Below are 72,089 nucleotides of genomic sequence, written 5' to 3'. Positions count from 1 at the left end.
CAGCTCAACACCTGGAAGACAAGCAACCCAATTAAAAAATGGGCAAAGGACTGGAATCAATACTTCTTCAAAGAGGACACACTGATGGCCAACAGACATGAAAAGTGCTCACCGTTACTAATCATCAGTGAAATGCAAATTAAAACCACAATGATATATCACTTGATAACCACCAAAATGGCTATCATCAATAAATCAACAAACAAGTGTTTGCAAGGGTGTGGCAAAAAGGGAGCCCTCAGGCACTGCTGGTGGGAATGCAGACTGGTGCAGCCTCTGTGGAAAACAGTATGAAGTTTCCTCAAGAAATTAAAAATGGAACTGCCTTTTGACCAAGCAATTCCACTTCCAGAAACTGTTTCTTAAGAAACCCAAAACGTTAATTCAAAAGTCTATATGTACCCCTATGTTCACTGCAGTGTTACTTAAATAGCCAAGATCTGGAAACAGTCCAAGTGTCCATCAGTAGATTAGTGCATAAAAAAGTTGAGGTATATTTACATAATGGAATACTACTCAGGTGTAAAAAAAATTATACTTTTTATGACAGCATGATTATACCTGGAGATTATTATGCTAAGTGAAGTAAGCCAGGCAGAGAAAGACAAATACTATGTGACCTAATTTATATGTAAAACCTAATGAAAAAAATAAATTGAAACAGAGGCATGAATACATGGGAGAGATTGACAGCTGTCAGAAGGGAGTGTTGAAGGACTGGATGAAAGGTGAAGGGACTAACCAAAAAACATTTACATAACACACAGACACAGGGAACAGTGTGGTGGCAGCCGGGTGGGACTGGGTGGAGGTGGGCAAAGGGGTGGGAGAAGGGGGACGGAGACTTTGCTTGGGACAATGGGCACATGAAGCAATGTGCAGATGAAATAAGTTACACACTTGAAACCAATGTAAACTCAATAAATTCAAATAAAAAAAGAAAAAATACACCTATGCCCTCAAATGCAGGTCCCTCTTTACAACAACCAGTGTAAGAACTGAAGTGTGGGCTGTCATCAGCAAAAGGGAGTGGATGGCTTAATGGTATTAAGGAGGCAGAGCAACAGAAAATGTGAGAAATACCAGAAAAATACACTCACAATTTACTAAAAAACATTTTTAAATAGGCACATCAAAGATTCTATAAAAGGAAATAAAAGGAAAAACCTGACCAAGAAATGAAGACTATGTCTTCAGATAATATGAAAATTATTAAAAATGGTTTTCTTCAGGCTATTCTAGTAGCCACTGAACTCCAACTAACAAGTTAGAAAGGGAGTGTGGGTTTATTTGCTCACAGAATGCGAGTCATTAGATGCAATATAAGAATAGGAAAATATATGGGTTTAGGAACAACTGGAACCAGGAAACCAAGAACACCACGTTTCACATTCTCTTTGGGACGCATGTACACACACACACACACAAGAATACCATGTTTCACATTCTCTTTGGGACGCATGTACACACACACACACACACACAAGAACACCAGGTTTCACATTCTCTTTGGGACGCATGTACACACACACACACACACACACAAGAACACCACGTTTCACATTCTCTTTGGGACGCATGTACACACACACAAACACACACACAAGAACACCACGTTTCACATTCTCTTTGGGCCGCATGTACACACACACACACACACACAAGAACACCACGTTTCACATTCTCTTTGGGACGCATGTACACACACACACACACACACCCTTGGGTGGGAAAGAACTACAAATGTGGCCAAAGTGTAGGTTTTATATTAAACAGAGCAGTAATTTTCAATCCTTGCTGCACATTTGATGACTTGGTGACTACTGATTTGCTGTTGAAAATACAAGAATGAAACAACTTGATAATAAAATGGGTAAAAGACCATTTTTAAACACACACGTGTGCGCGCGCACACAGACCTAGTCCTTAATATACACATCACTCAAAATGAGAACATTAAAACTACACTAAAATAGCATTTCTCCTTTCTTTTGGGAAATATTAAAATATTAGCAACATACACCGTTGATGAAGCCACAGGGAAACAGACACTCCTAACACAGCATGTGACAATGCACGTTGATCCAAACATTAATGGATTAATAAAACTACACATACTTACCTTTTAACCAAACAATCCCATTTCTAGTTGTTTAACCTGAAGATACATGAAAATCCAACTCTGCAAGATTATCACAGCAGTGCTTGTAATTGCATAGACTGGAATGCACACGGTCATACATAGGAGAGCGGTTGAATAAACTATGGGACAGACAATAGAGTGAGTACTCAGCAGTTGTATGAGTCAGCTCTCTGTGAATAGATGTGAAATAATTTTCAGGGTGCACTGTCAGGTGAAATAAACAAAATGCCAAAAACTCTATAGCATGTTACCTTTTTGTATGTATCTTTTTCTTTGTGCAAAAAGAAATAAAGGCATAACCTACAAGATGCATGAGTTTGGTTAGTTACAGGAAGTGGGTAGGGACAGGATTAGAGAGGACAGAAGGAATTGGGGGAGGAAATATTGCCGTTTTCCTGAGTATAATTTTATGAACCATACTGACTTTTGGAACCATATTGTTTTACACCTGAAAGGAAGACGGGAAGAAGTGGGAGGAAGAGAGAAGGGAGATGGGGGAAAGGGGGGGGGGATAAAAGAGATGGGAAAAGAAGGGAAAGGGAAGAAAAAAGGTTCGAGAGGAAGAGAAAAAAGAAAAACAAAGGAGGGGAAGGGAGGAAAGAAACAAGAAATGATGGGAGCAGGGGAACCTAAAATGAAATACAAAAATAAATAAATAAAATATTTCAAGTAAGAGCTACACTGAAGGAATGAGGGGAACAAAGAACATAAGTTTTCAACACAGCATTTAAAGTAAATGCCCTAAATCTAAAGATAAAATGAACTCTAAACATACCTTGACTTCTTAGCTTTCTAATCTGGAAAAGTATAGGCTAGCAATTATGAAACTTTTGTTTTTTCTAGGATTGAACTAAGTATGTTGGGGCTAGCCTGCTTTTGCATTTTAATCACAAGATTACACATATGGAAAGAGAACGGAAAGACCCTCTGGAATGTTTGTTGGAATTAGAGATATCAGGGTAAACTCATGGATTTAAGATATATGTATGTATGAAGGATTACAGAAAAAATTAACCTGTAAATCCTTTAAAAATTTTAGAAATAGAGATGTGTATGGGTGAGGATATAATGCATCTATTATTTCCAGCTCTCTCTGCTGTGAGAACTTATCAGCAATGACACCTTGGTAGCAATGACTGTAACAACTGTCCAGACCTTGACTAAATTCTATTCTCCACTAAAGAAATCACTGCTCCATGGAGAACCATAAATTTCAGAGCTGAAGTAGAGAAAGCACAAGATGTCAAGATATACCTGCGACTTACTTTTGTACCCAGAAGAAAATTACATCGAAATCAGTGGACCTGTTCCTGATTAAACAAAATAGACTGAGGACCTATTCGAGATTAGACTAACAGGATATGACAACTGAATGTGACATATAAACAGGTTTTCATTTGCTATCAAGGAAATTATTGGGACGGTTGATGAAACTGAATGAGATCTATAAATTATATTATTGTATTCATGCTAATTTCCTGATTTTGAGCACTTTATTATTGTTATGTAAGAGAATATCCTTGCTTTTAAGAATTACACATTATTTTAGGAAACACTGAAATATCTAGGGCAAAGGAGAATGTCACTTTATTCTCTTATTCTTAATTCAGGAAAACAATTTAGACAGAATAAATTAAATGTGGTAAAATGTTAACGTTTAATGAATCTGGGTGAAGGGTATATAGTATTTCTCTGTATTATTCTTGCAACTTTTCTGTAACTTTAAAATTGTCAAAACAAAGTTAAAAAAGAAAACCACTTACTCAGAGTTCATACAAAGGTAACTAATTACAAGTCTGGAGTGAAGCCTACTTATTTAAGATTCCAACCTACACTAAAGCCATATGCACTTCAGGAAATAGGAAGAAGCAATTGTTCTTGGAGGGGATTCAAAGCAGGCAATATCAGTGACATTTACTGCAATGAGGAATATTAGCAATTTCTCTGTATAATAAAGCATGCAGTTAACCATGAAACTTGTCCTCTTTTAGCATCAAGTAACTATGTTGAATTGTGTAAGGCAAAAACTGTTAGGAATACAAGGAGAAAGATGAATGTACCAACAAAGTATTAGAACAAAAGCTTCATTAGGTGAGATTGTTCCGCTTTGTCATTAGTGTTAACTAGCCTGGCATATAGTAATCATTTAATAAATGTATTTTCACATTTACATTATATAAATTTACAGATTATGATTTTCATGAGAGTGGAACCATGTCTATTTTGTTATCGTCTATTCAACAATGAGCAATGGCTAGGAAATAATAGGTGCTCAATAAATATTTGTTGAAAGGTTATAAGTCTGCTCTTTAATACTTGTGGGAAATTGAGCAATAAGAAATATCCTGAATAAATTCCAGTGTAATAAAATATTAATGTACATAATCCCTCTACCTTCTAATTTGTAACTTAGTAAAGGCTAACTTGGATAGGCTCTTTGCTATACAAAGTATTCATGTTATTACAGATGATAGGGGTTTTCTTGAAATGTGTGGCCTTAAATAGGCAACTAGTCTTGAAATGAAATTATTGTCCTTCCCCCAAAAAAGACATTTCACATAGCACCTATATAAAACCAGCATTACCACTTTATTTATTTAAAGTGAGAGGAGGGGAGATAGACTCCCACATGCACCCCAATTGGGATCCAACCAGCAAGCCTCATCTAGGCCAATGATAATCAACTGAGCTATCCTTAGCATCTGGGGCCAATCTTGAACCAATTGAGCCACTGGTTTCGGGAGGAAAAGAGGGAGAGAAGCAGATGGTCATTTCTCTTGTGCTCTGTCTGGGAATCAAACCTGGGATGTCCATACGCCAGGCCAACACTCTATCCACTGAGTCAGACGGCCAGGGCCTAAAACCAGCATCACCACTTTTAGCAACGTCTTAACTATTTAACTGATTGAGTTAATAGTGCTATGTGGCAAGATAACTAATTCAGTATCTAGAAATGTATTTTATATTTATGTTAGGAGATAATTAAAAGTTAAAATATGGGCCTTGACCGGTTGGCTCAGTGGTAGAGCGTCAGCCTGGCGTGCAGGAGTCCCGGGTTTGATTCCCAGCCAGGGCACACAGGAGAAGCGCCCATCTGTTTCTACACCCCTTCCCCTCTCCTTCCTCTCTGTCTCTCTTCCCCTCCCGCAGCCAAGGCTCCATTGGAGCAAAGTTTGCCCGGGCGCTGAGGATGGATCCATGGCCTCTGCCTCAGGTGCTAGAATGGCTCCGATTGCAGCAGAGCAACACCCCAGATGGGCAGAGCATCGCCCCTGGTGGGCGTGCCGGGTGGATCCCGGTTGGGCGCATGTGGGAGTCTGTCTGACTTGCCTCCCCATTTTCAACTTCAGAAAAATACAAAAAAAAAAGTTAAAATATGCCTGACCAGGCAGTGGTGCAGTGGATAGAGCATCAGACTGGGATGTGGAGGACCCAGGTTTGAGACCCCGAGGTCGCCAGCTTGAGCGCGGGCTCATCTGGTTTGAGCAAGCTCACCAGCTTGGGCCCAAGGTCACTGGCTCGAGCAAGGGGTTACTCGGTCTGCTGAAGGCCCGCAGTCAAGGCACATATGAGAAAGCAATCAATGAACATCTAAAGTGTCACAATGCTCAACGAAAAACTAATGATTGATGCTTCTCATCTCTGTCCCTGTCTATCCCCTATCCCTCTCTCTGACTCTGTCTCAGTAAAAAAAAAAAAAAAAAAGTTAAAATAATGAAGTATAAAAAATAAGGGAAGTTTTAAAAACTTTTAATAGTCAATGTGGCCAAAAGGCATAGAATTTTAATAGGTTCACATTTTCAGGGGTACTTTTTATGGTATTTTTTCAAAATGCAGATTATGATTAGTCAACTAGATGACGAGGATGGATCCCAGAATAAAAATGAAATAGACTAGCACAGAAAAATCTCAGAATGCATTCCCTATGGCAAACTTCAGTACACTTTCGTGAAACTTGTTTTGGTATATACAAAAACTGAGCCACAATTCAGAGTATTTCTTATTGTAGGCTGTAGTATGAATATTTTGAAAACATGCTTTTATGCTTTAGCACTCACTCAGTAGAACCTAGACCCATCCGCACAGACTTGATGACATTCATTCCATTCAGGTACGTCTTTGTCAAGCTCAACGTTCATACAAAAAAATGGCAATCTTACCCTAACATCTGCTCCTAACACACATGATTACAAACTTAACTAGATCTCCAGATACTTGCCCAGAAACAAAACTCAATCTAAACTCAAAGTAAAAGCCAGTCTAAAGGACTGGTTTTCCACGGGCACAATACCCTGGCGCTGAGGGACGAGCAACACAGAGCACATCCACACACCTAAGAGCTGACACGCCAAATGACATTTATGTACAATTTTACACATTTGTAACTAAAATTTTAAATCTAACTGTATTATTATCTAATACCAAGTAGTTTTGGCAAAAATTCAGTATACTGTGAGTTTTTCAGAAATGCATAAAAATTGAAACTGTAACTACATGTAGATTCAATTATACTTCATTATGTAGTTACATATTTTTAGTAATTTTTACTAAAAATTGCTTCCTTGTTTCCCCTCAATATCCTACTATCATCTCTATTATCTTCTAATTTTAGGGAATTTAATTTTTTAAAAAATGAATAAGCAAGTTATATACTTATGAATTGCTTTTTAGGGTAATAATCAGTGTACAATGATACATTCACTTTTATATATGGGGTGCTGTGTCTGGCAGATTTAAGAACCACTGACTTGGGGGTTTATGTACCCATTACCATCCCTCTAGTTCAGAGCACCTTATTCTGGGAACACAAGGACACTCACCCTAAGGAATCCATGGAGTAGCTTCAGAACAATGTAATGCCCCTCAAAATACTTAAAATTTGATATACAGAGCCACCCTGGGGGACAAAACATAACTTTACTCCTACAAAAACTACTAGCACAAGAACCATTACATTATACCCTGAGACTGTATATACTGGGCTGGATTATATACTTAGATGTCAAAAAGTGTTTGAGAGCCCCAACCAATTACATGTACAGAATTCGAATTTGCATCACTTCATCAGGACACTATGACAACTTTAACTTGCACATCTAATAGATGGCAGAGCTAGGACTTCAACTCATCTTACTCCAAAGCATGTGTGTGCTTTTCTGGAGCAGGTAGCTTTCTTTCTTCTTTAAACTTACTGTGGAATATCTACTGAGTAGTCTTTCTCTGGCCTTCAGATAACTTACACCAAAATCTGTGTCCTGTAAATGGCAGTTGCTCAACCATGATTAGAATCATTGAATTACTTGCTTCTACCTTTCATTTGGCCACTAGAATGGGCTTTATGGAATGCATTTTGCATGCTACCCTTACTTTTTGTTGCTTTTTAAAGTATTTATGGGGGTGACATTAATTATACATAGGTTTCAGGTGTACAATTCTATAATGCACCATCTGTATATGGTACTGTGTTCACCACTTCAAGTCTCCTTCCATCACCATTTATCCCTTTACCCTCTTCTGCCTCTCTCACCCCTGTACCTCTTATTAAAAACCACCCTCCCCCCAAAAACCCCACTTTGTAGACACAGACAATAAGAGTATGGTGATTACTCTTACTTTTGGCTTTATCATTCTCACATCCCCCCCTTCTTCATATTTTTACTTCCTATAATAAAGAAACAAATGCATATCACATACCATTCAGGTAATTTAGAAAATATATTAAGACAGTCCTACAGAGTGAGAATAGACTTTGTTGGATGATTCAGGTAACATTTTGCAATCATTTTTATCATTAAAACACCAACTATCACTTTGATAGCAAGTATATAAGCTCCAGTGTTTTCCATTTTGGGAGAACCCTGGTTCCGTTGGCTGCTTTCTAAAGAGCAGTAGAAGTCTTAATTTACAGATAAACAATGAGCACTTGAGCACATGGGCAAAACTAGCGAGGGCAGTTGGAATGTCCTGTAGCAAAAGAACCCAGACAGTAATAGGGACAATCAGGAGAAACTGCAGTGGACTCAGACACTAAGTAGAAGGTAAGAAGAAGTACTTAACAATGCAAATCATACTTAGTTGACTGTACTGATAAAGCCATGAGGTGGAAATGGAGTTTGCTAGAAGTAAAAAGGAAATAGAAAAAGGATATTTAATTTTTGTCAATACTATCACTACACAACACTTGGAATAAGTGTCGGCAAACTTTTCCTATAGAGGGCCAGGTAGTAAATATCCTAGGGCAGCGGTTCTCAACCTGGGGGTCATGACCCCTGCCGGGGTCGCGGCCCCCAGGTTGAGAACCGCTGTCCTGGGCTTTGCAGGTCAGACAGTCTCTGTCACAATCAGCCAACTGTCACTGTAGCACAAAAAAACAGCCATACATATATGTAAATAAATGAGTGAGGCCATATTTAACTAACTTTATTTATAATACAGAATGTAGGCCAAATATGGCCTGTGAGCTATAGTTTGCTGACTCCTGACAAAGAGGTCCAATAGGCAGGGAGAAACATGGATCTGAAGCACAAGAGGAAAGTCATGGTTTAGGACAGAGACTTGAAGTCACTGTACCAAATAAAGTGACAAGATAGATAACTAAGATTAGTATAGATGAAAGATATAAACATTTAAAGACAGAACCCTTATAAATAGCAGCATTATTAAAAAAAATGAATGAGAAGGTAAGCAATAGAAAAAGTATGTGAAATAAGAACTTATGATTCCCTTAAATATCATTCAGGTTCCTTATACTTAGAGAAGTACAGGACACTGCAATAATGAAAGTCCCCAATGTGAAAGTAATGTTAACATATAAACCGAGCCAAGGGACAGCAGGGACAACCTGGACCAGCCTTATGCAGCACATACAGAGGACATTCTACCGACACAAAGTGTCAGGCTTCGCGCACAGGCCATTCCCCCAAACTGTGCCCCAAGGCTGAGACAAAACTAAAGCAAGAAAATGTTACCCTTAAAAACAAAGGTAAACTGGTTATAAAGATGTGTTTCGGAAGTGCTCTCTTTTCAAAACTGTGAAGTTAAATTCATTAACAAGGCTTAAAAACAAATGAGGTCAAATACTGTTTTTGATTCAAGTTTTTTCAATGTTTACAGACCAAAAATAGAAGTAATTACTAGCTTATTCTTGTCTTAGGGAAAAGTACTAAGTAGCAAACTGTTACTTACATTTATAACAATGTTGGCTTATTAAAAAAAAATAAAGCAATGAAACCCCCCCCCAAATATCACAAGAATCCAAACTGCAAAACTTGCAAATTAACACTGTTGAACATAATCGTAAAACTGATGATGATTCATGTATGTAACGTAAATGGTCTGGGTGTAGAAGGGGTAGAGAAGGGTGCCACTTAGTACTGCGAGAAAACCTTTTCTTCATACATGCCAAGAGTATAGTGCACGAAGGTAAGCCTACAACCTGCACTGAGGGCTGCAGAGGCAGAAATGACAGGCAGGAATAAAGGAAAACAGTCGTCCAATAAGGCATACATTCATATAATGAATCACTAGACAATTAAAAGTAATGTTCTACATGCACTATGACATGTAAAAAATGTCCAAGGTATTCAATGAGAAAACAATGCTAGCAAAACAGTGCCCAAAGAAAAAAGTTAGACACATGCACACAGATATATGTGGTGTATGCACAGAAAGTTTACAGACATTTATAAGAACTCTGAGTGGTACCTTGAAAAAGAGTAGGATTGAAGGAGACAGGATATTTTCACCTTCTACTCTTCTGTAGTGAAAATAAAATAAGCATATATTATGTTTGGTCAAACATTAAAAAACCCCACAGTCAGTATTTTGGAAAGACAGCTAGAGAGGACTGCTGTCTATAAAACCACACCGATGTAGACAGTCACACTTAACACGGTTCATCGTGCTCAAAACCTACGTCCAATGACATTTTTAAAAAGTGCAATCACATAACCAAAAAAAGCCAGATAACTTTACTTGAAAAGTCATACGAAAAAATAAAAATAAATTTTAAAAAAGAAAAGTCATATGAAGTTCAGTAATATAAAGTAGAAATTAAAGTCTCGCAAAAGCTATTATTTGCCTGTGAGGGTTTGGTCGAGTTCTCCTATATAATGGGGCGGTCTGGTTATAGACTGTTGCAGCAGAAAGGGTCTTCAGAGCAAATATTTTATCTTTACCCCTAGACTACTAATGTGCAGTAATATAAATCCTAAAACTTCCATTTCCGTCACTATCTGCAGAACCGTAGACTTGTTTTGAGTATGCCTGCTCTTTAAGCGTTTAGAGCCGAGGCCAGTCCCTTTTGTTCTCTGCTCAGCACCTACAGCGTATAAATAGAGGCATTCAGTAACATTCTGGGGGGAAACATAGGAATATAAGGTGCATGTGAAATGCAAAATATGAGGAATTATAAATTCTAAAGTAAAAGGGCAAAATTAGAACGTGAAAAAGCTAGTTCCTCTAGATTGGAATAGACAGTGTCACGTGATTGCCTGCCTGCAATTTCATTTTTCCTTCCAGCAATGGGAGCAATAGTCACAAGAATAGTCAAGTCTAAAACTACTTCTTAAACCTTAGTACTAAGAAGGCAGCCCAATATCTACTTTGCAATTCATTGTAAGAGGACACTAAAGAATATTACTGAAAGATGCTACCAATTAGGACTGAAATGTTGACACTACGTCCATTAATTGTGAGGAAATGACGAGCAGATAGAGAACAAACCCAGCTGCTTTAGGGATTAATGGACCAATGAACTGGCTCTGGCTACTGAGAAGAACAACCTAAGGTTAGTGTTTCTCAAACTGCACTCTGACATAATTTTGTAAAATATATTTTTAAAAGACATACATAATTCGTACATTTTTAAAAATTACCAGAAAAATGATTGCATACTTTAATATCACAGCAATATCAAAATGCTGTATAAGTTCCTAGATACTCAATGTCTCCATTAGTCCACAGAAACCATAGAAAGCACTGACCTAGTTTTGTTTTTTAATGTCAATCTGGCCTAATACTTTGTATTCGTCTAGAAGGTCTGACTCTGAGAAGATTCCGTTTTCTTGCCCTACACAATAATAAAGACAATCCATAACAATTAGAAAAAGTAGCAGAGACTTGTCATCAACTTGTTTTAATTTTGAAACATAAAACACTGTAAATGCTTTAGTAAGTTAAAATTATCCTTTTAAAATGCAAGTTTTAGTATTTACGAATCTCAACTGCACCTGGTCTGTGGCAGCACAGTGGATAGGGCATTGACCTGGAATGCTGAGGTCACTGGTTCAAAACCCTGGCCTTGCCCAGTCAAGGCACATAAAACAAGCAATAAGCAAGCAATGAACAACTAAACTGAAGCAACTATAATGAGTTGATACTTCACTCCCCCGCCCTTCTCTCTGTAAAATCAGGAAATAAAATCTTAAAAATAAAAATATCTGAGCTGCTATCGACCAAATATTTTATTTTTGCCATTTATCTTATAATAAACATGTAAAATTGTATATGAAAATATTCACTTAACCTATAAACTCCTGTGCCTGTCTCCATGTTCTCGAAATGCCCCCAAATGACTAGTTTAGTTGATTCCTAACAGAGAGCCAGGGGAATTCTCAATCCATTATATTTCACTACCACAGGAAGTAAGATGAACTGTTTATGCCTGGCCTATAAACTATAAACTGGCTAAAATCTGGTGTGATTTATTATAGCCTATCAGATAGGATCTACACTATGGAGAGTATAATGTAATTTATAGGGTCTCTGGAACCAAATTTCCAGATTCAAACCCACACTTTGCAATTTATCAGCTGTAGAATGAAATTCCTCAATGGTTCTGCTTCTTCATCTGTAAATGGGGATAGGAGCAGCTACATCAAAGGATTATTGTGTGTTAAAGAGCTTGGAATGCTGCCTGACAGATATCACTATAAAAGTGTTATAACTATTTAATTCTTATATAGTATGCCTCAAATCCTTCTGTAAAATCTGGATTAGCAATTAAATTGGTTAAATGTAATATATCATCACATCTCTACAATGAACTACTTACTATTAATCTATTAAAGATTATTTTAATTCTCTATTATGAAAATATATTCATTTATAATATCCTGTTGGATAGGGGGAAAAGTAAGAAAATCACGTGCAGTGTAATCTCTTATTTAGAAAACATGCTAATGAAGTTATGAAAAGTTGCAAATCACTGTAATACTTTAGGAGGCATTTGCCAAAAGTGACTCAGATAATTTATTATTTCTCCCCACTGGGAAAAAAACCACTTAAAATAAAATTATGATTCTAAATTAGCAATGATAGGATAATCAATGCTATAATTCAGGGTTTTAAAAAATTTAGAAATGTATACATTTAATGCATTATTCTTCCTCCACTCCTAAAAGCGAATGCTTCTTAAAATGGACTGCCTCTTAGAATTAAGGAAGTAGAACATACATATTTAACAACTTCAATTCCCACTGACAACACACCACCACCACCACCACTTTTAAGCAAGCTCCTGAGTGGTACACACATCAAGAGACAATAAATCACCTTAACCAATCATTCAAGCTAAACAGGTATTACGTACAATAAATTGAGATTATAAACACAAGAGTCAGTGTGTTTCTAGCACACTGAACAAGAGTTGTTAGTGGTATCGAGAGCACTCAGATTTTAGCCTGCAGTACCCTTTAAACTCTTCAAAATTCTTTAATGAAATTAATACTACTGATTTCATTTTAATTTTATATAGGATTTGTTAAGTTTTTCCATTTTCATTTAAAGAAAAACTTTCTTCTTAACTAAATGACTGTCATTCTACCTATAGTTTGGCTACACATTGTCTATAATAGCCATAACTCATTTCACAGAACTGAACTCTATAATGATATATTATTACAGGCAACACAATTTCAAATCTGCTTTTAAATGATGCCTACACAGAGTAGAACAAATTTCCAAGTTTACATAAATCCATACTATACCAATTTACCAATGTCTTATTTCAGTCTCTTTAGACAGCAACACTAACAAAATTCTCAATGCACATGCCCCACCACCTGCACTCTTTCCCTATGCTATCATTTTGACACTAATACAACCCACTTTTACAACTACTATTCCTACCAAATAGTGATGCACCAAGATCACAATTCTCATGAGTTGTATGTAAATAGTAAGAGTATATATAATTTACCTAATACTGAGGGACTGTGCTTACTTCATAAAAATCAAAGATAGCCACTACATCTATTTAATTACATATATATGATGCTACCTATTCAATTTATTAAAAACTGTAATAAACATAATAATCAAACTAGTGCTCCAAATTTAAACTGTTCATGTGGAAGACACTACAAGAGTAAACAATAGAGACTGCCTTGCAATAAGAAGTACAAATGTCTTCTTACAGAGATGGAGAAATAAAAGGACAAATCTTGTTGTCTAAAAGACAATTCACTGTACACATTTTATTTACAGTTTTGTACACTGTCTTAATATGAATGGGACCACTTTTCTACTTGAGCCATTTTATAACCAAAGCAAAGTAACCTAAGTAATACAAAGTGTTAAAATACAGCATAAAGATACAAAACAGACATACTAATTCTAATTAGGAATGTAATTACGATGTTACATTTTTTATAATCCACAATTGTTTAGGAAATCACACAAACATAGATCACTGATTTGAATGAAATGCATAAATTTGTAGCAAAGCTTTGTAGTTACAAAAAAAACAAAAAATTACCAAAGAATGCCCAAAATTAATGTTTATTCCACCTTTGTGTCATATTCCTGGATCCTTCACCAATGTTACATGAGGAAAAAAACCAAAAGCAAAACAAATGAAAAAGTGAAATCAGAATCACTAATGTTATCAAGTAGGGAAACAAATAAATTAAAATCTAGCAGCCATCAGCAAGAGTACAGCAGATAATGCTGTAAAAAGAAACAAAGAAAATTGCTAGAAAACTGTATGCATCATATTCTTTCAAACCAGCAAAATATGCTCCCATATACAATGGAACATAAACAGAATTCTTTTCCTGTAAGTATAGAAATGCAAGTTCTTTTTGAACATTGTGGATGGGTAAAATGTGTTTGTAATGGTAATTATTCTATTACAGAGTGGGCGAGAAACATATTAATGGATTCTGGGGACGGTGTGTACTGTAATTCTTTGATTGGGTATGTGGACACTAGCCAAAATAAAAATAAAAATAAAAATAAAAGAGATGAACACAGAAGTACAAGACAAAGGCAAATGAGACTTCTCTTATATCTTTGCAACATTTAGATGGAAATCAAATTTAAATGCAGTCCACTCTGCTTTTGAAGAGGCTTTGGTTCAGCTCCCAAATCTCGATTGCTTGACGCAGTCTCCTATGAGAATACTCAGAAGGTGTCTTCTTAAACAACAAACCTATTTTTAGTGGTGGAGCCGCTCTTAGTAGCTGTGTCTGCATGGGACTGATAACCAATCACTATCTTTGGAGGAAGTCCTAACCTTTCCTTGTATACCCTCCTAGAAGAAAGAGAAGAAAAGTAGTATTACTTTTTATTCATACATGCAAATTCAGTATTATAAGAAAAATAACTAGCCTACAGAGTAAGAAAAGAAATTGCATACCCTTTTCCTTTTAGCAAAATTTACTCTTCATTTTCACAACAATCTTGGTTAATCATTCAACCAATATTTGAGTCTACTATATATCAGCTACTGTGGTAATTATTAATAAATCAATAATAAAGCAGGGACAGTTCCTAAGCTCAGAGTTTGTAGTATTTGATTATCTATAAACAAATAATCACAAATTTATACATGGTGGAGCTGTAATACATTATAATTAACATTAAAAGTAAAATCAAGCCTGACTAGGCAATAGTGCAGTGAATGGAGTGTCGGACTGGGATGCAGAGGACTTAGGTTCAAAACCCTGAAGTCACTAGCTTGAATGTGGGCTCATCCAGCTTAAGCACGGGCTCACCAGCTTGAGCTCGGGATCATAGACAGGACCCCACGGGGGGCACTGGCTTGAGCCCAAAGGTTGCTGGTGTAAAGCCCAAGGTCGCTGGTTTTGAGCAACGGGGCACTCGTTCTCCTGTAGCCCCCTGGTCAAGGCACATATAAGAAAGCAATCACTGAATAATTAAGGAGCTGCAACAAAAAATTGATGCTTCTCAGCTCTCTCCCTTCCTGTCTGTCTGTCCCTATCTGTCTTAATAAAAAAAAAGGAAAATCAATTACATACACATGTTTATTTAAATTATCTGATCTAAAAATGCTACAATTATATTTTATATACAAACCCTAGTAAATACTGTATGGTACTGCACAATTCCATTTACCATACCTATTACAAAATTACACACACAAAAATTAAACATTTAAGGCAATTTTTTTTATATTTTCTGGGTAATTTGGAACATAATTTCTACTTTATATACTAACTCTTCAACCTAACTTTCAAATAAGATGTGACACTATTTTAAGAACAAAATGTGTAAAGGTCCAAAGCAGATATGTATAGGGGCTGTGACACTATAAAATAAGGAGCTAATCTCATCTGTGAAATTATAGCACTCTCCCTTTTAAAAGCCATAAGGTCAAGAGTGTAGTGCCAAGAGAATGAAGCACATCTGAATGCTGACAACCAAAATTAAGGCTGCACAGCTACAACTAATAAGGGAAGTGAGTATGGGAGAAGGATGACAAGGAATCTGGATCTTTAGTCTAAGAAAAAATAGCACCAAAATTAAATAAAAATAAAAGGATATACATTTTCATGGAACCAAATTCCCCAGTATGACACTAAGATAGTTTTATACTCTGCCCTCCAAAAGATTTCAATCCCTTCCCTCGATGAAGGCATCTAAAAACAATTTTATAACTAAAATTATAACCTTTATCTTTAGATTTACATTATGACACAACGTATTCCCTTCAGTTACAGTAAATCATCAAAAATGCCAGAAAGCAAGAGCACCGAGCCACATAACTTAAGACGGGTGGAGAAAAAAAAATCTATCCTTAGAAGTCAAATGTTTTATCAAGGTTTCAAAACTTTTAATATTGAGACAAATACAAATTTTTCAGAGAGAAGAAATTAATACTTAATTTCTTTAACTTGTTTTCAAAGAAATATAAAACTCCCACAATTAAGTTTTGATGCTGACAGAAAGATTAGAAATATATTGACAAATCAACAACCAACTCCTTTCTCTTACAGAAATGTACAGAATGAGATCATTTAATTCAGAAAGAAGTTAAAGAATTCATGTCTAAAAAATCACACACAAAGGATGAACCATTTTGGCTCTGCATGGTCGGCCCATCTGCTTCTCCACCTCACCCCCTCTCCTTCCTCTCTCTCTCTCTCTCTTTCTTCCCCTCTGGCAGCCACGGCTCCATTGGAGCTAAGTTGGCCCAGGCGCTAAGGATGGCTCTATGAGCTCCACCTCAGTCACTAGAATGGCCCCAGATGCAAGGGAGCAATGCTCCAGATGGGCAGAGCATCGCCCCCTGGTGAGCATGCTGGGTGGATCCCGGTTGGGCACATGTGGGAGTCTGTTCGCTTCCTCGCTTCTAACTTTGTAAAAATACAAAAACAAAAAACAATTAACTATTTTATGAACTACAATCAATATTTACTTTTAACACAAAATTTAAAATCAAATTTTACTAATTTAAATGCAGTAAGAAAATCCTAGTTACTATTTTACATTGATATCTAGAGCTAGGGGGAAAAGACAGTTAACTTTTGTAAAGAATGTTTACCAAAAAAATTTAAGCCTTAGAGATACAAGTTTTAAACATACACAAAACCAAGATAATATCACTTAAATTTCAATAAAAACTTTATGTACAATATACACAAACAGGCACAAAATATATGTACAATATTCATCAATACTAACTGGAATATTATGAGTATTATACACTTAGCACTACAATTTTGAAGTAGAAAAAGATATATTCTCATTTGATAGATTAATATGCCACATGTCAAAATAGATAAAAGTATTCTTAAAGACAATACAATTAGGAGATCAGTAAACAAGACTATCACCTGTTAAGAAAACAAACAAATCAAGACTTCAAAGTGGCCCAAAACCGAAAGTGGGTAACAAATAATAGCTGATACAAATCCAAGAAGACCTAGAAATAACACAATTGAAAATTGGAGGCAGACAACACCAAGCCTAGACTCAACCAGATCTACAAACAAAACACCCAAACACAGACATTATGAGAGGACAAAGCAGTGCAATCCAAATGAAACCACAAGAGAAACCTTCAAGAGATGAACTGAGTGATATGGAAATAACCAAACTTCTGGATGTGGAGTTCAAAATAATGATTGTAAGGATACTTTGGGACCTTAGAACAAAAATGGATGTTCATTACGAACCCCTAAATAAAGAAATAGCAAATATAAAAAAGGATATTGAAATATTAAAAATGAATCAGTCAGAGATGACAAACACAATATCAGAAATGAAGACCACAATGGAAGGAATTAAAAACAGGGCGGATAGAGCTGAGTATCAAATCAGTGAGATGGAGGATAACTCGAATGAAGGCAAGAAAGCAGAGAAGAAAAAAAGAAAAGAGACTCAAAAAGTCTGAGGAAATGCTGAGAGAGCTCTGTGACAATATGAAGAGAAATAACATCCGCATCATAGGGGTTCCTGAAGAATAACAGAAAGAACAAGGGATAGAGACTTTGTTCAATCATATCATAGCTGAAAACTTCCCTAAATTAATGCAGCAGAAACTCTCACAAGTTCAAGAAGCACAGAGAACTCCATTAAAGAGAAACCCAAAGAAACCTACACCAAGACACATCATAATTAAAATACCAAAGCTAAGTGATAAAGAGAAAATATTAAAAGCTGCAAGAGAAAAAAAGCTATCACCTACAAAGGAGCCCCCATAAGGATGACATCAGACTTCTGAACAGAAACACTTGAGGCCAGAGGGAATGGCAAGAAATATTCAAAGTAATGCAGAACAAGAATCTACAACCAAGGCTACTTTATCCAACAAGGCTATCATTTAAAATTGAAGGAGAAATAAAAAGCTTTCCAGACAAAAAAGAACAAGGAATTCATTACAACCAAATCAATGCTGCAGGAAATGTTAAGGGACATGGTATAAACAGATCAAAGTGGAAAAAGAACATAGCAGAAGAGGAATACAGCTTTAAAGAATAAAATGGAAATAAATAACTACATATCAGTAATAACCTTAAATGTAAATGGATTAAATGATCCAATCAAAAGACATAGGGTAGCTGCATGGATAAGAAAACAGGACCCGTACATATGCTATCTAAAAGAGACACACCTTAAAACAAAAGATGCACATAGACTGAAGGTAAAAGGATGGAAAAAAAAACTTTATGCAAATGGAAATGAAAAAAAAGCTGGGGTAGCAATACTTATATCAGACAAAATGGATTTTAAAACAAAGAATATAGTAAGAGATAAAGAAGGCCACTATATAATGATAAAGGGAGCAATCCAACAGGAAGATATAACTATTATAAATATCTAAACACCTAATATAGGGACACCTAAATATATAAAGCAGACTTTGATAGATATAAAGAGTGAGATCAACAGCAATACTATAATAGTAGGGGATTTAAATACTCCACTAACATTACTAGATAGATCCTCAAGAAAGAAAATTAACAAAGAAACAGCAGACTTAAAGGACACACTAGATCAACTCGATTTACTAGATATCTTCAGAACCTTTCACTCTAAAGGAGCAGAATAAACATTCTTTTCAAGTGCTCATGGTACATTCTCTAGCATAGACCACATGTTAGGGCACAAAAGTGGTCTCAACAAATTTAAGAAGATTGAAATCATATCAAGCACTTTCTCTGATCACAATGGCATGAAACTAGAAATGAACCACAACAGAAAAGCTAAAAAATTCTCAAACACATGGAAACTAAATAGCACGTTGTTAAATAACAAATGGATTAAGAATGAGATCAAAGAAGAAATAAAAAAATTCCTAGAAACAAATGATAATGAGCATACAACAAGTCAAAATTTACGGGACACAGCAAAAGCAGTCCTGAGAGGGAAGTTCATAGCACTACAGGCACACCTTAAGAAAGTGGAAAAAGTTCAAATAAACAACTTAACCCTGCATCTAAAAGAACTAGAAAAATAACAGCAAGTAAAGCCCAAATGTAGTAGAAGGAAGGAAATATTAAAGATCAGAGCAAAATTAATGACAGAGGCTAAAGAAACAATACAGAGGATCAATGAAACTAGGAGCTGGTTCTTTGAAAAGGTAAACAAGATCGCTGAACCTTTAACTAGACTCACCAAGAAAAAAAAGAGAGAGGACTCAAATAAATAAAATTAGAAATGAGAGTGGAGAAATAACAACTGACACAACAGAAATACAAAATATTGTAAGAAATACTATGAAGAACTGTATGCCAAAAAACTAGACAACATAGATAAAATGGACAAATTCCTTGAAACATACAATCTTCCAAATTAATCTGGAAGAATCAGAAAACCTAAACAGACCGATTACACCAAATGAGAACAAAACAGTTATCAAAAAACTCCCAACAAGCCCTGGCCGGTTGGCTCAGCGGTAGAGCGTCGGCCTGGCGTGCGGGGGACCCAGATTCGATTCCCGGCCAGGGCACATAGGAAAAGCGCCCATTTGCTTCTCCACCCGCACCCCCTCCTTCCTCTCTGTCTCTCTCTTCCCCTCCCACAGCCAAGGCTCCATTGGAGCAAAGATGGCCCGGGCACTGGGGATGGCTCCTTGGCCTCTGCCCCAGGTGCTAGAGTGGCTCTGGTCGCGGCAGAACGACACCCCGGAGGGGCAGAGCATCACCCCTGGTGGGCAGAGCGTCGCCCCTGGTGGGCGTGCCGGGTGGATCCTGGTCAGGCACATGCGGGAGTCTGTCTGACTGTCTCTCCCCGTTTCCAGCTTCAGAAAAATACAAAAAAAAAAAAAAACTCCCAACAAAGAAAAGTCTTGGGCCTGATGGCTTCACAAGTGAATTCTACCAAATATTCAAAGAAGAACTGACTCCTATCCTTCTCAAGCTATTTCAAAAAATTCAAGAGGAAGGAAGACTTCCAAGCTCCTTTTATGAGGCGTATAGCATAATAGTGATTCCAAAACCAGGCAAAGACAACACAAAGAAAGAAAATTACAGGCCAATATCCCTGATGAATATAGATGCTAAAATCCTCAACAAAATATTAGCAAACCGGATCCAGCAATATATGAAAAAAATCATACACCATGATCAAGTGGGATTTATTCTGGGGAGGCAAGGCTGGTACAATATCCGCAAATCAATCAATGTGATTCATCACATAAACAAAAGGAAGGAGAAAAACCACATGATAATTTCAATAGATGCAGAAAAAGCATTTGATAAAGTCCAGCACCCATTCATGATCAAAACTCTCAGCAAAGTGGGAATACAGGGAACATACCTCAACACGATAAAAGTCATCTATGACAAACCCACAGCCAAGATCTTACTCAATGGGCAAAAATTAAAAGCAATCCCCTTAAGATCAGGAACAAGGCAGGGGTGCCCCCTTTCACCACTCTTATTCAACATAGTCCTGGAAGTCCTAGCCAGAGCAATCAGACAAGAAGAAGAAATAAAAGACATTCAAGTTGGAAAAGAAGAAGTAAAACTATCATTATTTACAGATGATATGATATTGTATATAGAAAACCCTAAAGTCTCAGTCAAAAAACTACTGGACCTGATAAATGAATTCAGCAAAGTGGCAGAATATAAAATTAATACTCAGAAATCAGACGCATTTTTATACGCCAACAATGAACAATCAGAAAGAGAAATTAAGGAAACAATCCCCTTCACAATTACAACCAAAAAAATAAAGTACCTAGGAGTAAATTTAACCAAGGAGACTAAAGACTTGTACTTGGAAAATTATAAAACATTGATAAAAGAAATCAAGGAAAATAGAAAAAAAGGGGAAGCACATACCCTGCTCATGATTAGGAAGAATAAACATTATTAAAATGTCTATACTACCCAAAGCAATCTATAAATTCAATGCAATACCAATTAAAATACCAATGACATACTTCAAAGATATAGATCACATATTCCAAAAATTTATATGGAACCAAAAAAGAACACGAATAGCCTCAGCAATCTTAAAAAGAATAAAGGGGGAGTTATCACACTTCTTGATATCAAGTTATACTACAAAGCCATTGTACTCAAAACAGCCTGGTACTGGCCTAAGAACAGGCATATAGATCAGTGGAACAGAACAGAAAACCCAGTAATAAACCTACAGCTCTATGGACAACTGATATTTGACAAAGGAGGTAAGGAAATACAATGGAGTAAAGACAGCCTCTTCTACAAATGGTGTTGGGAAAATTGGACAGCTACTTGCAAAAAAATGAAACTAAACCACCAACTTACACCATTCACAAAAATAAACTCAAAATGGGTAAAAGACTTAAACGTAAGCAGTGAAACCATAAGCATCTCTAGAAAACATAGGCAGTAAGCTCTCTGATATCTATCTCAGCGATGTATTTGCTGATTTATATCCACGGGCAAGTGAAACAAAAGACAGGATAAACAAATGGGACTATATCAAACTAAAAATCTTTTGCACAGCTAAGGACAATAACAACAGAATAAAAAGACAAACTACACAAACTACACAATGGGAGAACATATTTGACAATACGTCTGATAAGGGGTTAATAACCAAAATTTATAAAGAACTTGTAAATCTCAACACCAGAAAGACAAAAAATCCAATCAAAAAATGGGCAAAAGAAACGAATAGACACTTCTCTAAAGAGGACATACAGATGGTCAATAGGCATATGAAAAAATGCTCAACATCACTAATCATTAGAGAAATGCAAATTAAAACCACAATGAGATATCACCTCACACCAGTCAGAATGGCGCTCATCAACAAAACAACACAGAATAAGTGCTGGCGAGTGTGTGGAGAAAAGGGAACCCTCCTGCACTGCTGGTGGGAATGCAGGCTGGAGCAGCCACTGTGGAAAACAGTATGGAGATTCCTCAAAAAATTGAAAATCGAACTGCCTTTTGACCCAGCCATCCCACTTTTAGGAATATACCCTAAGAACACCATAGAACTGTTCCAAAAGGAGAAATGCACCCCCATGTTTGTGGCAGCACTGTTCACAATAGCGAAGATCTGGAAACAGCTCAAGTGTCTGTCAGAGGAGGAGTGGATTAAAAAGCTTTGGGACATATATACTATGGAATACTACTCAGCCATAAGAAATGATGACATTGGATAATTTACAATAACATGGATGGACCTTGATAACATTTTACGGAGTGAAATAAGTAAATCAGAAAAAACTAAGAACTATATGAATCTATATATAGATGGGACATAAAAATGAGACTCAGAGACATGGACAAGAATGTGATGGTAAGGGAGGGGGGATGGGGCGGGAAGGTGAGAGAGGGGGTGGGGGCAGGGGAGGGGCTCAAAGAAAACCAGATAGAAGGTGACAGAAGACAATTTGACTTTGGGTGAGGGGTATACAGCATCATCAAATGTCAAAATACTCTGGAGATGTTTTCTCTCAATATATGTCCCTGATTTATCAATGTCACTGTATTAAATTTAATTAAAAAAAAGACAATACAATTAAAAATGTAATGTTCCACAAATAAAAGTACTTCTAAAACTACAAATAAAAATACTCTGCTTTTGGGTATCTTAATATATTAAAGGAAATACACAAAGCAAAACTCACCCTATATGTTGAACAGCTTCTCTGTTTTCACATTCAGTAGTCCATATTGCTATCTTATCACCTTTAGCTCTAACATTAACAACAGCTCCACATACATCATCACTGTAGTCATCAAAAGATTCTCCAATAAGGCACAGCAGCTTAAAAACAAAACACAATCCCAAATTATATCCAATAGATTATTAAGTTTATTCAACTGCAAATGTCTCATATATTTGTATACATAAAAAACTAACAACAGTTTTTCAATCAAGAGTTAACTTTTTGAATGTATTTGAATGTATTATATTTATATATACTATTCTTTATCCTGACTTTCAGAAAAATCATTTGCTCCTTCATGTCTTTGGTTAATATTAAGAACATTAAGAGTTGTTTTGCCTGACCAGGTAGTGGCAAGTGGACAGAGCGTCGGACTGGGATGTGGAAGACCCAGGTTCGAGACCCCAAGGTTGCTAGCTTGAGGCGGGCTCATCTGGTTTGAGCAAAAGCTAACCAGCTTGAGCCCAAGGTCGCTGGCTCGAGCAAGGGGTTACTCGGTCTGCTGAAGGCCCATGGTCAAGGCACATATGAGAAAGTAATCAATGAACAACTAAAGTGTTGCAACGCGCAACGAAAAACTAATAATTGATGCTTCTCATCTCTCTGTTCCTATCTATCTGTTCCTGTCCCCTCTCTCTGACTCTCTTTCTCTAAAAAAAAGAAGGAAAAAAAAAGTTGTTTTAACTGTTTCAGCAATTTGGGCAAATGATGTCTGAACCTGTATAAAAGGCATGTTATTAATATTTACTTGCTATACTGTTGCTTAGTTAGTACTTGCCTGATTCTTGCTGTTTTTCCAAAACACTTTCTAATATTGAATTGTAGAAAATATACAAACATTAAATTTACAAATATAACCATTTTTGATAATATAGTTCAGTGGCATTAAGTATATTCACAATACTGGGCAACCATCACCATCATCTCCAGAACTTTTGTCATCTTCCAAACTGACACGACTTTTTAACGTAGAATTCTAAAATAGTATTTATTTATAATCTCTCCCAAAAGCAAAAGTAAGCCTCTTCTTTAAAAAAGAAAATCACTCAAATCTGTATTAAATGTTTCACTCAAATACTAACTATAAACAAAAGAGATTATAATTCCTGCTCCTAAAAGCTTGAGGTTTAAAACCTCTCACAGTAGAAAATGCCCATTATCTTGAATTTAATATATATGAAGCCAGAAGTTCCTATTGAGACAAATAAGCTGAATGACATCAAGCTACAATTTTGTTTGCCTCATTGATCTAAAAAGTTTAGTATATAAAACAATACTCTAAGAGGGTTGTAAGATGTTAAATGCCTGTCGAAGCCTGTGCAGTCCTTCAAAGGAGCTGTGGAAGTCCAGGGGCTCTGTGCTCGTCATGACCCTCCCTGTCTTTCTGATTCCTCTTTTCCTCCCCCCCTCCCCCCCTTCACATTATACAAAATGTGAGGTTCTATACTTTTGAAGTTAATGTAATAATCAGAATGAGCTTGTTGAGGAAGGTCAGAATCAACTGCCAATCACTTTATATCTGATTTGTAATGTGGCAAGAGGTTTCACTATACTAGCATGTATAATACACAGGACTCACAGGATAGAACAAAATTAATTACTGGCTTAGATTTTCTAGAGTGGGCATCTTTATCTCTTCTTTGATTAAAAAAATCAATGTAAAACATAATGTAAATTAGTTTTAGTATTTCAATATTCCAAAACTGTTTTACTCTTTTATTTCTTTAGTTTTTAGAATAGTGAGTTTGGGAGGTTTCTCTGGTAATTAAGCTCCTCAAGATCTTAATTATTTTTATTTATTCATTCATTTTAGAGAAGAGAGACAGAGAGAGAGAGACAGAGAGAGAGAGAGAAGGGGAAAGGAGCAGGAAGCATCAACTCCCCTATGTGCCTTGACCAGGCAAGCCCAGGGTTTTGAACCAGCGACCTAAGCGTTCCAGGTCAACGCTTGATCCACTGCGCCACTACAGGTCAGGCCACTGTCTTATTATTTAAAACCTTACTGTCTCTAGCCAAAAGCGATCGAGATCACTTCGTCTCTGCTGTTTGTTCAATGTAATTAGCCATCGTCCTCCTCGTTTGTTTTTCTCATCTTCCCACATAGGCTTAATACCATCCTATAAGGTTAGAAGAGAACAATATTAGACAATGTTACTTTAAGAGATCATCACTAGAAACAGCAAGCAATACCCTGTCAACTTTTTACTTTATTCCCCATAAAACTATTATGGATGGAGAAAAAACAAAACAAAACAAAACAAAACAAAACAAAAAACCATATAGGACTTAAAGCCAGAGGCATGGATGGGACCGCAGAATTAGAGTACTGACTTAAGGACTAATTAGCTATCAAACCTTGGGTTTCATTTTATTTGGAGGTTCTTAAACATTCTGAGTAAGAAGTTTTGAGAAGCTACATATACTTCTATACCTAGAAAAACATGCAAAACTTATGCACAACTTATGCAATTTCAAAGAATTAAGGAATGCCTCATCTCTTAATACCTGATAAAACCCATTTATAAATAGCTCAGGACCCACATACCCCATGTTAACAATTCCTGACACGCGAGGACATAAAGTGCAGCATAAGAAATACAGTCAATAATACTGTGAAAACTATGTACAGTGCCAGGTGGGTACTTAAAAGGTCAGGCATTAAGGATACACTTTGTCAAGTATCTGCCTAACCACTATGCTGTATACCTGAAATTAATACATAATAATATTTAATGTAAACTATAACTGGAAAAAAAAAATTCCTGACCAGCTCTGGATTTCGGTCTACTCAAATACATAAAGGAGAGATCAGACGGGACAGTCAAAGCACTCTGCCAGTACATGCCCATGGAGGCAAGACTTTCACTTAATTCACTTACCATATTTTTTGCTCCATAAGAAGCACCCCCCAAAAAAATGCCTGTACGTCTTACGGAGCAAATAATATGGTATTTTATTAAATATTTTAATACACCATTTGGTTCAGATTTTTTTTTTTCTCTTATTTTCTTCCTTAAAACCCTAGGTGTGTCTTACAGTCAGGTGCGTCTTATGGAGCGAAAAATATGGTATTTATACTAAACACAGGGGAGAATATATTTCTGCTATACCTAGGAAAGCTAATTTAATTTTTCTCCAAGCATCAGAACATTTCCCATTCCTAAGTTTGTGGCAAAATTTCTTAATGAATACCTGAATGGTCCAGTCTTATAATATACTTACATACATATATATATATATATACACACACACACATATATATATATGTGTGTGTGTGTGTATATATATATATATATATATATATATAAAATCACCAATTAGGCATACCTTAAAAAGTGAGTAGTCACAGCCAGGCATTAAATTACTAGACAACTGGATATGGTTGTACAAACTAGGCAAAAGAAAAGGATAATTATAAACATAGAATATGCAACACAAAGGTTAGGTGCTTATGTTACATTTAGAAAAATATGTTAAAAAATTGAGGTAAGTTTACATTCACTAATTTTTCTATGGATTCAATTTCTGAAATGGGCCAAACAGATCTTAATAATGGTCAGTTCAAGAATTAACATCTGATGACTTAAGAAAATATTTTTAATAATCTTACTCTTATTTTTCTTAGTGAGAGATAAAGAAGGACAGACAGGACCGGACAGACAGGACCAGACAGACAGGAAGGGAAAGAGATGAGAAGCATCAACTCATAGTTGTGGCACCTTAGTTATTCATTGATTGCTTCTCACATGTTCCTTGACTGGGGGGCTCCAGCTGAGCCAGTGACCCCTTGCTCAAGCTAGCAACCTTGGGCTAAAGCCAGCAATTTTGGGGCTCAAGCCAGCGATCACAGGGTCATGTCTATGATCCCACGCTCAAGTTGACATGACAACCCTGTGTTCAAGCTGGTGAGCCTGCGCTCAAGCAGGATAAGTTCATGTTCAAGCTGGCAACCTTGAGGTTTCGAACATGGGTCCTCAGTGTCCCAGGCCAATGTTCTATCCACTGTGCCACCACCTGGTCAGGCTAATAATGTTATTCTGACAAAATATATTTTGATTTATTAGTTAAAACTCAGTGCGTTTATATATAAGAAACTGAGATTAGGGGTATGATGTGGCTTTAAATAGATGAAAAAATTTATGAGGCTAATGAGCAATTTTAAACACATAAAAAGATAAGTCAAAAGAAAAAGACTGACTGGTGATGGCACAGTGGATAGTGTTCAGCTGAGATTCTGAGGTCACAGATTCAAAATCCTGAGCGTAGTATCACTGACATGAGCCCAAGGTCACTGGCTTGAGCAAGGGTTCACTGACTTGGCTTGAGCCCCCCAACACCCCCCCCATGTCAAGGCATGTATGAAAAGCAATCAATGAACAGCTAAAATGATGCAACCAAGAGTTGATGCTTCTCATTCATTTCTCTCCCTTCCTCTCTCTCTCTCTCAAAAAAAAAAAAAAAAAATGAGATAAAGGAAAGGAGTATCTTGACCATCAGCATAGCATTGTATGGCTGAAACAAGCCACCATTATTATCCTTGAAAGTATCTAAGAGTATAGAACAGACCAATGGTTTCCAAACATGACAGACTTACTAGTTAGTTGGCATAATAATCATCTGGAGAGCTTTAAAACATAAAACAGTAACACCAATTCCAGGCCACACTCCTTGGGAATTTAACCCCTTAATGTTGGGTGAAACCCTGGAATCTTTATTTCTAGACTATTACCTAAAAATCAATGTAACAGTAACAGTTGGGATGACTTAGATATTCACTAGCTTAAAGGTAGAAAGCTAAATCATTTAATATCCTAAAACCTTTTACAGTAAAATTGTTATAAAATTGGCAACAGAGTAGAAATGTTTATGCCTGTCTCCAATATAAGATGTAGAAATCATGACTAGCTATGTTGAAGGATCATAGTATTTATCCTTAGTCAGATTCTCTTGGTTCTGTATTAACCCAGTCTAAGAGTATTTCAAGCAGTTTTCAGAAAGAGTCTGGCATCCCTTGGATCGCACTCTAGAGCAGGGATCCCCAAACTGCGGCCCCCTGAGGCCATTTATCCAGCCCCTGCTGCACTTCACTTCCGGAAGGGGCACCTCTTTCATTGGTGGCGGATGCATCCTATGCTCCTGGAGTACTGTATGTGGCGGCGCTGCAAAGCGCAGCATCGCTCATCTACAGTACTATTTCCGGTGACGCGGGACGCATGCATCACAGCTCCAGAAGCGTGTCATATCACTTGTTACGGCTAGCAGTGACAAATATGGAACCGAACATTGACCATCTCATTAGCCAAAAGCAGGCCCATAGTTCCCACTGAAATACTGATCAGTTTATTTAAATTTACTTGTTCTTTATTTTAAATATTGTATTTGTTCCTGTTTTGTTTTTTTACTTTAAAATAAGATATGTGCAGTGTGCATAAGGATTTGTTCATAGATTTTTTTTTAAAGTCCGGCCCTCCAACGGTCTGAGGGACAGTGAACTGGCCCCCTGTGTAAAAAGTTTGGGAACCCCTGGTCTAGAGCAGGGGTCTCAAACTCGTGGCCCGCCGAACAATTTTGTGCGGCCCGTAGACTAATCCACGAAGTTCAAAATATTTTGGATAAAATTAAGTAAGCCTAGGGGCCTACTTGTATTTTTCATTTCTCTAGCATCCTAGCTAGATATTAGCTTAGTTAACAGCAGTTGTGATGCGAACTACAGTTTCTGGTTGTTTTGTGACACTGAGTAAACTGCATGTATGATTGTGCTTGTTGTACTGATTTTTTTTTTGTTTTCAACTGCAGTGAGAAAAGTGTTGCGTAACAGTTGCCTTTTGTAGACCTAGTGTGGCCCGCCGAACGGCTGTGATCTTGCTCTGCGGCCCACATGCTGAGTTGAGTTTGAGACCCCTGGTCTAGAGGATAACATACAAACCCAATTTGAATGAGACAGTATAAGACCAAGTAAGGTTTGTTGAGTCATTGTACCTAATGATCACTCTTCCTGAACTACATTATCACTGACAACTTCCAACAGACTACAAAAGAGGCCTGGATACTAAGCTTACTATAAAAGCAGCCACCACTATTTTTATAGAATTAATGGATAGTGTGGAAGTAACCTTCTTCAATGGCATTCAAGGTAGAAAAGGTCTCCTCCTTCATGGTGCTGTAAGTTCTCTTAGTAATAAATTTATGAGAATTTGTAATGGCACATTTAAACAGAATCCTAACACTACAGACAGATTAGATAAATCCAAAAGGACTCCACAGTTGTGTACCAAAAAATTTGCTAGAAAATGAGAAGTTGAGAAATGACTTAGATATTTACAGAAAGCTGAAAGATTCCTTTTTGTCTCTCAATAGTAGTATAAAAATCAACTATGCAATGACATTGCTTATACATAACTAACGTGTAGAGCCATATTCTAATCAGAAACACAATTCTGTGCACTGGGGAAAGCCAAACTAGATATATGCCAATCTGATACAGTGAGAGCAATAGTTCAAGACTTGTGCTCCTCCTCCCCCATAGACTGGAAACTGTTTTAGAGTACTCTTGAATCAACACAATTGAAGAAGAAAAATACAATGTTTTGAGGAAGGGCAAAAAAGAATTAACCGCAGTTAAACTAGACCAATAAATTACTGAGGAGTTAAATGTAGTTCTAGTACTTAAATAAAAAAATCCAACACTTTCAATAAAAAGTGAGCACTCAAAGTGGCTAGCTAACAATTTAGTTTTCTCTAGTCAATGGTTGTTTTTTTCCCAGTGACTCAAATGCATACAAAATGCCTATGAGCAAAGCATTAGAAACATACAGAAAAATATTGTTTCTGCCCCAGAGGAAGTATACATGTAGGAATTTTCTGATCATTATCTGTTCTTCTGTATGGAAAGAATACATTCAGGTGATTACATTACAACACAAAAGTAGCATCAAGTATTCTATATACATACAATCTAAAAATATACTAGATGCACAAATTAGAATATTTTAGATAACTGCTAGGTAATTTAAAGTTTTTAAAAATGTTTTTAACAAATTTTATTTTTCAAGTTCTGAAATATGTTCTCCTCAGACATTTTTCAAGTATGACATACTAAATGAACTTTGTTCTTAGAAAATCAATATTCCACATCTTCTTGAGAAAGACTTTATAACTTCTACATTTTAATTTGAAGTCATGCACAGGTGTATGACCGCCCCCCAATCTTTTTGCTAAATCTGAAACAATACCTTAAAATTTTTTCAACTATTTTTATAGGTGATCACAAAGTATAATGAAATTAATAAACAATCTTCACAGACACTGTCAATCTTTGGCAAACCCTGAATATTAAACATTTCAGCTTCTGAAATCTGAGAATTCTTATAGAAAGAAATCCCAGGTGTTAACGCAGAAATAATCTGCAGAAATGAAGAGCTAACAGACTCCGGAGTGCTCAAGTATGGTGCAAATATACCCAGGGAACCAGGAAGGGGAACAAGCTCCACCTAGTTGTGATAATCAAGTGAAGGTCTCTCAGGACCAAAAAGAGAACACGCAGGGCTAAAAGATGGTAAGACTGAAGCTTACTAAAACTGATAAGGAATAATCACAATTTAAAGTTGTGAGAAAACGGCAGACTTCATCTAGATGAATAGTCACTAACTTTTCACTTTAACCTTCATTTTGTAAATATGACTTAAAATGAAAAAACACATACTAATAAAATAAGCATAATAAAATGAACAGGTTACTTACGCCCAAAAGTCTTCAACAGTGTCAAACTCAGAGATCAGCCGAAGGTTTGCTTGCCAAGTTTTGCTTTTATCATTTTTAAAAAACCAGAGTGCCCATCTAAAAATAAAAAGTCAGTGTCAATAAAATTGGAAGTTTTCCATCCATTTTCATTGCAGCATATGTTTATGGATATATAAATAATAAACAAAAGGAGGTAAAACATAAAACATACTAAGTTTTAATCGGCCTTAAAAAGGAAATTATGACAATTGCTACAACATGGATGAACCATGAGGACACTATGTTAAGTGAAATAAGACAGTAAAAAAAACAAATACCATGTGAGTTCATTTTCAAATTCTCAAAGAAAAAAAGAATGGTGGTTGCCAGGGGTTAAAGGGAAGTAAAATAGGGAATTGTTATTTAATGGCGTAGAGCAGGGGTCCCCAAACTAGGGCCCACGGGCCGCATGCGGCCCCCTGAGGCCATTTATCCGCCCCCACCGCACTTCCGGAAGGGGCACCTCTTTCATTGGTGGTCAGTGAGAGGAGCATAGTTCCCATTGAAATACTGGTCAGTTTGTTGATTTAAATTTACTTGTTCTTTATTTTAAATATTGTATTTGTTCCCGTTTTGTTTTTTTACTTTAAAATAAGATATGTGCAGTGTGCATAGGGATTTGTTCATAGTTTTTTTTATAGTCCGGCCCTCCAACGGTCTGAGGGACAGTGAACTGGCCCCCTGTGTAAAAAGTTTGGGGACCCCTGGCATAGAGTTTTAGTTTTGCAAGATGAAAAGAATTCCAGAGACTAGATGCACAACAGTGTGGATTCACTTAACACTACTAAACTGTACATTCATTTTTATTTTTATTTTTTGTGAAAGAGAGCAAGAGAGAAGGACAGACAGGACAGGAGAGAGATGAGAAACATCAACTTGTTGTGACACCTTAGCTCAGGGGTAGTCAACCTTTTTATACCTACCACCCACTTTTGTATCTCTGTTAGTAGTAAAATTTTCTAACCACCCACTGGTTCCACAGTAATGGTGATTATAAAGTAGGGAAATAACTTTACTTTATAAAATTTATAAAGCAGAGTTTCAGCAAGTTAAAGCATATAATAATAATTACTTACTAAGTACTTTATGTCAGATTTTCGCTAAATGTGGCAGAATAAATCTTTATAAAACAACTTACTATAGTTAAACCTATCTTTTTATTTATACTTTGGTTGCTCCACTACCACCCACCATGAAAGCTGCAACGCCCACTAGTGGGCAGTAAGGACCAGGTTGACTACCACTGCCTTAGCTGTTCCATTGCTTTCTCATATGTGCCTGGGGGAGGGGGACTCCAGCTGAGCCATTGACCTTTGGGCTCAAGCCAGTACCATGAGGTCATGTCTCTGATCCCATGCCCAAGCTGGATGAGCCGGTGTTTAAGCCGGCGACCTCAGGGTTTTGAAACTGGGTCCAAAGCATCCCAGGCCAATGCTGTAGCCACTGCATCACTACCTGCTCAGGTTGCACTATACATTTAAAAACTGGTTTATTTTATGTTCTGTGTAATTTATCAAAATTAAAAATAAATCAATAAGTAATTTTAAATGATGGTTATTACAGTGGCAAATGAGTACCTTTCTCTATTTTTCCATTTCATTCACCCCTCAGGAGAATGCACAGAAATTTAGGTTTATTACTGTTTGCTAACTGCTACACTAATCAAGCATAGTAACTTAAGAAAAACACAGGAGAAGCACTTAACCTGAAAGGAAAGTAGAGAAAAGTTTGAGTTTTCCGAAAAACAAAAGAGTACAAGCCAAAGAAATAGAAGTGCTATGAAGAGGAAAAAATATTTAATGTGACTGCTTACTCAAAGACATAAATGGGAAATAACAAAATAAAGGGATTTATTGAGTAATGCTACTGATGTGTTCTACAATAATGTAGACCAGCTTTTTCTATATAGCTGTATATATACTTCTGTTAAAATAGGTTTTACTCTAATACTTTGAAGATAAACTCAAGTTACAAAGTTACACTTAAATGTTATTATCTCAAGGTAATTTATCTTGAGAATTATATGCACTGAATTACTATACCAAAAGTAACTCAAGGGAAATTTCATCTTCTCATTGATAAAATGTTGCCCAAAGACAGGGTTTACAAATGGACGTATTTCACTGACTCTATAACTAATGCTTAACAATCTCAGAAATAAAAATAAGATTCTATCATCTACTTGATGTATTAGTATTTGTCAACCTACTATCAAAGACACAAAAAGCAAAGGGAGAAAACCTATTAAAATATACACAAGTTCAAGTACACTGTAGTCTGGAGTTCTAAAATTAATTTAGTCTTTCCTCAAAACTTCAAAATAGAACTACCATACAATTCAGCAATCCTACCCCTTGGTATTTATTCCAAAAAGAAAGAAAGAAAAGAAAGAAAAGAAAGAAAAGGAAGAAGGGGAGGGGAGGGGAGGGGAGGGGAGGGGAGGGGAGGGGAGGGGAGGGGAGGGGAGGGGAGGGGAGGGGAGGGGAGGGGAGGGGAGGGGAGGGGAGGGGAGGGGAGGGGAGGGGAGGGGAGGGGAGAGTATTTGCAAACTTTTTTATTTTTTATTTTTCTGAAGCTGGAAACAGGGAGGCAGTCAGACAGACTCCTGCACGCGCCCGACCAGGATCCACCCGGCATGCCCACCAGGGGGCGATGTTCTGTTGCATCCAGAGCCATTCTAGTGCCTGAGGCAGAGGCCACAGAGCCATCCCCAGCGCCAGGGACCAACCCTGCTCCAATGGAGCCTTGGCTGCAGGAGGGGAAGAGAGAGACAGAGAGGAAAGAGGGGGGAAGGGGTAGAGAAGCAGATGGGCACTTCTCCTGTGTGCCCTAGGCGGGAATTGAACCTGGGACTCCTGCACACCAGGCCGACGCTCTACCACTGAGCCAACCGGCCAGGGCCTGCAAACTTTTTTAACTCAAAGATATTTGCACCCCCATGTTTACTGCAGCATTACACATATACAATAGTCAATACAAGGAAATAACGTATTATCCATCGATAAATGGATAAAGAAAATATAGTACGTGTGCACACAGACACATACACATAAATATTATTCAGCCATAAAATGAAGAAAGAAATCTTGCTATTTGCAACACCAAAGACAGACCTAAGGGCATTATGCTAAGTGAAATAAGCCAGACAGAGAAAGACAATACCATACACTCTCACTTACATAAAATCTTAAAAAAAAAAAAAAAAAAAAAGCTCATAGATGCCTGGAACACATTGGTGTCTGTAGGGGATGAATGAAGAAGCTCAAAAGATACAAAATTCATTATAAAATAAATATATCATGGAGATGTAATATACAGCATGGTGATACCAGTTAATAATACTGTGTTGCAGATTCAAAAGTTGCTGAGAGTAGATCTTAAAAAGTTTTTATCACAAGAAAAAATTTTGTGATGATGTATGGTAACAGATGCTAAACCCTGTTGTGATCATTTCACAATAATTATAAAATATCAAATCATTATATGTGTTATAAGTCAATTACCAGTATAATTCAATTTAAAGAGCAATAAAATTAGTTTAATCTTTCTTTTTACTGCAGCCAGCCATTAAACATGCAAAGATCTAACTAAACAAAAATGTTTGTACAAGAATGTTCTTAATTTTTGTAAATTTGGAAAATCTTAAGTGCCTATCAACAAGGAATTTTTAAATCAGCAGTTCTCCAAGTGTGGTCTGCAGACCCTAGGGGACTCTAAGACCCTTTCAGGCACTCTAATGAATAAAAGGTATTTTCATAATAATGTGAAGATGTGAGTTTATTTTATATTGTGTTAACAGCTGCATTAATGGTGCAAAAGCAATGGTTGGTAAATCAGCTGGTACCAAAATGTACTAGTAGACACAGTATCTTTCATTATCACCAACTCTTACAATAGCAACACTGTCAGTTTCAGTTGAGAATGCCACTGACGGCACTGGCCCGGTAGCTCAGTTGGTCAGAGTATATTCCGATACGCCAAGGTTGTGGGTTCAATCCCTCATTAGGGTACATACAAGGATCAACCAATGAATGCACAAATAAATGGAACAACAAATTGATGTTTCTTGGTCTCTCTAAAAATCAATTAAAAAAGAATGCCACTCTCTCTCTTTCTCTCTCTCTCAATCTGTTCCTGAAATTAGCATTGCAGCAGAGAAGCAGCCAAGATGGCAGAGTGCTGAAGGAGAAGCCAGTTTATGCAGAGTTTGTGTAGAGAGAAGGAGATGGGGAACAGAGGTGAGTAAGGCTGGTGAGGTAGAAACCTTTGATTCTAAGAAACTCAAATGAGTCAGTGGCTTTGGGAACCCTGAATGGGAAGGAAGGGAAGTGTTTTCCCACCATGTGTACTTCTTGCCCACTGGGTGCAAGCTAGGATTAAAGCTAATGCCCCCCCCCCCCAAAAAAAAAGAATGCCATTGATGAAGCAGTAAAAATTATTAGTTTCATTGAATTTCAGTCTGTGTACACTCCTTTTCCATATTCCACACACAAAAAGCATAACAACTGCATACCAAAATCAATTCTTAGGTAACTGAATCAGCTTTTTTCATGGAACACCATTTTAATTTGGTAGAATGGCTGATAAACCATGGTTATTTCTTGAAAATTGAACAGAGTAAGCCTTTTGAAATTTGAGCTTTGAAAAAAAATGTGTTTTTTTCCCCAGAAGCTAATCACTCTTGGCTTGACAACTTACTAAAATAGACATTTCTGATGAGTATAGTAGTGATATTAGTAGATGTTATTGTTTCAGTGCTATTAATAAAAACTGTCAATATTTGGAAGATGTGTAACTTATTAAAACCAGTATTTTCCTAATGACCAGGATGCTACAAAATCATGTACGGGTAAAAAGTTCATTCCAATACAAGATAAACCAATGGATTTTAACACAGTAAGAAAAGTTCTTTACGGTTTCAGATTCTACATTGCAACTAACCTATAAGAGCCTAGTATCATAGAGAATATTCAGAATTATTATTTTTTTAATATTCATAATTATTTTAAGAGGCTATTAAAAACTCTCCTCCCTAATTGAAAAAGATATAATGAGATGGAAGAATATACCTTGTTCTTGGCTAGGAAGAATAAATATAATCAAGATGGCTATATTACCCAAAGCAATATACAAATTTAATGCAATTCCCATCAAACTTCCAATGACGTTTTTTAAAGAAATAGAGCAAAAAATCATCAGATTTATATGGAACTATAAAAAACCCCGAATAGCCAAAGCAATCCTAAAGAAAAAGAATGAAGGTGGGGGCATTACAATACCCAACTTCAAACTATATTATAGGGCCACGACAATCAAAACAGCATGGTATTGGCAGAAAAATAGACACTCAGACCAATGGAACAGAATAGAAAGTCCAGAAATAAAACCACATATATATGGTCAAATAATTTTTGATAAAGGGGCCAACAACACACAATGGAGAAAAGAAAGCCTCTTCAATAAATGGTGCTGGGAAAACTGGAAAGCCACATGCAAAAGAATGAAACTGGACTACAGTCTCTCCCCTTGTACAAAAATTAACTCAAAATGGATCAAAGATCTAAACATAAGACCTGAAACAATTAAGTACATAGAAGAAGACATAGGTACTCAACTCATGGACCTGGGTTTTAAAGAGCATTTTATGAATTTGACTCCACAGGCAAGAGAAGTGAAGGCAAAAATTAATGAATGGAACTACATCAGACTAAGAAGTTTTTGCTCAGCAAGGGAAACTGATAACAAAATAAACAGAAAGCCAACTAAATGGGAAATGATATTTTCAAACAACAGCTCAGATAAGGGCCTAATATCCAAAATATACAAAGAACTCATAAAACTCAACAACAAACAAACAAATAATCCAATAAAAAAATGGGAAGAGGACATGAACAGACACTTCTCCCAGGAAGAAATACAAATGGCCAACAGATATATGAAAAGATGCTCATCTTCTTTAGCTATTAGAGAAATGCAAATCAAAACGGCAATGAGATACCACCTCACACCTGTTCGATTAGCTGTTATTAGCAAGACAGGTAATAGCAAATGTTGGAGAGGCTGTGGAGAAAAGGGAACCCTCATACACTGTTGGTGGGAATGTAAAGTAGTACAACCATTACGGAAGAAAGTATGGTGGTTCCTCAAAAAACTGAAAATAGAACTACCTTATGACCCAGCAATCCCTCTACTGGGTATATACCCCCAAAACTCAGAAACATTGATACGTAAAGACACATGCAGCCCCATGTTTATTGCAGCATTGTTCACAGTGGCCAGGACATGGAAACAACCAAAAAGCCCATCAATAGATGACTGGATAAAGAAGATGTGGCACATATACACTATGGAATACTACTCAGCCATAAGAAATGATGACATCGGAACATTTACAGCAAAATGGTGGGATCTTGATAACATGATACGAAGCGAAATAAGTAAATCAGAAAAAAACAGGAACTGTATTATTCCATACGTAGGTGGGACATAATAGTGAAACTAAGAGACATTGATAAGAGTGTGGTGGTTACGGGGGGGAGGGGGGAATGGGAGAGGGAAAGGGGGTGGGGAGGGGCACAAAGAAAACAAGATAGAAGGTGATAGAGGACAATCTGACTTTGGGTGGTGGGTATGCAACATAATTGAATGACAAGATAACCTGGACTTGTTATCTTTGAATATATGTATCCTGATTTAATGATGTCACCCCATTAAAAAAATAAAATTATAAAAAACAAACAAACAAAAAAAAAACTCTCCTCCCTTTTCCAACCACATATGTGTATGAGGTCATATTTTCTTAATACTTTCTCCGAAACAATTTATCCCCACAGCCTGAATGCGGAAGCAGCTATAAAAACCTAGATAAACTTCTAAGGCACTTGAAAATATATACAAAATGCTATTCTTCCCATAATATTTTATTTTGAATATTTTTTTCATTAAAAAAATTAAAATCTACATAACCAAAGCTCTGTGGAGTCCTCAATTACTTTTAAGAGCATAAACAAGCCTGACCAGGCGGTGGCGTAGTGCATTGAGCGTTGGACTGGAATGCGGAAGGTCCCAGGTTCGAGACCCAAGGTCACTGGCTCGAGCAAGGGGTTACTCAATCTGCTGAAGGCCCGCAGTCATGGCACATATGAGAAAGCAATCAATGAACAACTAAGGTGTCGCACAAAAAACTGATGATTGATGCTTCTCATCTCTCTCCCTTCCTGTCTGTCTGTCCCTATCTATCCCTCTTTCTGACTCTCTCTCTGCCCCTGTAAAAATAAATAAATAAAATTTTTTAAAAGGTTAAAAAAAAAGTGTAAAGAGGTCATAAAACCAAAATATTTGAGAGCTGCTGATTTAAATAAAATAAAATACACCCATATAAGAGACTACTATGCAGCTATTAATATAATGTGTGGGTTTTCCTAAGACTGACATGAAACCCAGAGGCAAGGGTGATATTGTACTATAAAAAAATTAGAAGTCTCTGAAATATATATATATATATATATATATATATATATATATATGGTCTACCAGAAAGTTCTGTCCGTTTTTGGAATAAAACAAAATACAAATTTTTCTTACTGTCAATAAACTTTATTAAATAATATAATTGCCATTATTATTAATGATTTCTTGCCAGTGTGAGGGCAATTTGTATATCCCATTTTTGAAAAATGTTTTATCTTTTGATGCAAAAAATTGAACCAGTGCTTGTTTGATATCTTCTTCATTTCTGAATTTTTTGCCCTTCAAAAAATTTTGTAAGGACAAAAACAAGTGATAGTCAGAAGCTGCTGAGTCCGGGGAATATGGTGGATGCAACAGACATGTTTCTGTAGCATTTCTTCCTTGTTGAAATTCGTAAAAATTACAGTGGCGTAAATGAACTTTATCAGTAGCCATGGTACACTATCGCTTCACACATAAGACTAATGTGAATCAACTTTGTTTTAGTTAATGCGCTACATCAGTATGTATACATTAAGTGATAAAAATAGAGAGGCCCACATGCGCCAAATAAACATGTGCTTAACGTGTTGAAACCTGTTGTGATAGAAACGGACAGAACTTTCCGGTAGACCTTATATATAAATTCCACAGACGATGTTAAAAGCCAAATGATTTAGATAACTCACTTTCATCCTAATCCCCGTCTTGGATGATTTAGCATCCCTAATATACAGTATAGTATTTGAAATTAACCTTGAAAAGATAACCCAAAAGAAATAAAAGACTGTCCACAGTCTGTTTAAAAACAAATGATTTACTACAATATTAAGTTGTTTTGAAATTTTAATAAAAGAAATGCAAACTTAAAACAAGGCATTGTTTTTCTCAAGTCAGACTAAGACAGTACAATTAGCAACAATTATAAAGACTAATGGTTGGCAAAGATGTGAGAAATAGGAACACTCAAACTGTTAAGAGTCTAAGCTAGTAAAATATAATAATTTGGCAGTATTTATAAAGGTTGTTAAAGGTAGGAAATCTGAAATTGTACCCTAAAGGTATATTCACACAAGTGCACAAAAATATATAAGGATGTATATAAATTGAGAAAACTTGTACTTTATATACTTGCTGATTTACTTGTTATAATTAGAGGTTATCGGCCTGGCCGTTTGGCTCAGTGGTAGAGCGTCGGCCTGGCATGCAGGAGTCCTGGGTTCGATTCCCGGCCAGGGCACACAGGAGAAGCGCCCATCTGCTTCTACACCCCTCCCCTTCTCCTTCCTCTCTGTCTTTCTCTTCCCCTCCCGCAGCTAAGGCTCCATTGAGGCAGGGTTGGTCCCGGGCGCTGAGGATGGCTCTGTGGCCTCTGCCTCAGGCACTAGAATGCCTCTGGTTGCAACAGAGCGACGCCCCAGATGGGCAGAGCATAGCCCCCTGGTGGGCGTGCCGGGTGGATCCCAGTCAGGCGCATGCGGGAGTCTGTCTGACTGCCTCCCCGTTTGCAACTTCAGAAAAATGCAAAAATAAAAAAATAAATAAAATAATAATAATTAGAGGTTATCATTTAAGAAAGCAACATAAATTTCACAATATTTATAAAAATGAGAAAACTACCAAAATCTGAACCATAAAGCATCTTAGAATATTTTTCCAAATGATATTTATAATTTTACACAAGTAGGGTGTATAGAGAAAATTAAATCTCCAAAAACATCATTTTAGGATTTAATCAGTTTGTTTACTGATGAAGCCACTTTTCAGAAATCTTTTCTTATATTTCATACAAGCTGTGAGGGATATATGCCTTGGTAACTTCTTCCCACATTAATAGTAACACAAAGAACATACTGCTAGAAGGCACAGAGAGCTAGCTTTTTAAAAATACCCTTGAAAGATGAAAAAACACTTTAAGGGTTTTGGTGCTAGTGTGAGGTTGAACTGTATAAAATTCCCACTAATCAACTATTCCCCTTTAATATCTTTGGTACAATGCTTTCCTGAGGAAGGATTTATTGACCTTTGATAGTTTACTCATTAGCTGACAATCCCTGTCTAAAGACTGAATATGTTCCTCACTAAAGGATATGCTATATTACAGGACATCTATGGGAAAAAAAATGACATAAAACATGTTTGGACACTATTTCCATAGGTCTACCATTACAATGAAGAAATGGTAAAAAATATTCAGGCCAAAAAGGGAAAATATATTTTCTAGATAAATGAAATTAAATTACAAACTTATGGGATCTTTAAAGAAAATCAATAAACAGGTATGGGGGTAATCAAAGAAATTGAAATACTTAAATATTTTCAGAACTCAATTCCAATTTACTTTTCTCCAGATTCTTAGAATGTTTATTCATACTTATGAACAGAATGCCATAAGGGCTACTGGTAATCAAATGCAGTTGGACATCAGTGAAAATATCATAGTTACTCGACTCTTATGGCAAAGAACTAACCAATGAAGACCTTATGGAATCACAGCTGCAAATGATAGCATTTAGGGAAGAAAACAGGGACCTAAAAACTCTAGAACTGAACATTTTTTCTACAGAAGTTAGTTAATGCTTCTTGTCTCATTAAAGCAAGAATGGCAAAATTAAGAGGAACAAGATCCTTATACAGAGAGATTCAGCAAAGTTTACCATATAGTTACTGAAGGCCTGAGGGTCTACAGGGCCATTTATTATGAGAAAAAGAAAAGCTCTGGCCCTGGCCGGTTGGCTCAGTGGTAGAGCGTCGGCCTGGCGTGTAGGAGTCCCGGGTTTGATTCCCGGCCAGGGCACACAGGAGAAGCGCCCATCTGCTTCTCCACCCCTCCCCCTCTCCTTCCTCTCTGTCTCTCTCTTCCAGTCCCGCAGCCGAGGCTCCATTGGAGCAAAGATGGCCCGGGCGCTGAGGATGGCTCCATGGCCTCTGCCTCAGGCGCTAGAATGGCTCTGGATGCAACAGAGCAACGCCCCAGAGGGGCAGAGCATCGCTCCCTGGTGGATCCCGGTCGGGCGCATGCAGGAGTCTGTCTGACTGCCTCCCCGTTTCCAGCTTCGGAAAAAAAGGAAAAAAAGCAAAAAAAAAAAGCAAAAATAAAAAAGAAAGAAAGAAAGAAAAGCTCTGCACAGACCTCCCTTGAGGCCTCCTTCAAGAAACTGACTCCAGCAGCAGAATCAAACCCTGACTCTTAATACCAGTCTCATCCTCTCAACAAGTCCATCATTTTCTGAAGCATCCAAGATTGTTTAGGTTGTATTTCAAAAATGTTTAAGTATTTATATGCACAGAAAGGTAAAAATAAATACTGTTTTAAGACAAACATCTATCTTAAGTTGCATTTAATAGGCAAATGTACCTGTTCCAACTTACATACAAATTCAACTTAAGAACAAACCTACAGAACCTATCTCATTTGTAACCTGGGAATTGCCTGTAAAAACAAACATACTGGGAAGAGGTGGAAAGGAATTGGAAAAACCATACAATGAACTACCACTCAACTACTACACTGTAACTATGAAAACTTAAACTCATCTTAATCTCAGCTAACTAATTTTAAATACAAACCAACCAACCTCCAAACTCCAAATCCCCTAGATCAGTGGTCCCCAACCCGCGAGCCGCGAACCGGTACCAGTCCGTGGGCCATTTGGTACCAGTCCACAGAGAAAGAATAAATAACTTACATTATTTCCGTTTTATTTATATTTAAGTCTGAACGATGTTTTATTTTTAAAAAATGACCACTCTTGATACTTGTTACATCCCTCTGTTACATCCATCTAAGACTCACTCTTGATACTTGTCTCAGTCACGTGATACATTTATCCGTCCCACCCTAAAGGCCAGTCCGTGAAAATATTTTCTGACATTAAACTGGTCCGTAGCCCAAAAAAGGTTGGGGATCACTGCCCTAGAGCTCTCTTTTCTCCTTCACAGCCAATTTCAAATTGCCTATTCTTGCTCTATATCAGGGGTCCCCAAACTTTTTACACAGGGGGCCAGTTCATTGTCCCTCAGACCGTTGGAGGGCTGGACTATAAAAAAACTATGGCCTGACCAGGAGGTGGTGCAGTGGATAGAGTGTCGGACTGGGATCCCGAGGACCCAGGTTCAAGAACCCGAGGTCACCAGCTTGAGCACAGGCTCATTTGGTTTGAGCAAAAGCTCACCAGCTTGGGCCCAAGGTCACTGGCTCGAGCAAGGGGTTACTTGGTCTGCTGAAGGCCCATGGTCAAGGCACATATGAGAAGGCAATCAATGAACGACTAAGGTGTCGCAACGAAAAACTGATGATTGATGCTCTCCTCTCTCTCCGTTCCTGTCTGTCTGTCCCTATCTATCCCCCCCCCCCTCTGTCCCTGTAAAAAAAAAAAAAAAACCTCTATGAACAAATCTCTATGCACACTGCACATATCTTATTTTAAAGTAAAAAAACACAACGGGAACAAATACAATATTTAAAATAAAGAACAAGTAAATTTAAATCAACAAAACGACCAGTATTTCAATGCGAACTATGGGCCTGCTTTTGGCTAATGAGATGGTCAATGTCCGGTTCCATATTTGTCACTGCTAGCTGTAACAAGTGATATGATGTGCTTCCGGAGCCGTGATGAGTGCGTCCGGCGTCACCGGAAGTATTATTGTACGTGAGCGATGCTGCGCTTTGCAGCGCCGCCACATACAGTACTCCAAGAGCACAGGATGCATCCGCTAACTAGTTTTAAATACAAACCAACCAACCTCCAAACTCTCAATGACCACCAATGAAAGAGATGCCCCTTCTGGAAGTGCAGCGGGCTGGATAAATGGCCTCAGGGGGCCGCATGTGGCCCGCGGACCGTAGTTTGGGGACCCTTGCTCTATACCTTTTTATACACTCTACTCACTCTTCAAACTACTACTTTTTTCATCATCTATACCAGTGGTAGTCAACCTGGTCCCTACCGCCCACTAGTGGGCGTTCAGCTTTCATGGTGGGCGGTAGTGGAACAAACAAAGGATAAATAAAAAGATAGATTTAACTATAGAAAGTTGTTTTATAAAGATTTATTCTGCCAAACTTAGCGAAAATCCGACATAAAGTACTTGGTAAGTAATTATTATTATATGCTTTAACTTGCTGTAACTCTGCTTTATAAATTTTATAAAGTAAAGTTACTTCCCTACTTTATAAATCACCATTACTGTGGAATCGGTGGGCGGTTAGAAAATTTTACTACTAACAGAGATACAAAAGTGGGCAGTAAGTATAAAAAGGTTGGCTACCACTGATCTATACTCTACTAAACTTGCTCCTACATTAAGCAAGGATTTTCTTTTATCATTCAATCAAATGGTCATTTAGACTTTTTTATTGTTTAATCTAATGGATATTTGACCTTTTTATATATGTATGATTTATATAGTTTCTATACCAATACCTTTCATGGTACTCTCCACAGAAAAAAGAAAAGAAAAAGAAGAAAGAAAGAAAGAAAGAAAGAAAGAAAGAAAGAAAGAAAGAAAGAAAGAAAGAAAGAAAGAAAGAAAGAAAGAAAGAAAGGAAAGGAAGGGAAGGAAACAAAGAAAGATCCCCTATTTGCTGATATCAAAGCCTCTGTTCTCTTCTTAAAAGAACTTTACTACTGTGGCTTCAATTTACCACCACCAATTACTGTTGAATTTTAACCCAATCTCTCAAGCAGTTCTCCTTTCTGAGCTCCCTTGTTAGACATGGGGCATCCAAGTGAAAATGGAACCCTGAACCTGACATATCTAAAACTAATCTCATCGAACCTTTCCCTCCAAACCTGTCCTATTCACCATTTACCTTGTCGCCTAATCAGAAAACTATATATCAGAAAGCTTACCTGTTCTGTAAAGGATGTTTAATATAGTGTTCTGGGTTAGCAACCTCCTGGTTAGATTCTGTTTTCTCTTCTTCTGTAGGCGGGGGATTAGGAGTAGGGGTGGTTTCCTGGTGGAAAATAATAAAACATTATTTAAAATTTCTTAACATATTTAAGACAATAGTACTCTAAATAAACTTGAACCAACAGTGCCAATATTATCTCTTAAAGAATTATAGAAACATTTCATAAAATAGACCATGACAAACCTCTAAGAAAAGTTGCAGACTCTCCATTCTAACATATCCTCATTAAGAGAAAAGGATTTCTCAAATTAAAAATAACAATGATTCTATATATAGTTACCTTCCACTGATATATTTTATTATCAGCAAGATTATTAGAGATCATGCAACAAAGCTAAGAAAATCACCTATATATGAAAGTGGGAAGGGGAGAAAATATACTAAATATACTAAACTATGGAAAGTATAACTATTCTACAATTTGATCAAGTCAATACTATATATGAAGGTCCTTGCCTTCATATCACACTGTTATAACATACAGTAACTTAAAAGTTGAGCAACTTTGGTCATTTCCATTTGGCCCTATGGGAAAAGGCTTGTACTTAAATCGTTTTCTACATTAGACTTAAGACTTTCTTTTTTATTTTTTAGTGGGGACTGGGACAGACAGGAAGGGAGATGAGAAGCAGCATCAACTTGTATTTGCGGCACTTTAGTTGCTCATTGATTGCTTTCTCATATGTGCCTTAATGGGGGGGGGGGGGCGCCAGCTCAGACAGTAACCCCTTGCTCAAGCCAGTGACCATGGGGTGATGTCTCTGATCCCACACTCAAGCCGGCAACCCCGCACTAAAGCTGGTGAGTCTGCGCTCCAACTAAATGAGTCTGGCTCAAGCCGCTGACCTTGGGGTTTCAAACCTGTGCCCCAGCTTCCCAGGTCGATGCTCTATCCACTGGGCCACCACATGGTCGGGCTAGTTTAGACTTAATTAACATTGTCATATCATGTCCGAAAAGAAGGAGCCTGGGGATAACTGGTGTTCCCCACACTGCTCCCTCTGGCGCTTCATCCTATTATGAACTGGTGGCAACAAAACAGAGAGCCAAGCAAAGTCACCAGAAGCAGATACAAAGTGGGGAGAGGGGGCACGTTCCATACAAGAGTTTGACTATCAATTAAAAAGAAACAGCAAAACAACAGATACAGGGTCACTTTGGCAAGATTATGTAAACCAGCACATGATCTAAAAGATCTCGGAGCAGATAGGTGATAAGTACTTATTTTGCAAACTACATTTTTCTTATCAGAATGTTATGTCCAGGAACTACTTTCTTCTAGCCTGAGTCACTCAATGCAGGGGTTATGTCTTGATCTTGCTCACAACTGTAATGTCAACGATCACAGTGCTATATACCCAACTATAACTTACTGGCTTGTTTGAGTAAATTTAAATGTTTACACATAGTTAAAGCCCTAAAATTTACAGAGTAGTCCATGTTAAAATCACCATTTTTAACAGTATGTCCTCATTACAGTCGATTTAAGTCTTCATACAGATGATAATCTAAATGCCATTTCTTGCCCCTCTAGCTTAAAATGAATGGTCTCCCTACAGAGACATTCTCAATGAATAAAGAAAATTGGGAACATTAAGGACTGACAAGGCTGGTGGGCTTTTGGGGACAGGATAAAAGTAAGCTGCAGAGGATCGAGCCTCATAAATCTATCTAAAAATCTCTCACAGGTCCTTGGTTTACTCCTAAACTGGGATGCTCAGAGTGCAACTCTGAGCGGCCCAGCCGAGAACAACTGAGCTAAGACTTCAAGGCTGAACATGATGAAGAAGACTGAATTCAGATACAACCACAGTGGGTGGGTGGAAATCCTCACTTTCAGATGAACTTGTACAATGACCATGCACTAGGAATCAGGTGAAATACATCTGCCTAACAAATCCTAAAAGCAGTCCCTGACAGGATTAAAGTAATCTACCTATAAAGTAACTGATTCCAAGAACCAAACTCTATGGCAGTGATGGGCAATCTTTTGAGCTTGGTGTGTCAAAATTCACCAAAATACGGAGCATAACTCGGTTGGTGTGTCACTTCGAGAAAAAAACCATAATTTTGCGATATTTATAGTTTAAATAACAAAAATGTATAATTGTAATATATAACTGTATTTAATAAACCAAAACCTATTTATTTAACTTACCTGCTTAGTGACTTCTTTGTTCAACTGTCAGTTGGTTTCTTTTGTTGGTCTTGATATTATTTAACTTACTGTGTGGAGTGCCGTGAACTAAGATAAGTGAGGGGGAGGGGAATTCTTTAACTAACCTGCCTATTAGTGACTTTTTTGTTGCTGAATTTCATTGGCTAGATCTTCAATTGAAGGTTGCTATTTTGTACACTTCAAGCCAAGCAAGTGCTACTACTAACTTCATCTGTCAATCTGTTTCTTTTGTTGGTTTTGATATTATTTAACGCTGAGAATAAGGTCTCACAAAAGTACATAGAGGAAAAAATTGTGAGTAAAGCCATTGCATATTTTTCAGGGTGCTAAAAGTGTCTGGTAATTGGTTCCAGGCACTCCAAATTTCCTGTTCGTAGTGGCACTCCTCTTGATTCTCCAAGCGGCACCTTTCCAGATTCTCAAGCTTTGACCTCAAGTCGACAAACACCTGAGCCCAGATGCTGTCTTGAAATTCTGCAAGTTGCATCTTATGTAAATTAAGATGGCTGCCGCTATTTCTAATGGCAGGAAACGGCAGCCATAACACAGGCCCTCACCTCTCCCAGCCTCCCCCTCACTTATCTCAGTAATGATGGTCAATTAGAAATCCACAACACCCCAGAACAGTAGATTGGATGATGGTTGCAGTGGTTATGGGGTTGCTGGTAATGGCGATCACAGGGCCCCAAGAGTGCGTCCCCGAGGCATTCCGCTGCTCCCTGCTCCGCAGGCCAGAAGTGAGGTCAAGGATCCCCTAATGGCCTAACCGGAAGTCCCAGAACTAGATGCTAGTTCTGTTGTTTTTGGCCTACAGACCTCCAGCACAAAGTGTCTACACTACAGCAAATGTTTTATCCTTGGCTACTGCACCTGGCCGTGCAGGAGCCGAGGATGAAACATCCTTCTCAGCACGCAGCCCCATACTTCTCTGGTATGCGACCACATGCGGCTGCGTGTCATCGAAAATGGCTACGCGTGTCAGCACTGACACGCATGTCATAGGTTTGCCATCACGGCTCTATGGATTACATAATCCAGAGCCTCTACGAATATTACCTATGATACTTAACTAACAATCAAACATTACTAGATATGGAAAAAATTTTTAACTAATGATCAAGGCATTAAACTGTCCATAGAAAGGCACGCAGATATAATCCAGATACTGCAGTTGGCAGACAAAGACTTAATAACTACTATCACTATGGTAAAATAGAAGGTGGGGGAAAGAATTTTTTAAAAAGTATTTGAAAAGGGAAATAAAATCTGTTTTTAAAAGAATCAAATAGACATTATGGAATTGCAAACTATAGTGTCTGAAATTAAGAGCCCACTGAATAACAGACTGAACTGAACAGGATGTTAAGGATTGGTGAAGTAAAAAATAAGCAAATAAAAAATATTCAAACACAAAGAAAGGGTAAAGAATAGATAGTAAGAAACAAGTGGGGCCTGGCCTGTGGTGGTGCAGTAGATAAACCTTCAGCCTAGAATGCCAAGGTTGCCGGTTCGAAACCCTGGGCTTCCCTGGTCAAGGCACATACAGCAAGCAAGCAATGAACAACTAACAGAAAGCAACTATGTTGTTACTTCCCATTCCATGCTCCCCTTTCTCTCCTGTCTCTGTAAAATCAATAAAGTATTTAAAAAGAAAAAAGAAAGAAACAAGTGGAAGATGTTCAAAATGTTCAGGGACAAGAGGTGAGAGAATGGACAGAAACAATACAGAAAGAAATAACCAAAATTTACTAAATCTTACCAGAAACTTAAGTTACAGATTCAAAAAGCTCAGGGAACTCCAAATAGTATAAATACAAACAAAACTACACCTGGACACACCAGACTCACTAAAGATGAAGTGATAATATTAAAAACAGTGGGGGGAGGGAGAATACATACACATTACTTTCACAGGAACAGTAAGAATAAAAGCTAAAACGTCTCAACAGAAACAATGAAAGCCTTAAGACAACAGAGTGACATCTTACGCTGAAAGAAAAACTGTCAATGTAGAATTTGGTGTCTAGGAAACAATATCCTTCAGAAATGTAGAAATATAGACCCACACTGACAGACCCCTGACACACACCACATACCACGAGTCCAAAGAAAGAGGAACACCAAAGAAAAGTCTTCCACCTAGGGGGAAAAATTCCAGATGGGAGAATGGACGTACAAAAGAGAATAAAAAACACTGGAAAGGATCTATCTATAAAAGGCTAGAAAAAGGAGAAATAATGCTTTATGGAGAGTAAAATAATAATAATGGTCCTGTCAAAGGGTTGGACATATATAGATTTGCAATGTTTGGTGTGTGAATAAAATGGCCACTCTTCCTCCCAAAGTTAAGTACTATAGCTTCTCTCACTAAATTAAAAGATAAACAGTAAGAAAAATTTACTCCTAAGTTCAAATTTCTCATTAGAGGACATAATTCACATTTAAATCTTTTACCTCAGCTGTACAAAAAGAACAATGGATTCCAAGTTTCACGAGGCCCAAAATGTCACCCTTCTTTTGTTTGACTTTTCATCATTAGGAAAATGATGGAAGATAGCATAAAAAGTCTCCGGACACATAGGAACTAAAGCAGGTAATACACTCAGGAAAAAATATTCAGTTCTTAGAATTTTAAAAAGTGTTCTTTTAAACTAAAAGTTCTACTTTAATTGATGTTTTAGTAAGGATATGTAACTTTGAATTTTTCCTGTAACTAAAATAAAAATAGCTACTCATCTTTAATGTATGATGGTTTCCATCAATAAATACATTTAAAATCTTTTAGTCTTCAATTTTAATATATTTACATACTATATTTTAAGATGAATACTCTAAAACACTCTGAAAATGTTTATTAACCATAGACAATTATCTTTCCAGTATTTGCAAGCTTTTTTGAACGTAAGCATAGTATTGATGTTTCTTTTGTTACTATCTACAGTTTGTCTCATTATCAAATTTTTAAACTTATACAAATTTCTCAAACCCTCTAACTAAAGAAAAAGTTTTACTAGCCAAGTGTTTCCAAGCTAAGATTCAAAATAATCAACTACTCTGAAAATATTCATATGCAGACCAAATCTAATAAGATTTAGAAATCATGAAATTACTTATGAAAATATTAATATTAAAAATCATATAAAAGGGCATATTTTCTAATGACTAGATTTACTTAATTCAAAAATGTAATCTTAATCAGCAGAAATTTAAACCAAAAAGCTTACTATCAACCGTCCAACCTGTGAGTTTTTTGATTTCATAATTACATTGGAAATTATTGCGGGAAAAAATGAGACTGTTAAGTGAGACATGCCTCATTATAAAATCATTTTATGCTTTTTTAAAAACTTACTATCTTTATAGAACATCTTTACTTCAATTTATATCATTAGAATGCCTTTTTTCTTTCTTATTTTTCACCTTAAGTAAAACAAAACAAAAATTCACATAGGATATGACTTAAACCTTTCAGGCTGATTCTACAGGGGTGGTCCTTTCTGTGGGGAAAGTCCAGTTCCCACACCTGTGAATCTATGGCAACATATACAATGAGAAATGATGTCCACAATGGTACCCATACTGTATTCAATTACTTGACCAAAACATGATTTATGCCTGACCTTGGTGGTGGCACAGTGGATAGAGGATCGGCCCAGGACACAAAGGACCCAAGTTTGAAACCCCAAGGTTGCCAGCTTGAATGCGGCTCACCAGCTTAAGCGCGGGATAATAGATATGACCCCAGGGTAGTGCTGGCTTGAGCTCAAAGATCACTGGCTTGAGCAAGGGGTCCATCGCTCTGCTGTAGCTCCCAGTCAAGGTACATATAAGAAAGCAATCAATGAACAACTAAGGTGCCACAACGAAGAATTGATGCTTCTCATCTCTCTTCCTCCCTGTCTGTTCCTATCTGTCCCTCTCTCTTAAAAAAAAAAAAAAAAAAAAAAAAAAAAAAAGATTTACAATTGAAGGCCAAATCAGAACAAAGAAATATTTTATTTTTAAAAGAACATAAAAATGCTTTCAGGTCATTCCTCAGTTAAACTTAAGCCTCAATTACAAATCTCCTAATTTCTCATTATGTGTATGTCTTAATTAGCCAATGACTTTAAATAAATATAAGCTGAATTTGACAATAGAAGTATTTTGAAATTGTATATCCTCTTAAAATTCTCTGTAAATCTATTAACTACTTAAGTATCTGAAACAGGATCACCATTAAAAAGGCACAAGGGGACTAAATGATAATTTGTATCACCAACTTCACAAAATTCTCCCTGAGACCCCCAGAACAGGTGTTTTCATGGGATATGTCTAAAATTGATTCAATCAGATATTTTTTAATTATGTCAGACTGCCAAAGAAGTAAAGGAAATAGATTATCATATGATCTTGAGAACTAAACAATATATTTTACAAACTTGTTATTTTTATGGTTGCTTTCTAAAGAGCAGACAGTAAAATAGTTTTAAAGTTATATTCAGTTAAAAACCAGATTCTTTTCCCAAGTTCCACAATCCCTCTACCTACCCTCTCAGCTTGGTGCTCTCCTTCAGAAGCAAATCTCACTGGAAACTTCTTTGAAATAAACATCCATGTTTTACCAATATTTCTAGGTTTAAAACTACCCAGAAAAAACAAGAAATGCTAATTTAACAGATATGGCTCTCTCAAAGTAATCTAATATATTTCTGACTCAAAAGACAATCTGGCCTGACCAGGCGGTGGTGCAGTGGATAGAGTGTCAGACTGTGATGCAGAGGACCCAGGTTCGAGACCCCAAGGTCACCAGCTTGAGCACGGGCTCATCTGGTTTGAGCAAGGCTCACCAGCTTGGACCCAAGGTCGCTGGCTTGAGCAAGGGGTTACTCAGTCTGCTGAAGGCCCATGGTCAAGGCACATATGAGAAAGCAATCAATGAACAACTAAGGTGTTGCAACAAAAAACTAATGATTGATGCTTCTCATCTCTCTCCGTTCCTGTCTGTCCCTATCTATCCCTCTCTCTGACTCTCTCTCTCTGTCTCTGTAGGAAAAAAAAAAAAGACAATCTGGCCTGACCTGTGGTGGCACAGTGGATAAAGTTTGACCTGGAAATGCTGAGGTCGTCGGTTCAAAACCCTGGGCTTGTCAGGTCAAAGCACATATGGGAGTTGATGCTTCCTGCTCCTTCCCCCCTTCTCTCTCCCTTCTCTCCCTCTTTCTTTCTAAAATGAATAAATAAAATCATTGAAAAAAAAAAGATATGAAATAATGAGCAAAAGGGTAAGCAAATGAGAATTGGAAAGGATGATGGCTTTATCTTTTTAAGGCGGTAACACCAACTCTCATACTTCACCCAAACTATGAATTTTTACTTGATTGGCAAAACTCACTAAGCAGCAGCTACACATTCTTATATACATTATTTTAACACATTAGATATTATCTCAATATGTTTAGTCTTCACAATTCTATTCTCTCCTCTCTTCTCTTCCTAAGAGGGAAGTTGATGTCCTAGCTGTATGCTACATTCAAACCCAGGACTCTCAGTGCTCAAGTAGGGTCAACACACGCTCTAGTTTTATCTGTTTGTTACTTTAGTGTTATTACTATAACTCTCATTCACTCTCAGAAGTACCCAGAAATGGACAGTAACTATATATTTTACCAAGGTACACAGGCAGCATGAACCATGTACTGTACTATGCTTTGCACCACAGCCTGAGGCTCAATAACTTTACTATATTGCAAGTACATGCCACTGCCAATAAACTAGGAAAAAGGCATACATGATATACTTCACCCTCCCCCAACACACACAGAAATCCCACTGCTAGACCACTAGGACAAAAAGCAAGTAAATGCCAACAATTAATTATGAGGTTTACATTATTATGCAAGACACCATACTAAAAGTCTATGTGTACAAATGTCTCAGAAATACAATTCTGTGTAAAATAAAAGCCTCTTTTATGGATACAAGTAACTACCTCTGAGGAGAAATAATTATTTAATACAAGATATGTAAACAGACTTCATATTAGCTCTTCCAAATTCCAAGCGTTCAGTCCCCCAAGTCTCTTTTTAGCAAAGGATGCAATCCTCCCTGCTTCCCATACCCTCCACCCTCCCACAAATAATTAGTATAACTAACTAACTAGTGCACAAGAACAGGTCGAGTCTCACCATTTGCCTTCAAAGAAATAAAAACTTTGCCGTAAACACTCAATATTACCCCAATTAATCAAAATGTTTTGGCTTTTAGTTTTCAAATATATGTCTATAGCAAAGAAATACAAGCTAATCGGACATCACTCATCAGAAAGGTGTGCCTGTGGATTTCATAGGTCTTCTTGCTAGTCTATATCAAGAACTAAAGGGTGACCTCTGTGTCCTAAACTAAAAAGCTGAAGTAGGAAAACAACATGTGGAGATTCAGCAAAATAAAAACCTTTTCAATTTAAAGCTCTGCTCATATGGAGAAATTTTTTTCATGGAAAAGACTGAGACCCCATGTATCAATTCTGATTACAGTACTTTATTTTTAGGAATGGGAAAGGAAGAGTTAAGCCAGAAGTTGCCAAAGATAAAGAAACGGAAGAGTCTTCAGGGAACTGCAATGAGGGGTGCTGTACAGTGTTTAATGCCGTTCAGAATCATCAGAACACTGATGAAAAGGCTGAAGAAACTGGCAGCTTTATTAGAAAGTATGGTAAATTGATATGAACTGTTTCAAGCAAAATATTTCATCAGTGTTTTGAGAGGAGACAGACACAAGTACAAATAAGAAAAGTTCCACTGGAAAGAACTCAAAAGCCAGAGAATGAAGTAAAAGAGGGCCCACATTCACTGTTGGTAGGAATGTAAACTGGTACAACCGCTATGGAAAACAGTATGGAGGCTCCTCAAAAAATTTAGAATAAAGTTACCATATGACCCAGCAACCCTCTTCTGCGTATCTACCTGAAACTTTTGAAAACATTAATTTGCAAAGATATATATGCACCTCTATGTACACTGCATCATGGTGGCCAAGACATGGAAACAACCAAAATGCCCTTAGATAAATGACTGGATAAAAATGTGGTACATACATACGAGGGAATACTACTCAGTCATAAGAAAAAAATGAAACACTACCATTTACAAAAACATGGATGGATCTTCACAATATCTTAAGTGAAATAAATCAGACAGAAAAAAGTCAAAAACCATATGATTTTACTCACATGTGGGATATAAAACTGAAAGCAACAAATGAACAAACAAAACAAAGTCTCAGCAAGACAATAATATGGTGGTCACCAGAAGGGGGTTGGGAGGGATAGTAAAGGGAAAAAGATATATGGTGACAGAAGGAGATTTGACTTTAGGTGGGGAACACACAATGCAATATACAGATGAAGTATCATAGAATTATACCCTTGAAACCTATATAATTTTATTTACCAATGTTACCCCAATAAATTTAAGAAAAAGAAGAGGGCCCAAAATAAACAATCCTATGTGATTTATTGTTAAAATGTTTTTAAGTAAGAGGGAGACAGTGAGACATACTCCCACATGCGCCCCAACCAGGTGACCCCCGTCTGGGTCCAATGCTCGAATCAACTGAGCTATTTTTAGTGCCTGAGGCTGACATGCTGAAAGCTATCCTCAGTGACCAGTGTCCACTGGAACCAAGTGAGCCACTGGCTGTGGGCTGAGAAGAGGGAGAGAAGTGGGAGAGAAGTAGATGGTCACTTTTCTTGTGTGCTGACCAGAAATCAAACCCAGGAGGTCTATATGCTGGGCCAATGTTTTATCTACTGAGCCAACCAGCCAGGGCCATGTGATGATTTATTAGAAAACATTTTTAATGTTTACTTTATTAATTTGAGAGGGGTAGAGAGAGGGATTCAGAGAAAAAGAGAGAAAGGGAGAGAGAGAGAGAGAGGAACAGAGATTAGTTCTTGTATGTGCCCTGACCAGGGATCGAACTGGCAACCTCTGCTTCGGGATGCACTAACAAACCGAGCTATCTGGCCAGGGTTACATGATGATTTTGTGATGGAAGACCCATGAAAGACTGAGACAAGAAAGTGATGGACCAGACAGCAGCAGACCAGGGTCTGGAAGTGACCCTCAGACATAAAGCTATATAGGAAATACAATGTATAGTCATTTTGTTTTTCCTAGAAAAATACTTTGAGCTCTGAAAGTTGAGGAAATACAAAGACACTATTTGTAAGAAAGTCAAGAGACTTTTACCATTGCCAACTTGGACGTTTCCCCCTTTGTGTAAACTTTGTTAAAATTAATTTTTCAAACTTTGTGTAATTTACATTACTATTCCTCAAAATACTTGTAAAAAGAAATACTTCTACTTCTCCAGGACAATATGCATTTTGCTCCAATCATTCTAGGAGGGGAGAGGAGGGGAGAGGAGAGAGGGGAGAGAGGGGAGAGAAGGGAGGCAAAAGGAGGTGGAGGGAGAGAAGGGAAGGAAATAAACAAAACAACTTGTTTTCTACTTTACTTATGGACCCACTGGTTAATTTATCTACATGCCCTGCCCAGGACTGAACCCTCAACCTTGGCTTATCAGGATAAGACACTTTATTTTTAATTTGAGAAGTCCTAAATAAATTGAGGTCCATCCAACTGGATTATTCTGTGCTAAAAAGAAATGAGCTATCTAGTTGTGAAAGACGCGGAGGAACCTTAAATGCATATTACTAAGTGAAGGAAGCCAATCTGAAAAGATTACAACTATATGACATTCCGGAAAAGGCAAAACTATGGAGACAATAAAAACATGAGTGGATCCCATAAATTAAGAAAGGAGGGATGAATGGGCAGAAACAGAGGAATTTTAGGCAGTGAAACTACTCTGTACTACTTATGATACTATAATGGTAAACACATGCTATTATACCCTTGTCCAAGCCCACAGAATGTACAAGAGTAGATCTTAACGTCATCCATGGATGGGGTGATAAAGATGTGTCCGTGTGGTCCATCCAGTACAACAAATGTACCAGGAGGGCAGGAGGTGTAACAGAAAGCATCCTCTGCACTGTCCTCTCAAGAGTGTAGTGAATCGAAACGTGTTCTGAAAAAGTCTATTTAAAAGGAAAAGAGAAAGGCACAAAATAGGATACAATGAGAAAAAATAAAACCCACAAACTGGGAAACCAAAGTATTATCATAGGACATCTAGTTGTTGTAATTACTGATCATTTTTATTTTCCTCATACTGATCTAAATGTTTAAAATTTGTTATTACAAAATTATGCCAAAACCCGAACGTATACTTAAGTCCACTTCTGGACTGAGTCTGTCGCAATGATTTGTCAGTCCCTGCATGCACCGAGACCACCTTTTTAAAAGTTACCTTTGTGTCTATATACTCTTGTTTCTCTTCATATTGGATAAATCTTTTGCCTTTTAAAAGTTACCTTTGTGCGTGGCCTGTGGCAGCCCACTGGCTAAAGCATCAACCTGGAACGCTGAGGCCACTGGTTCAAAACCCTGGGGCTGCCTGGTCAGGCACATAGGGGAGTTGATGTTTCCTGCTCCCCTCCCTCTTCTCTTTCTCTCCTCCCTCTTTAAAATGAATAAATAAAATCTTCCAAAAACAGTTACCTTTGTTCAGCAATGTTTTTTTCTTGTAAAGCAAGTTCGCCAGCGTCCCTTTTCTCTTCCTTTTTAGAAATTTACTGCCAATTCTTATTTATTCTTTTAAATAAATTTCACAATCATTTTATAAAGAAGAGGCTTACAAACTGTTTCTATAAAGGGCCAGACAGTAAATATTTTAGGCTGGTGATTCTAGGTGGATTGTGGAATCCAGCATAAAGTATAGTTCTCCCAGTCCTACCTGCAAAGATTTTGGCATTCTGATTCAGTTTGTATTGAATTTAAATATCCAGAAAAAATTAACATATTTCCAATAATAAATATTTTTCAGAAGCAAATTATGGTTCTTCCTTTATTAAAGTCCTCTATTGTATTCCTGTGGACAAAAAAGGGGCCACATACTAAACCTGACAAGCTCAGAAGAGGCAGCCTCAGAAACTCAGAGACCTAAAGCAACCACATAGGATGGTCTAAAATGAAAACTTCCTAATAGAAGCCAATCCGGGCAGGTGGTCATGTCACAGGCACTATCTTCCCGGACAAAGATCAATCTTGACCTTAACTGAGCCTGTCTACTGTCCTTTTGCATCTGCACTAACATGCCTTTGGAATGCCAGGGGACTTTCCTTTTTCCACACCCCTCAGGACAAGGTCAGCGACCACAGCAGGAGACCAAGAGCTGCGATTCTGTTGACTGTTAACTAACCTATACCCCCCTACGTAAAAAAATAAAATAAAATAAATTGTATGTGCCTTTTATTTTTATCCAATCCCATAGGCACCCCCCCCCCGCTTTCTCCTGCCTCCCTAATCTATCTCCAATGAATTTCATGTAACCCCCTTAAGTCTCCTCCTTTGATTGTAATGTGTAAGAAAGGTGCAAAACTGCCATTCTCTAGAAGCATTTTCTCAATCCACTGGGAATTTGCTTCCTGGCTACTGTCATGAGTCTGGGTCAAAAAAACTCATAAAAATTCTCTACAGGTTTGGACGTTTCTTATGGTTCTTATTGTATAGCTTTTATTTATAAATCTTGGATCTTGGAAATTGCTTCTTAGATATATAATTCCTGGGCACTTGAAGGCTCTGGCATAGTTATAGAAAAAGTGTAACACTGCATTCTATAGTCAGGATGCAAAAATAAGTTACTTCTAAAATGTCATTGTGTTATATCTTTCTTTCTTTTCTTTTTTTCTTTTTTTTAAGGGGGATGGAGAGGCAGAGACAGACTCCCACATGTGCCCCGGGAGCCACCCAGCAAGCCCCCTATGGACATGTTTTGCCCATCTAGGGCACTGCTCAGGCAACCAAGCTATTCTTAGCACCTGAGGCAGAGGCCACAGAGCCATCCAGGGCCATCCTTAAAACCAGGCCAACTCCCTTAATTGAGCCATGACTGCAGGAGGGGAAGGGGGAGAGGGAGAGAGGGAGAAAGAAAAGCAAGAGGGGGAGGGGTGGAGAAGCAGATGAGTGCTTCTCCTGTGTGCCCTGACAGCAAATCAAACCTGGGACATCCACATGCCGGGCTGACGGGCCCCGACCTATTGCCTTTCTTTTCAGTCATTTGGTAACTACAAGGTCCAGGAAGAGCACTTAACTATTTGAATGAGTGATGTCAATTTTGTTCCCTCTCAAAATTCCACTGAGACTATAGTTAAAAAAAAAAAAATTAAGCCCACAATTATGGGGAGAGTAGGGGGGAAAAAGGTGGTAATTGATCAACATACACAGATCCTTCAAGTCTTAGGAACCTGGCAGCACCTTTAAAAGGGAGTAGTGAAGGAAGGAAGAAAGGAGGTAATTAAAGAGAATTCTATGAGAGCCATTCATGAAATAACTAGATCCTGTAATCCCCTCTCCCTACTCCAAGTCACCAGGAATGCTGCTATATGGGTTCAAAAATAAAAAGAAAATAAGCAACTTAGAGGAAACAGCAAAAAGAAAATGCCTTTTAAAGTATGTGCCTATAAGCCCTGGCCAGTTGGCTCAACGGTAAAGTATCAGCCTGGCATGTGGAAGTCCCGGGTTCGATTCCCGGCTAGGGCACACAGGAGAAGTGCCCATCTGCTTCTCCACCCCTCCCCCTCTCCTTCCTCTCGATCTCTATCTTCCCCTCCTGCAGCTTCATTGGAGCAAAGTTGGCCCGGGGGCTGAGGACGACTCCATGGCCTCCACCTCAGGCAGCAAGGGAGCAACGCCCCAGATGGGCAGAGCATCGCCTCCTGGTGGGCATGCCGGGTGGATCCCAGTCATGTACAAGTGGGAATTTGTCTGTCTGCTTCCTCACTTCTAACTTCAGAAAAAAAAGTGTCTATATATATCCTGAAAAGGCTAAATTAAGATTTCGTATGCATACAATTACAGGAAGCTATAAAAGTGACCATTCAAAAAACAAGAGAGAGAAAATATATTTGAAAATTAAAATTCCCAGGCAGAAAGGTTGGAAAAGAAATTTCCCAGAAAATAAAGCAAAAAGAGATGGAAAATGAGAGCAAGATTTTTTTTTTTAAGTCAGAGAACCAGACCAGGACACTCACTATCTGTATAACTGTTCCCAGGGGGGGAAAAAGAGGGAGAAAATAATAAATAATGTCAGAAGTGATGAATATGAGTTGTTGCCACACTGAAAAAGTCCAATAAGTACTCAGCACAATGAATAAAAATACTCATACTATAAAGCATGTCACTGTGAAATGGAGACAAGGAAAGAGTCTACAAATTGCCGGGGAATTGGTCCCATTAAAAACAAAACGAGCCTGACCAGGTGGTGGCGCAGTGGATAGAGCATCGGACTGGGATGCGGAAGGACCCAGGTTCGAGACCCTGAGGTCGCCAGCTTGAGCACGGGCTCATCTGGCTTGAGCAAAGAGCTCACCAGCTTAGACCCAAGGTCGCTGGCTCCAGCAGGGGGTTACTCGGTCTGCTGAAGGCCCGTGGTCAAGGCACATGTGAGAAAGCAATCAATGAACAACTAAGAAGTCGCAATGCGCAACGAGAAACTGATGATTGATGCTTCTCATCTCTCTCCATTCCTGTCTGTCTGTCCCTGTCTATCTCTGCCTCTGTAAAAAAAAAAAAAAAAAAAAAAAAAAAAAAAAAAACAAAACGAAAAACACCCATCAGAATAATTTCTGACTTATCAACAACCACAACATAAAATGGCCATGGAATAATGACTTCAAGTTCTGAAAAAAGGAATTCTACATCCAGCCAAACTACAGATATGTATTGCTTAAGACAGGGGTCATTTTTCACAGGAGGCCAGTTCTCTGTCCCTCAGACCGTTGGAGGGCCGGACTATAAAAAAAACTATGAACAAATCCCTATGCATACTGCACATATCTTATTTTAAAGTAAAAAAAAAAAAAAACCAAACAGGAACAAATACAATATTTAAAATAAAGAACAAGTAAATTTAAATCAACAAACTGACCAGTATTTCAATGGGAACAATGGACCTGCTTTTGGCTAATGAGATGGTCAATGTGCTCCTCTCACTGACCACCAATGAAAGAGGTGCCCCTTCCGGAAGTGCGGCGGGGGCGGATAAATGGCCTCAGGGGGCCGCATGTGGCCCCCGGGCCGTAGTTTGGGGACCCCTGGCTTAAGATGTTATGGTCTCAAAATCTCTCCTGTAACTGTTCTCAAAAAACAACTGGAGATGTGATCCACCAAGGTGAATAAGAAACCAAGTCACAGGAAGGGACACAACATATGGAGAGGTGCAACTCAGAAGTCAGATGAGAGGGGGTAGGGTTTTTTAAATTTTTATTTTAAAAATGGAAAAACAAACAAGTCAGGTGAGACAATCAGGAGTCCAGTAAAGGAGATCCAAGAAAGACAGGTGTGCACCAGATACAGAGAGCAGTGGTACCGACTGGAGCAATGTCATTCAAGCTACCTTCATTTGGTAAGGCTGTGATGACAAAGAGGCCTATTATTCTAACACACTAACAAACACACACACACACACACACACACACACACACTTGATTGTCTGGCTCAACTATCTATATTTAACTATGTGTTAATGAAGCTCCCTTTCTTTCCTTGGTGCTCTGCTCCCTGGAACAGCTCAATATTTCACACCAGAACAGATCAGCTTTAGCCTAACTCTTAAAACAAGATATCCAGAGCAGTCACTCCCACAGACCACTCTCCTAAATATAGGTTCTCTATCTGTGCACACCGCAGCCCCATCAGATCACTGTCAGTCCTGTGTTTCTCAGAACACCTTATGATCTTGCCTGTTGGTTTCCCCAGAGGGGCTCTAGCAGAAATCCCAGGAAGCTAAAGCCAGACGATAACCCGGAAAAGGTGTTCCACTTAGTCTTCTCTTGGAAACTTCTTCTAACAGAAGCAACACTATCCTTTCCTACATATCTAAAATTTTAGTTTTTCAAAACTAACATGGCTAAAAAAGATACCATACTGGAGATTAAACTCTAAAGGTAATTATACTACTTAAAAATTCAAGGAAATAATTAACAAAGTAAGGATGGGGGTCAAAGAAATATGAATGTGATCACGGACACATGGGTCTTCAGTCTCTTACTCTAACACTTATGCACGTATATATTTTATATTTTTTCTACATACAAACATTCAGCTTGAAAGAGGAAAAACGCTAAAAATAAAAAAGTAGTGTAACAGCCAACTGTAGTCACAGGAGTGTTTTTTATTTGACCAGTATTTTTTTTTCAATTTTCAGTTTTGTTGCCAAAATATTTACCTTACAGACATACTACTTCAAGTATGGAATGATATAGATAAAAAGGTTATTGATCAGAGCACTGAAATAGTAAATGGTTGAAAATAACCAAAATATCAATCTATAAATAAGCACGTTTAAGGCTAAACCATGTAATACACAAGATCAGAAAAAAAGTGAAGTTTTACATGTTGATATACAATACTCTAAATGACATATTGAACAAAAAACATAATGTGCCAGAATAGTGTGTACAGCTAACATTTAACTTTTTAATATACACATTTGCACATGTATATACATACACTACATAAACACACATACACACGGGACCCCTACGGAAAGATAAACAGTGACAATGCTAGTTACCTCCAGAGCTGATCCCCCTGGGTGAGATCAGTTGAGGAGATTTCACTGTAAACTCTTTTGCACAAAATTTTGAGTTTTGAATATACACTTTAAATAGCAAAAATAAAAATAAAAAACAAAAAATGCCAGGACAATTCCATACAAGACCATATAATTAATCTTTGAAAGTTTAAAATATAGACAGAAGTTTTCCTAGGATAAAATTAAACAATAACTTTTCCAACCACCTTGGTCACATTCAGTTGTACAAAATTAAACCAAATATAATATGTATGTTTGTATACAGCAGACTGTCTGGATTCTAGAACTATACTGTCCAATGTGGTAGCCACTAGCTACATATGGAATTAAATTTCAAGTAATTAAAATTACATTTCAATTAATTAAAGTTTACAATTCATTTCCTTGGTTGTACTAGTCATATTTCAAGTACTCAATAGCCATGTGCAGCTAGTATCTGCCATGCTGGATGGCACATACTATATATAGAGCATTTCTATCATCACAGAAAGTTATCTTGGAACAACCCATTTCTAGAAGAATCCTCAAAAAACTGATTAACAGAGGACACTCTGGAGAGAGCACTAAGTGGCTGAAGAAGAGAGGCAGGAGATGGGTTTTCACAGTAAGATAGGGCTTAGCCTGTGCCAGGCAGTGTCCTTAAGGTTTCATGTTAATTCACTATTTGTATACTTAAATAAAACAACTCTTTTGTAATCCTAAGAATTTTATATAATGTATTTTAAAACAGAATTCTGAGAATGATGCAGTAGGCTTCACCAGATTGCTCAAGAGATTCATTTAAATTTCCAACCATGCTCTGGCAGCTGGTTGGCTCAGTGGTAGAGCGTCAACCCGGAGTGTAGAAATCCCTGGGTTCGATTCCCAGTCAGGGCACCCAGGAGTGGTGACCATCTGCTCTCTTCCCTCCCCCTTACTTCTCTCTCTCTCTCTCTCTTGCGCTCCCACAGCCATGACTCTGATTAGAGCAAGACACCGCAGACACCTCAAGTGCTAAAAACAGCTCAGCTGTGAGAAGCCCCAGATGCGCATCCCTTCCTTTAACTTAAAAAATAAATTTCCAACCATGAGCATATATTACTAAATCAAGATAAAAGTAACAAAAAACAAATAAAAGCTAAATACCACTGATTATAAACCAAAATCCAAGAGATTTCATAATCCTAAGCATTATTTAAAAAAATAAAGGTTACAAGTTCAAAAAAAAAAAAGGGTATGACTCTTGTCCCCACTATTGCCACTGCCCATAAATCACCCTTTAAATATGATTTTGTATTTAACTTAATTGGATTTAATAATGATCTATGCATTGATTTCTTTTTTTTGAGAGAGATAGAGAAACAGACAGGATGGGGAAGCGTGAAGAATCACTTCATAGTAGTTGTTTCTCCACCATGGCCTTGACTGGACAAGCCCAAGGATTCCAACCGGCGACCTCAGCATTCCAGGTCAAAGCTTTATTCACTGTGTTGTCCTATGCATTGATTTCATCCTTAGGGTAGGAGGAGTTTTACTGAAGATAAAGAATTGGACTTTTTGTTTTGGGTTGAAATGTGTTTCTTTTTTGAACAGGAGAGTAATAAAGCTTGAGGTGAGAACCCAGTTTTGAATTCCAGATCTCTCATTTAGGAACTATGTGACTTTGATAGAAATTTTTTTTTAAAGCATCTGAAATATTAATTTCTCACCTATAAAAAGTATTTATCCTAAGATATTAAGGGGGTTAGGAGAAACAAGATGTATTTTATCTTTCCAATTAAAATACCACATTTTCTTGTCTTGTTAATAAATACTTAAAGACTATAATTTTTGTATAGCATTTTAGAGTACAAGTTTAAAATATACAACCAAAAAAAAGAAAAATGTTTTATTTAATTTAAAAAATATACAACTAGCCCGGGCCGAAGAGAGCTCAGTTGGTTAGAGCATCGTCCCAATGCATAGAAGTTGCCGGTTTGATCCCCAGTCAGGGTACATACAGGACCAAATCTATGCTCCTGTCTCTCTCTCTCTCTCTCTCTCTCTCTCTCTCTCTCGTTCTTCCTCTCTCACTAAAACCAATAAATAAAAATATTTGAAATAAAAATTTAAAAATATATCAATACAACTGAAAACATGCAATTTTACATTCTAACTTTAAAGGTTACTATAAAGCCATGAGTTTCAGGGAATTCTTATGGTCTTATTACTACCTTCCCAAAACAATTTAGCTTTTACGAATAAGAACATATTATAGCTGATACTTTCTCAAAACAACTGTTTAACTCAGTGACTTACAACCAGTGTGCCGCAAGAATTTTTAAAACATGCAATACTTGATTATTCAATAAGGGACACTGACCTCTTTTCCCTTAGATTGTCAAATAAAAAATGACAACAGCCAACACAACAATAGCTGTCCTATATGAATGAATGAAAATTCTACCCTTTTTTTCCCTCAGATCGGCAAAAAATTTAATGCTTTTTTTGGTGTGCCACAGAATTTTAGTAATTAGTTTATGTGTACCCTGAGATTCAAAAGGTTGAAAATTGCTGGTTTAACTGCACTGCTCACAAATATTAGGGGATCAGGGAACGTGCAGATACTCCAGTACTTTCAGCCTTTTGCATAGTGCATTTTCACCAATGAAATAAAAGTTTGTTTTGCATCTCATTTGCATAATCAGACAACTTTATTTGACTTGTCATTTGCTTTACTGATATTCTTGTTGAATAAAAAAAGGTCAGCCTGACCAGGCGGTGGCGCAGTAGATAGAGCGTTGGACTGGGACACGGAGGACCCAAGTTCAAAACCCCAAGGGCATTGGCTTGAGCAGGAAGGGGGGGCCTCACCAGCTTGAGCGCCGGGTCGCTAACTTGAGCATGGGATCACAGATATGACCCCAAGGTCACTGGCTAGAGCAAGGGGTCACTTGCTCTGCTATAGCCAATTCCCCCCCCCCATCAAGGCACATAAGAGAAAGTAATCAATGAACAACTAAGGAGACTAAGGAGCCACAATGAAGAACTGATGCTTCTCTAAGAAATGATGACATCGGATCATTTACAACAACATGAATAAACCCTGATAACATTATACTGAGTGAAATAAGTAAATCAGAAAAAACTAAGAACTGTATGATTCCATACATAGGTGGGACACAAAATTGAAACTCATGGACATGGACAAGAAGAGTGCGGTGGTTACCAGGGGGAGGGTAAGGAAGGAAAGGGAGAAGTGGGGGGAGGGGAGGGGCATAAAGAAAACCAAATGAAAGGTGACGAGGAATATTTGACTTTGTGTGATGGGTATACAACATAATCAAATGTCAAAAAAGATCTGGAGATGTTTTTCTCTGAATCTATGTACTCTAATTGATCAATGTCACCTCGTTAAATGAATTGTCTAAGAAAGAAACGGAAAAAAAAAGAATTGATGCTTCTCATCTCTCCTCCCTTCCTGCCTGTCTGTCCGTCCCTATCTGTCCCTCTCTGTCTGTCTCTGTCACAAAAATAACTTAAATAATCAATGCTTGGCCCTGGCCGGTTGGCTCAGCAGTAGAGTGTCAGCTCGGGGTGTGGAAGTCCCGAGTTCGATTCCTGACCAGGGCACACAAGAGAAGCGCTCATCTGCTTTTCTACCCTTTCCCTTTCTCTCTCTCTTCCCCTCCTGCAGCCAAGGCTCCACTGGAGCAAAGTTGTCCCAGGAACTGAGGATGGCTCCATGGCCTCTGCCTCAGGCACTAGAATGGCTCTCACTGCAGCGGAGCAACACCTCAGAGGGGCCGAGCATCGCCCACTGGTGGGCATCATGCTGGGTGGATCCTGGTAGGGCGCATGTGGAAGTCTGTCTGTCTGCCTCCACTCCCCACCCCCCTTCTCACTTCGGAAAAGTACAAAAAAAAAAAAATCAAATGCCTTTTATCACTTCATATTCATTTTGAAATATCCCCTAATTTTTGTGAGTAGTATATTTGCCAAACCTCTCACCAAAATTACTAAAGCAAGGGTAATTGAGAATAAATTTCTAATCTCAAATTTGTAAAAATATACTACTGTTTTCACTAACAAAATATTTTAACTGACAAATCATTTGAATTGACAAGGTCCAGAAATCAAATGAGAAAGTGGTAATGGAAACTGACCACTCACCTTCTTGAGGAAACTACCCATAAAGTTCTGGACCGATTACTAAAATAGAACCAGTGTTACTGTTTAGTCCGCAAATACAGACACCAAGGTGCTATTTGTTTTCTTATGATTCTTACTTCAGTTATCAAACAGTGTAGTAGCCTAAAAACACATGTCCAGGGGTTTTCTCTTACAGCAATAGTAAAATATCTAGTGAAGTTTATCAAATTAATTTTCCCAAGTTGCACAGGGAAAGCACATTACATGCCTATTGGAAAGAGTGTAATGGTTAAGAACACACATTATGGAAACTGGCTGCTTTAATTTGAACTCCACCCCACCACTTACTAGCTGTGTGATCTTGGACAAGTAAATCATACAAAGTTACTTAATCTCTTTATGCCTTGGTTTCCTCATCTGTGAAATAAGACTAATCAATATATCTCCATAGGCTACTTGTAAGGATTAAATATATGTAAAGCATTTAGTGTGGTACCTGACATATAGCAAGTGCTATACTTTAGCTATTATTAATAAATAAAAGCCCTGCCCTGGCCGGATAGCTCAGCTGGCTAGAGCATTGCCTGGAAATGTGAAGGTCGTGGGTTCGATCCTCAGTCAGGGCACAAAGAGGAACAGAGCGATGTTTGTCTCCCTCGCCCTTCATCTCTCACTAAATAAATCAATCAGTTAAAAAAATAAGTAAGAAATAAAAGCCCTAACAGGGTGTGTCAGTGGATAAAGCAAAGTCCCAGTGCACTGGTGGTCATGGGTCCCATCCCCAGTCAGGATACCTAAAGAGAAGGCGTACTGGTGCTTCCTTCCCTCCCTTCCCCCGCCAACCCCCAATCAATGAGAAAATAAATAAATAAAGATCTGCCTACATTATAAATAGATTTAATAGATCATGTACAAAAGGTTATTTTTATTAAGCCAGTTGCTGGAATCTAACGCCTGTTAAATTTGTCATAACTCCACAGAAACTTACTGAACCCAGTGTGACTAAACTACAGCTTCCTATTGTTTCTGTGAAACAATGTATCAAAAGTTCCAACTGAGCAAAAAATCTTATTCTACTGACCCTATTCTCAGGTTCTAGAACTGAATATTCAGCACATAAAAGACAAAAGTGATCTCTTTTTTTCCAGACACAAATAGGAACTTTTGAAGAAACACTAGTGATTTTTATGGTAGAGATAAGAGTTTGTGGATCATACGCTTTGTTTGCATTTCTTGCTAATGGCAAGGACTGATAACCAAAAGGCAGCTATGTGAATTTCCAAGAAAAGGTGTGTATGCCATGTATGCAGGGATACACCTGCATGCAACATATTTATGGAGTATGAACTTTATCTAATTCTTCCGAACTGACAAACTCATCTCACTACTGCATTAGAACATGAAAATCACTGTAAGGTATCTTATTTCCATTTTTCTGCTAGAATTTTCAGTCTTCAAGGTCACAGATACTAAAATTAGACTGAACTATGTTTGCTTCTACTTCTCAAAAGAGTTTCTATAACAAAGAGCAAGTCACAGGTATCAAAAGAGTCAGAAAATTTCCAGTAGTAGCAAAGAAAAAAGTAGAAATTACCATTGCTACTAGTTTCACAGGTTCCTTGTTATATTCAGAACTATTGGTACTTCTAGATCAGGAGTCCCCAAACTATGGCCCACTGCCGCATGCGGCCCCCTGAGGCCATTTATTCGGCCCGCTGCACTTCCGGAAGGGGCACCTCTTTCATTGGTGGTCAGTGAGGAGCAAAGTTCCCATTGAAATACTGGTCAGTTTGTTGATTTAAATTTACTCGTTCTTTATTTTAAATATTGTATTTGTTCCCGTTTTGTTTTTTTACTTTAAAATAAGATATGTGCAGTGTGCATAGGGAGTTGTTCATAGTTTTTTTTATAGTCCAGCCCTCCAATGGTCTGAGGGACAGTGAACTGGCCCCCTGTGTAAAAAGTTTGGGGACCCCTGTTCTAGATTCTTAACCATATATAAACAAAATATTTTATTTAAAATTTTCTGTATTTTATTTTAAGTGATATGAGGGAAGATAGCAAGGCAGACTCTCCCACATGCTCCCTAACCGGGATCCACCCAGCAACCCCATCTGAGGCTGATAAGTACCGAGCTATTTTTAGCACCTGAGGCTGATGTGCTTGGACCAACTAAGCTAGTTAGCTCAGGGCCACACTTGAATCTTTTGAGCCACTTGCTCAAAGGAGGGAAGGGGGGGAGAGAGATGGAGAGAGAAGCAGATGGTCACTTCTACGTGACCTGACTGGAAATGGAACTTGGGACATCCACATGCCAGCCGAGGCTCTATCCACTGAACCACCAACTAGGGCCCAAATTGGATTTTTACATAACTGATTTCACAAGTTATTCACTACAGCTTCAGTGTGTAAACTGTTTCTATTTTTAAACTGAATTTCTCTGTCAATTATGCATACTAGTAATTCAAAGTATAAAATGAAGTGAAATTGGAATGTGAACACCAGAACTATTTAGTTGCTTTATGAATGAATTTTGATATAGCGGGTTCTTTCCTAAAAGCAAGAACACATATTAATTTGCAAGGTCTGCTTGTCTATCAGTAGCCTTTGATCAACAAAAACACTGAATTATAAAACAACATAGTTGTCAATACATATTTAAGCCTTATTTACTTTTAATAAATAAACTCTTTGCGATACAAATCATGTTTTTAGAGTATAAAAAATGAAATGGATCAAGTAATCATCCAAGTTGATATCACTCCTGAAATTAATGTACAGTTTAAAAAATTCAAGAGACAGTGTAAAACAAGTAAAATTATATACCTTCAGTTTAACAAAAAAAATATTAATGTGGCAATATTAATTAACCTTATAAACTATAAAACAAACAAAAACAGCCCAACAATCAAGAATACAGAATGAAGTTATAACTACAAAGAAGCATGACCCACTGGAGACAAGACTGCCTGGGGAAACTGCCTTGCCATCTTCACCAACTAACATTAAGTCTAATTTTGGTCCAACCATAATTCAAATGCCAACAGAATAACAGGAGAGTACTGTTTACCCCAATGTTCAAAATTTTGCCATTTTACCTGTAAAGAGGGAAAATGTTTTCTTTAATTTGCCCTTATCAAGCTTCTCAACAAATTTAATACAACTGAACTCATACAAACAACACTTGTGAAAAATCACAATAGTAATAAATGGAAATGACTGATATTTTATGTAATTTACATAGATAAAAAGTCCCCAAATGTCTTTGAAAGTTGGGACAAGTAGGAAAAGACCATGACTTTTTAAGTGCTTATTATGCCCAGCAGAAAAGCAGGAAGGAAAACCAGGAAACTCAGAAGCTAGCTGAAATAGCAATGAACAAACATGCTATTTTGTCAGCTTCGGCACCTCAACTGCAACCAATACTAATCAGCTGCTTTAAAAAAAATTCACTAAAGCTGCCAAAAAGAATTCTAAATAACCTCTGGACAAAAGTGCACTGAAAGTACTAAATATCTGCATTTTCACTAAAAATGAACATTTTGATTCTCTTTTATATACATCCTCAAACTACTCTAATTTGAGTCTGGTTTCTACCTTCAAACACTTTAGGTTTTTATGTTTCCTACTCGTCAAATTTAAATGTAGTATCCAAATAATCCTGGGACAGCACTAACCAAACACTATACTATATCAATAACTGGGAATTAAGCTCACTAAACGTTTACATTAAACAAGATACTGAAGCACAACAATAATTTTGTTGGTAGAATGTCCTAACTTTATAGATTAGAGTCTAAATATTTACTGACTCAAAATAGTACAACACTCAGTAGATCTGGTTTGTGCTGTTGAAACAAAATTGCATCGCTCTGCAAAATCTAAAGGATCTAAATGTTACTGAAGCTTCATGGAATAAATACATTATTGTTTAGAAGTTTTAGCCTTGCCCCTATTACCAGCTGTATGACTTTTAACGACATTGGTACAGTGGGTAGGCCAGCAGATCCAGTCAAAAATGAACATAAGACCCATTAAAAGGGTTTTAAGTTAATATGTTACATAGTTAAGCTTTATCTATGTAACATGAATGTCTCAAAGTCGATTAAATTATATCAGCAATGTAAGAGACTGTTTTGCAGTCAATCTAATTTCCAGGCACGTAAATGAAAAGTCATACCAATAAAACAATTAATGAAAAAGAAAAATAACCTTAAATTCTAGCAACAAAGTAATAATAGTTTTTATCAATGGGATGGGGGAAAAAAGCCTTTTTTTTTTTTCTATTCTACAGGTCTTTACATGACTAGTTTTTGAAATAGTCATAATTATACAAGTCCTTAAAGAGGCAAAGCAAATGGTAGACCATTACCAACCAAAATCACAAACTACCATTAAAGACAAACAAAAACATCTGGCAGCCCAGGTCTAGAACTGGTTCGTGTGTCAAGGGTTTTCTGGTTGTTAATAAACTCCATTATGCCTCTAAAACAGGATCACTTAGATGTGACAGTCCTTAAACGGCAACACAGACCTAGAAGTTTCAGTGAGCCCGTGCCGGCAAACCCAGACTATGACAAAGATACCCTCTTTTTAGGGCGGTAACTACAAGCTTTCTGTTCTGGGATCAGCTTGCTTCAACTAACTTTAAATGGTGCCTAATTTGAGGAAAGAGCTTGTAGAACGAATGGAGAGAAAATAAATGGAAAATTAATTTTAAAAGTTAAGTTCCTATTTCCAATAAAGCGTGCCTTAAAAATATTTTGGAAGATACAAATTCGTAAGAACTGGATCTAGACCCATTCGCATTCTCTGAGGCGTGCGCACTGCGCGGAAAGGATGAATGAATGGAAGACAGGCGTGTGTGAAATGCAGCAGGTCCGGCCGGCAACCAGCCCCGCAGCAGCGATCGGTAGGCCTTGCTCCTCCCCTTTCCCTCCTCCATGACAGCCCAGTCTCAAGCATGGAGGGGCGAGAACAAAGTGATCCCGCTTCTCACCACTTCCACCCTTCATCCTACTCTGAGAGCTTTCCCGCGAGACACGGGGCTCTCCGCCCCACCCCAAACCTTTCTCGCCTCCCCTGCCTCCAAACCCGGCAACTCTCGGGCGCGCTGGAGTAACATGCGCTCGCCCCTGTCGGCTTCCCTAGGCAAAGTCGCAGCTTCTCCGCGCGTGCTGCGCGCCCACCGGCTCTCTGGCCCACCGGTCTAGAGGACCCGCGCCCGAGCCGCTGGGCGGGCGGAGGGAAAGGCAGCCCCGGGGCTCCCTCCTCCATCTCCTTCCAGGCCGGCTGGCCGCCCACCCTCCGGGGCCCCCGGCGCCCGCTCGGAGCCAGCCCCGCGCATTGCAATCCCCACCGATCCCGGTTCCCAGGGGCCGGACCAACCTCCACCCCTGCGGGCCACCTCGCGACTCGGCAGGAGGCGCGGCGCTGCCCATCCCCCACCCCTCTCCCCCAGCTCTCGGGCCCCCACCAGAACGTGTGCGCTACACGCCGCGGCGGCCAGCCTCCGGGGCGCCCCCAGTTGCCCACGGGGAGGTCAGTGCCAAGAAGAGGGGGAGGGGGCGACCAGGGGTAGCGTGCGCGCCGGGAACGCCGTCCCGCGGAGTCCCGTAGTCCGAAGGGAGACGGAGCGCGGGGATCGGTGGGGGTGGGGGCCAAAGGCAATACTCACCGGTTCCACAGTCGCCATCTTAGATCGATCTGATCGCACAACCGCTCCTGAAGGGGGGGGTGAGAGGGAAAAAATGAGGTTCAAACCGCGTTGGTCGATTAATGTCCACGTGACGGACGTGTCCGTTTGCCTTGGCGGCGCCTGCGCAAGACTGCGGCTGCGTGAGTAACGAGAGGCTTCTGGGAAGTGCAGTCTCTCTGTGTCTCTCTTTTTTTTAAGGGCAAAGAAAAAAAAATTTTTTTTTAAAGGACTGGTCACGTGGCCGGTGGGTAAGGACCGCGGTTCTCAGCGCGGCGGACACCGCGTGCTGTGAGTGGTGTTCAGTTCACTGTTCTGCCGCCTGGGAAGCTGCTGTCGCACTTACTGCCGGGCATGCCTATTGTGCCATTTGTTGCCCTGTCCTCTCACCTTCCCCGGAGGGTTGGAACTGTAGCTCAGAACGCACAGTAAGGCTTCATTTGTTTAGTCGAGGTCATAAGACAAGTTGCCTGTGTGTTTATTTAATTTTCTTTTTGACTTCCTACCATTTGCTTAGTTTCAAAAAGTGACTGCGGCGACGGAGAGTAGTTATTTAAGCAATCAAGCTTCCCCCGGCTCCCGGCTCCGCTAGCGCTGGTGGTCACTCGCCATCCTGCGACAGGGGTGGCCGAAACTGCCCGCAGTACCCACTCGCCACAGGTAGGGGTGGAGGGTGCACCCGGCAGCTTTTCCTGGCCCAAATCCTGAGATTAAGACCTCAGGGCTAAATCTTGCGTGGAAGTAAAAATTATTTGGAAGTTTCGTCCTCCCGGTTCCACTATTCTGCTTTATAATGTGAAGGGAAATAGCCCAAGTCCAGGTGCCAGCCAGGGAAGCCACTCGGGGCCCCGCTGACTAAGCCCTGGACTGGTCCTCAGGAGTCGTTAGGCCAGGTCAACTATGACTCGACGTTGACTCATTCTCCTTAGGCGAGTGACTTAATCATTCAGTGCCTCAGCTTTTTCATTTATGAACCACAGCTGATAATACACTTACCTCACAAGGGCGTGCTGTGGTAATGATTGTAAACCGGCTTTGAAAATGCATCAGACTCTATAAATGCTTCATAATAAGCAACCTCATGCCTTCCTAAGGATCGGCTACTTACCCTACTGTTTTTTAAAACAATGCTTAATCTTGTTTTCTTATTCTTTAAATAATGCTTTAAAGTTTTATTTACTTTGTTTCCGGATCAATTTTAATGTTTAAAGACAAGAGTTTTCCTTGTAACTGTTGCTACCC

General features: G+C 38.1%; 1 protein-coding gene across 1 annotated transcript; it reads right to left on the bottom strand.

Moving 5' to 3' along the window:
* Positions 1-13,587: 13,587 nt before the first annotated feature.
* Positions 13,588-70,938, bottom strand: EIF4E (eukaryotic translation initiation factor 4E). The gene is made up of 7 exons (XM_066280924.1): positions 70,830-70,938; positions 44,096-44,202; positions 30,750-30,845; positions 26,337-26,400; positions 25,013-25,126; positions 22,968-23,107; positions 13,588-14,678 (listed from the first exon to the last, which is right to left on the bottom strand). Exons 1-7 carry the CDS (start codon positions 70,845-70,847, stop codon positions 14,564-14,566), a joined length of 654 nt encoding a protein of 217 aa, XP_066137021.1. The 5' UTR covers positions 70,848-70,938; the 3' UTR covers positions 13,588-14,563.
* Between the last annotated feature and the right edge of the window lie 1,151 nt (positions 70,939-72,089).

This window comes from Saccopteryx bilineata, chromosome 5 (genome assembly GCF_036850765.1).
Source record: "Saccopteryx bilineata isolate mSacBil1 chromosome 5, mSacBil1_pri_phased_curated, whole genome shotgun sequence".
Lineage (NCBI taxonomy): Eukaryota > Metazoa > Chordata > Mammalia > Chiroptera > Emballonuridae > Saccopteryx > Saccopteryx bilineata.
This window is presented reverse-complemented; position numbering and strand designations above follow the sequence as displayed.

Bases quoted from the DNA above. Each gene is read 5' to 3' on its own strand.
- EIF4E (XM_066280924.1), bottom strand. The intron at 25,127-26,336 runs GTATGCCTAATT...CTAACCTTATAG, and splicing joins GTGACTACTCACTTTTTAAG to GATGGTATTAAGCCTATGTG. The intron at 14,679-22,967 runs GTGAGTTTTGCT...TCTTTCTTCTAG, and splicing joins GAAGCTGTTCAACATATAGG to GAGGGTATACAAGGAAAGGT.